The sequence below is a fragment of the Pelophylax lessonae genome (genome assembly GCF_965119305.1).
Source record: "Pelophylax lessonae genome assembly, chromosome: 12".
NCBI classification, from domain to species: Eukaryota; Metazoa; Chordata; class Amphibia; order Anura; family Ranidae; genus Pelophylax; species Pelophylax lessonae.
In genome coordinates this window covers 198,686,286-198,758,374 of record NC_138779.1, presented here as the reverse complement: position 1 = coordinate 198,758,374, position 72,089 = coordinate 198,686,286, and the positions used below count along the sequence as shown (strand labels likewise).

General features: G+C 42.2%; 2 protein-coding genes across 2 annotated transcripts in view; both read left to right on the top strand.

Moving 5' to 3' along the window:
• Positions 1-3,975, top strand: part of LOC309567662 (uncharacterized protein) — a gene marked incomplete at both ends in the record, with an annotated part of 28,536 nt that extends 24,561 nt beyond the window's left edge. Inside the window, 2 exons of the mRNA XM_082273085.1 lie at positions 970-1,110; positions 3,320-3,975. Coding sequence (XP_082129211.1) covers positions 970-1,110; positions 3,320-3,975 — 797 coding nt within the window. The remainder of the gene's footprint in view (positions 1-969; positions 1,111-3,319) is intronic.
• A 31,385-nt stretch (positions 3,976-35,360) lies between these two features.
• Positions 35,361-49,609, top strand: LOC309568085 (phospholipase A2 inhibitor and Ly6/PLAUR domain-containing protein-like). Its single transcript, XM_082273660.1, has 5 exons — positions 35,361-35,607; positions 38,986-39,102; positions 44,972-45,121; positions 47,265-47,408; positions 49,049-49,609. The coding sequence occupies exons 1-5, from the start codon at positions 35,556-35,558 to the stop codon at positions 49,246-49,248; spliced, it is 663 nt and encodes a 220-aa protein (XP_082129786.1). The 5' UTR covers positions 35,361-35,555; the 3' UTR covers positions 49,249-49,609.
• The last annotated feature ends 22,480 nt before the right edge of the window (positions 49,610-72,089 follow it).

Sequence of the window (72,089 nt, the reverse complement as noted above, 5' to 3'; positions counted from 1 at the left end):
TACACAGGAATGGCTGGTTATATTACTTAGCATAACTTCCTTTGCTTTGGTAGCTCCTATCACTAGCCTCCGCAGTGTGAAAGCTCCTTATCTATGCACTACATATCTACATCCAGCTGCTTAGTGTACCAACACACATAGGCAACACAGAAAGGTTGGAAATGAGGCGGGCATAAGATTTACTTATTCCTTGCCCACCGGTTTTAAAATTGAGAAACTCGTGAGTCATTCATGGTGCCCAATAGCAAGGAGTGCATCATGTAGTCCCACTGGTGACCATGGAGGAGGATCGAGGGTGGACTGGAAGTTTGTGGAAGCACGAAGAAAGCTGCTGAAAGAGCAGCTAGAGGTCTAAACCCAACAATTAAAGCGGTAAAAAAAATAACAAAAAATATGATATTGTAGTCTACTCATTCTGATATGTGGTGGCTGCATTGTTTTATCTTTTAGGCTCTTTTCCTCCACTTTCCCCTGATGGTCTGGCCAGTAAGTCTGTTTTTTTTTTTTTTCAACTTCATTTAACAGACTAAGCTATCCAGAAAAAAAGGCAGTTAGTGGGTTGAGACAAACCATTTAACACTGACAGGGGTGCTTACAATGGTCTTTTATTTAGGTATATACCAAAAGTTAAAGAAGAGTGCTGTAATGACCTATAAAAGTGTTAGCTGGTGTTCAGCTTTAATTTGCTGGTTAAGTCCATCTAAATTTGCTAACACATCTAATAGTACCAGCTCTCCGTGTCTCCCCGCTGGCAGAACACAAAAGGCAGTTTTGTTTTGTTTTAACTGTGGTGAAAGGAAATAAAATAGTCATCTATGGGCTGCTTAAGGCAGCCATCGCATGTAATGATTGGTAGGATGAAATATATTACATTTTTGTTTTTGGGTTTATTACTTCTTTATTTATACTCTACAGTGATCTGTCTCTTTATCTTTATTTAATCTGTTTCTTTTATTTGTATCATTTTAGTGCCAGTTAGTACACTACTAAATGGACTGGAGTGTCCTTCATGCTTCCAATTGTCATCTGCAACTTGTGTGCCTAACAGTAAAATGGCATGCACAGGGGAGGAGACCCAATGTACCACATACTCAATGACTTCAGATACAGGTAATTCTACATTTTTTTAGTAGTAGTAATGGGAAAATCTGATTGGGTTCAATTTGAGGACTCATTCAGTGAGCGCGAACCTCACTGAAGTTAATGGGAGGCGAATGTTGAGAATTATTTCTCTCTATTTTCAAAGCTAAGAGGCAAGGGATTGTATAACAAAGTGTATTGGAAGCCGGGTACTGCCAGGGTAGACAAGTACTATGAAAAACAAAAAAATAAAAAAACATAAATTGCAGTGAAGCAGATATTTTAATAATGCTTACATTGGGGGGGGGGGCAGAGGGGCATCTAGGATATACAACAGCAAGAGTGGAATTTACTTAAGAAACAAAAAGATTTGCTGCTAATGGCATTTCTTTGACAACATGGGGACCCCCAAAATTAAACAAAGGAAGGGTTTAGGAAGATGCAAAAAAAATACTGTTCTTCAAGGAGCAGCTCTTTTAATAAGGAAATACAAGCACCTTGTAGGTACCTGTGTTAGGTTTTAAATCAATTCTGGTAGAGAAGCCTTGACATAAATTTCAGATCTTGAGGAGCTCCAGCTAAAATTAAATAATTGGGGTGAGAGGGAAAGAATGTCGCTTTCAATGATGGTCAGTGCGAAAAAAGTCCCCCTTACAGTGGTGATCAGAATGCCACTCCAGTCAGCTAAAAAGATGACTGGTGTCATGCTGCTGGCTCTGCCAAGTTTCCTTGGATCTGGAATTATGGAAACACCATCAGGAGGTCAATCAGACCCCCTAGCATCCTCTGGAGGAACCCTTCTTTAGAATGGCTGCCGTAGAGCCTCTTGGATCCGAAGTTCATTCAATAAATAGGGCCTCTACAGGTGCCCCAAGGTTAAGCCCCACCAGCTGGAGCCAAGCCCAGCCAAGCCCAGCCCTTCAACTGTCTGATGCCAAAGTCTTTATTTCACTAAATTCCTAGTTAATAGCTACATCAATAGGTTTTGGTCTACTTAAAATGTATGAGCTGCCCAAACATTTTTCTTTTTACTATTGGACAGTAGGGAAGGGTTAAAAAGCCCTATCATGTTCATTTTGGCTGTATGTATGCCACTGGGGAGATTCTCATCCACTTCCGATTCTGGGGACACAACAGTAAATGAGACAGAAGCTCCCTAATAAAATGTAGGGAATTCTCATTTAAGACAGTTGTCACCAGAACATTTTCCCAATTGACTGGTCTACCCTGAATTAGTAACATTTTTATCTAATTTTCTGCCTCGGTTACAATGGGTCTCCAGGAAGGATAAAGACCCCTTGCCAACCGCCCACAGTATATATATACTGTATGTCATTACTTTAACATTAAATACCATTGTTATGGCAGCTAGCTATCATTTAGATATCTCCACTGAAAGCCCAGGACGTCATATGATGTCCAGCAGTAGGAAAAATAAACACTACTTATAGCGGAACTTTACCTATAACATTTTAATAAAATAAAAAGGATCTTTAGCAAGGAACATACATTCCACATTAATATTTATGCTACCAAAACTAGTGTGTTGTAAATGTTCTTGTTTCTTCTAATTTGAGGCAGCAATTTTGTAGAAGCCCAGAGCCCCCGAACAGCAGTAAATCATAAAGCGGAAGTAAACCCATTGATTTAACAGTTTCAAAAAACAGTTACATTCTTGATTGTCAAACCATCAAATGGCTGGCATCATGATCACATATTTAGCATCATGGCAGTTGCAGATCAAACAGAAACAGCTCCCTTGGCTGTAAAGAATAGGAGGGTTTAATTCTGCTTTAAGGCTGCCAGCAGATCGGCCTCTACAAACTCTGCAGTGCCTAAAAATGCCTAAAAGAGCAACTGAGCATGTGCAGAGCAGGGTGAGACCATGCATTACTAGATCTTAAACAATATAGACCAGGGGTCTTCAAACTATGGCCCTCCAGTTGTTCAGGAACTACAATTCCCATCATGCCTAGTCATGTCTGTAATGTCAGAGTTTTACAATGCCTCATGGGACGGGTGGTTCCGCAACAGCTGGAGGGCCATAGTTTGAGGATCCCTGGTATAGACACTTATTTTTAATGTTTTACATCACTATACCTGCAAAAGGGGCCAGCCTGAAATGAAATGATCTAGCAGGATTTAATTTTCTGACTAAAGTTCTACTTTACTGTAAAAAAAAAAAAAAAAAAGTTTGCTTGAAAAGATTACTTTGCTAATTTTGTGTTCCTTTCTGCAGTGCCTTCAAAAGCCTTCCTGGCCATGGCAGGATGTTCCACGCAAAACCTTTGCGCAAACTACAATGGGACCACACCGACCAGCTCTCTGGGGGCGATCAGGATAAATATCACATGTGACAAAGCCACTGTCAGTCCTACCACCACTACCACCACCACTATTAAAACTTCCATACATACTAGCAGTCCAGTGAAAAACAGCACCCCGTATGTGACAAAGGAAACAGAAACCACTAAGTCCTCACCAGAAACCACTAAGTCCTCACCAGAAACCAGCACTAGCCAAAGGGAAACTACTAAGTCCTCACCAGAAACCAGCATTAGCCATAGGGAAACTACTAAGTCACTGACAAGTAGCCCTCATGAGACAAGTCAACATTCCAGTACTGAGTCACCCAATAACAGTACAGCAGTTGACAGAAACACGACTGATGAATCCAATAGTCATTTCACCACAGACATTGCCAATCCAACGCCAAATAATTCCAATTCCACCCATTATACGACCCGTATTACTTTCACGCCCACTGCCATTCATGCAACCACTCGCGAAACAGCTGCTACCACAAAATGTGTTTGTAATGGATGCCCAACTCATCACTCTGTATTTTCTCTCAGCTTAGTTGTCATTGTGACCCTGATAAAACTAATCAATTAAAAAGTGTACATTTTTTTTCCCTGGCACTTTAAAAATCTATAAACCAAAATAATAAATGCAATCAGCGCTTCCGCCAACTCAGTGTTCACTATGCCAAATTACGTCACAATATACAAAATAACTCCAGTGCTAATAAAAAATAATGTCCTCAAAAATGATTTCAGTTACCGCTGAATGTTACTTAGGCTTCATGTACACGGGACATTTGAAAACCTCTCCTGAACGCTAAAACTTGACTGCTAGTAACCAACGGTTAAAAAAAGCGTCCGTTGTGCCGGGTCTACATGGTGCGTTTATGTTTAGAATCGTTTTTACATTGTAAAATGGTCAGAAATGTATCCCCCATCAAAAACACCTATAAACGAAATGCTTAAAAACGCAAGTTTTCACGCTGTTACAAGAATTTGGCATTTCAAATGCCAAAAAACGTCCGTCTGAACGCATTTTTTTTCTTTAAAATAAATGACACTAAACTCAATGACTTTAAACGTCTATACACATCTCAGTTTACATGGACAGATTAGATAACATAGAGGAGAGTTCATTGGCTGCTGAAAAAAACGCCCAACTGCTCCTAAACGTCCGTTTATCAGCAGCAGTGTACAAGAGGACTTAGTGATTTCACTCCAACATAAACCATATATACAACTTATAATAAAGTGCACCGCTAAGAATTAGTAAACTATGTTCATATAATCCCATTAGCCACTGTGTTACACACACATCCAAAAGTCTTTCTGTAAACGTAATCCACCATAGTGCTCCATTCCTCTTTATCAATAAAAAGTGATAAACCACCACCAGATGAAAAAAACCTGCTCACCTCACTGCTGCTAATCAGAAGCCTTTACTTACAACTCCCACTGATCCTCAGGAATAGACTTCTTCCTTCCCTTCTGGGAGAGAGCAATCCTTTCTTACTGAATTTCTCTTATAGGAGCCACAAGAAATAGAAACACAACTGCACAGTGCTCCCTGTGTCAAACATATTTTAAAAGCCCCTTATTTAAAAACACTTACAAGAAATATAGTAAAAAAATCACTACTTCTCTAATCCGTCAGCTAGCTCACCCCCTCCGGTCTGCTTGCGGTGGCTGCCTGACATCAAAAGGCTGGGTCCTCCTCCTAAAAGCATGTTGTCCTGTGATTGGGCTTCTCCAGTAGGGCCCTATTAGACCCTTCAATTACAACTCACACTGATCCTCTGGAATAGGCTTCTTCCTTCCCTTCTGGGAGAGAGCAATCCTTTCTTACTGAATTTCTCTTATAGGAACCACAAGAAATAGAAACACAACTGTGCTCCCTGTGTCAAACATTTATTAAAAGCCCCTTTTTAAAAACACTTACAAGAAATATGAGACAGAATCACTTCTACACAAATCTGTCAGCTAGCTCACCCCTCCGCTCTGCTCGTGGTGGCTATGGCTACATGATGCCATGATGCCAAAGAGTTGGGCTCCTCCTCCTAAACGCCCTGTGATTGGGCTTCTTCAGTAGGGCCCTACTAGACCCTTTATTTGCAACTCCCACCAATTTCCTGGAATATACTTGTTCCTTCCCTTCTGGGATAGAGAAATACTTTCTTACTGAATTTCTTCCATACGAATCACATGAAATATAACCGCAACTGCATAGTGCTCTCCGTATCAAACATTTATTAAAAGCCCCTTTATTTAAAAATACTTACAAGAAATATAGTACAAAATCACTTCTACACAAATCTGTCAGTTAGCTCACCCCTCCGCTCTGCTCGCGGTGGCTACGTGATGTCAAAGGGCTGGGCTCCTCCTCCTAAAAGCGTGTCGCCCTGTAATTGGGCTTCTTCAGTAGGGCCCTAGTAGACCCTTTTTTTACAACTCCCACCAATTCCCTGGAATAGACTCCTTCCTTCCCTTCTGGGATAGAGAAATACTTTCTTACTGAATTTCTTCCATACGAATCACATGAAATAGAACCGCAACTGCATAGTGCTCTCCGTATCAAAGATTTATTAAAAGCCCCTTTTTAAAAACACTTACAAGAAATATGAGACAAAATCACTTCTACACAAGTCTGTCAGCTAGCTCACCCCTCTGCTCTGCTTGCGGTGGCTGCGTGATGCCAAAGGGTTGGGCTCCTCCTCCTAAAAACGTGTCGCCCTGTGATTGGGCTACTTCAGTAGGGCCCTACTAGACCCTTTATTTACAACTCCCACCAATTCCCTTGAATAGATTCCTTCCTTCCCTTCTGGGATAGAGAAATACTTTCTTACTGAATTTCTTCCATACGAACCACATGAAATAGAAACGCAACTGCATAGTGCTCTGCTCGTAGTGGCTGTGTGATGTCAAAGGGCTGGGCTCCTCCTCCTAAAAGTGTGTCGCCTTGTAATTGGGCTTCTTCCATACGAACCACATGAGATAGAACCGCAACTGCATAGTGCTCTCCGTAGCAAACATTTATTAAAAGCACCTTTATTTAAGAACACTTACAAGAAAAAAAGTAAAAATCACTTCTACACAAATCTGTCAGCTAGCTCACCCCCCTGCTCTGCTCGCGGTGGCTGTGTGATGTCAAAGGGCTGGGCTCCTCCTGCTGAATGCGTGTTGCCCTGTGATTGGGCTTCTTTAGTAGGGTCTAGGGCTGAGCTAGGTGAGAAGGTGAGCTAGCTGACGGATTTGTGTATAACTGATTTTGTACTATATATCTTGTAAATGTTTTTAAATAAGGGTCTTTTAATAAATGTTTGCAATGGAGAGCACTATGCAGTTGCATTTCTATTTCATGCTGTTCGTATGAGAGAAATTCGGTAAGAAATGATTGCTCTATCCCAGAAGGGAAGGAAGGAGTCTATTCCAGGGGATTGGCAGGAGTTGTAATTAAAGGGCTTCTGATTAACAGCAGTGAGGTGAGCAGGTTTTATACCCAGTGGTGGTTTATCACGCTTATTGATAAAGAAGATTGGAGCACTATGGTGGATTACGTTCACAGAAAGACTTTTGGATGTGTGTGTAACACAGTGGCTTTATGGACTATATTAACATAATTTACTAATTATTAGCACTGCACTTAATGAGTTATACTTCAAAAAATGTAACTTTCAAAAAAAGCTTGATAACTTTGATGAGTTTAAATATAATGTCATTTTTAACAAGAGTTTGCGGCTGTTCATACTAACAGTATACATTTTTTATATCAAAGAATTAATGCACTCAAGGCTGGATGAAGGGGTGGGTAGGAGGGAAACGGCCATGGATACAGAACTGTCAGAGGCAAGGGGGAGCACCACACATCCAGCCATGATCCCCTGACCTCATACACACTCTAGATCAGTGGCTGGAAACCAGTGGGACGCAGCTTCATGCCTGTTCCACATTCCAGCATGTCCACTTTCTGCCCCAGTTACCTACACCTGACACGAAAAACACACCATTCATGCGCAACCATCTTGCAGCAAAGCAAGATATGGGCCACACAAGCACAGTACACACTCCATGCCAACCATAGTCAGCTGGAGCAACGGAACAGAGACTAGGCACAGGGTGGTACACTCATTCTACTTCATACATTGACATCTGTTAAGGGGGCGCATCGCATCCTCACCCTGGGCACTGGACACACCCATCCCAAATGTAAAAATTACACTAGTCCACCCTTGCTAGTGCCCTATCTTTATTCTATCTTTAACTAGCCTAGAACCCCCTCCTGCTGTCATTTCTGCCTAGCAGCTGGTACTAATATGCATTTGTCCTTTGAGGGCTGCTTCATAGTAGAATGCGGGTGTTCAAAGGCGTACCTTTTTGGGCGTTTCCACCCATTCATTTCAGTGGGCTTCCAAATGCATAGGAGCGAGCAAAAAGTTGTGCAGGCACTACTTTTACAAGTCACCCTTACCAAACCACATAGTACTGCACTACATTTGCTAGATGCGCTTGGGAGGTCGTTAAGAATTTATTGCACCGGCGCACGTCTAGCAAGGGCAGTGTGTTCCTTTGCAGTGCGGGAAAGCACTTTCTAGCGTGAATGGGCCCTAAGATATTTTCATTCTCATAATTTATTATTATACTTTTAATTAAAAGTAACAAAAAAGCAGTGAACAAAAAAGAAGCCATAACTAACTAAAAGATAAAATCCACATTGTGATTGGCCAAATGTTGCTATCATATATTTTTTTTTAACAATTTTATACTAATGCCTTGTGTTTCTCTTATGTTTCTCACATAATTATTATGCTTATATTTATTTTAAAATTTCTATGATATTTGAAAAAAGGATCTTCTATTATTCTAGAATCTTCTATTTTAGTTAAATAAACGACAAAAAAGGGGGAAGGGATAACCCCCAGAAGTGATAGGACTTTTAAGGCATACACTAGTTAATTTCATAAAGAAATGTACAATCCATACTGTAGATGAGTGAGCACAACAGTGCCATAAGAACCCATGAGTGGTCGGACATGTAGCAGGGTCTGTGTCTGAAGCAGTGGCGGCGTACATACAGGGTGCAGGGGTGCGGCCCCCCCTAAACCATGCAATGTGTGGCAATTTTGGCTCTGAGGAAGAGGGTCCTCCCTCAAAACGCGTAAGCCACACCAGGTTTTGTGGATGCCATCACGCTATCCAGCAGTAGAGAAGTGTTTTGGAAGCGAGCAGTTCCCATTTCCTACATGCTTGTACACATCCTATGTTTGTGAGTATATTGTATGCTACCCTTCTTTGACTTTAATAAACATTTTAGTGGTAAGCACAAGGTCGGTGCGCCCTTCTCTTGTCGTTTTCCCCTAATCCATGCGCCTGGCCCCTAATCTACATGCAGGGCGCCAGACACATGGATTCCAATGGGTCTTTTTTATTTTTTTTAGAAGAACATGATTAGAGCCGGAGGCTTCAAAAAGGGTGGGCTTGGGGCTCAGAGCACTGCGCCCAAAACCCATCCAGTTGTGTGACATTAGCAAATTAATATTCGCTAATGTCTCCCTGTTTCTCCTTAATGGCCAATCAGAAAGCGGGTCCTGAGTCCCAATTGGCCGGGAGTCCTAAGACCCGATTGGCCGCGAGTCCTAACTCCTGATTGGCCGGGAGGAGAATCGACTGCAAGGACTCCGAAGGAGAGGCAGGGGTGAAGACGCCACCTGCATGGGGTAAGTGCAGGGGCTGGTGGGGGGCCTGACAGGCGATCGATCAAGTGATGGGGGGGTTATGTTGTTGGCTGGCTGGCTGGGGGGGCTAAGGGCTACCCCCCCAAGTAAATTAGGCACCAGCCGCCACTGGCCTGAAGACCATGGTTCTTCTGGCTCAGGAGCATGTTGCTCAGCACTGTTGTGCTCACTCATCTATGTGATGATTTTTATGTATTGAAAATGTTTTTATCGTAATAAATTTTGTATGTATTTACACAATTAAGGACTTCTATCACTTCTGGGGGGTTATCCATTTCCCCCTTTTTTTGTCACATATATATATATATATATATATATATATATATATATATATATTGGATGTGGCCCCACTATATCTAGGATCATGTCTCAATTTTTGCATACATATTTTAGTTAAATGTCTAAAATCCAGCACCTTAGTGTATAATGCCATCATGCATACAGGTTTACATAAAATTGTTTCTTTTCTGATGTATATTTTGTAGAATGTTAATAAAAAAAAAAAAAAAACTAATATAGAGGTGTGGGCCTTTGGGACTTTGTGTACTGATCAACCTGAAGAAATGCAGGGAGCGGACTATATCAATAAAAAGTATACACTATTTTTTCTAGTTTGCATAGGTGCTGTTGACTCAGATTATTTGATTGTTTTTTAAAACCAACACAAGTCTTTTAAGATAATATAAAATACAATTTTTCTAATATAAAGAACATGCATTTTCAGATTTGACATTTCTTTTTTTTTTTTTGAGATTTTTATTTGATTTTTAATTATACACTGAAAGTGAAATTATAGGCTAAAAAAGAAATATGATGCAGTCTGTCACTAGCATTTTAACAATTATTTTGGTTTCTTGAGCCCCCCATAATAAAAGTTGTATTACCTGTTGATCCTGCCATTGATTGAGTGAATGGGCTGGTTGAAAGACCAGCCACCGATAGTTCGCACAACAATGTGGCCGCCATGCTGCTCTTGGGAAATACGCAATTAATGAGGGCCAGAAACTGGTAGGGTCAACAGGTGTTTTTTTTTTTTTTAATATTTAAGCTCACCAGCTCAAAAGAAAATTTCTGACTACATTTACAAGGCAAAAACATTAATGATACAACTTTAGAATTTGAGCTTATATACATTTTAAGGCAGGTTTGAAACTGCTAATAAAACAGAATAAAATCAGCGCAATTAAATATTCAAAAACACAAATAAACTCCTAATAGCTGCATGCATTCAGTGCTTTCACCTAGTACAAATGGACCAAAAAACGTAAATAATGCTGCGCCAAAATGTGAAATAGGGGAAACCGTGACCAATGTTGCCAAATATAATAAATATAGGTATATGTGACTAAATTAATAAAAAAAAAAAAAAATCAGAAAATTCATCATATATAAATCACTTGAATAAATGTCAAAAATAAGAATCATATAAAATTCAAATAATAATTACAATAACAGTGTCCTCTTTCAAGTGCAAAAAAAAATCAAAAATAAATAATAAATAATTATAGGGTTAAATAAATAGTGAATCAGAAAGTCCCAAATCCATAATCCTTCTGTGCCATGCTCAAATGATATTAAAGTGCTGGTGCTTTACTCCACACTTCACGTGCTCTGTGCAAAGGTGCTCACTAGCAGCTCCCTTCATAACCTGTCTATGTGCGGTTTACCCATGATTCTTATTTATGCAATTTATTCACGTGATTTCTATATGATGAATTTTCAGATTTGTTATTAATTTATTCACATATACCCATATTTATTAGGATTTGAAACTGCACCTAGAGCATGCAGAGAATTTTATGCAATTATTTTTTAAAAATACAACTTTCACCCATATTTTTTTTTGTATGATGTATTTTCAAAAAATGTAAGCCTTTAGTTTCCAGTAAGGATAAGTACAATGATATCAACAAAATTGTTTTGCTGCCAAACTACCAATTTCAGCATGAGCAAAATTTCGGTGAAGCAGAAAGTTTTACTCATTGAGTTGCTTAAGAAAATTTTCTTGAAAATAAAAGTCTACTCCTTATGATTTATTTGGACAGTATTTTTTTTGTATTTGGGGAAGTTTTTTTTTATTATTGTTTCTTTCTTTTTTTTTCTGTGTATTTGATCCTTACATGTGTGCTATTGCTTACTTTTTTATTTTAGGGCAGTTTAAAGGACCTTCCATACACCTTAGAAACTATTTAAAGGCCATTCCACCCTTATAAAAACACAAAGACCACCTTAAAGTGTATCTAAAGCCAAAACTATGTCGTTAGCTTTTTTTTTTTTTATAGGGTAGAGTAATGTAGGCTTAAAATCTCCATCAGATTTCTTTTTTGACCATCTGTGTACTATTAGCAAGATTTTCAATCCCTCACAACTCTATCCTGAAAAACAGGGGTTTTAATTACACAATATTTTTCCCTTTTCCATCGGCTCCAATGCATTTACCAAAATGGAGAAATTTTGCTAAAATATTCTACTTTTCGAACAATATTTTGGGGAAATTTAAACTCTGTGGCACTGTATATTATTGATCGACTGATATTGTTTTTTTAACGCCGATACCCATATTTTGGTCATCGGATATCGGTATCGGTCGATATTGGGCGATATTTTCGGACATTAAATTTTTTTTTTTTTTTTTTAATGTCTACAGGTACTGTGGTGGAGGAATCTGGGGGTCTAAAAGACCCCAAACCCCTCCTCTGCACTTAAAAGCATTCAAAATGCCAAGTTTGGCTGTTTTGAATGCTGTACGTTTGTTGAATTCGGCCCCGCCAGTACCCGGAAGTGATGTCATCATGACATCACTTCCTGGTACTTGGTGCCGCCGAATTAAAAAAATTGAGACCTGATCAGAGCCGAATGCGGTGTCTTCTCTTCGGCGGCCCTGCAGGTCTCCCGGTCGGACAGGAGCCGCGGAAGGCGGCGGGAAGGGGGTCGGGACGTGCCCTCCTGCTCCTTGGAATGACAGCCGAGCGGCTTCTCAGCCGCATCGGTTGTCATTACAAGACAGCCGACCGTCGGCTATGGACGCCGGTACCGGGGTGATGTCTCCAGCTGCAGGCATCACTACGGTACAACACGTTCCCGAAATATCGGTAATATCGGTAAATCCAAAGGCTGATTCCGATATATCGGGGAAAGTGCACATTGGCCACCGATATATCGGCATTGCCGATAATGCGTCGATCACTACTGTATTTGCTAGGCTTCTAAACTCATCTTTTAAATTGAGAGAGCTGCGTTAAATGTTTCTCTGAAAATAAGCCCTACCCCGAAAATAAGACCTAGCATGATTTTCAGGGATGGCTACAATATATTTATTAATTTATTTTAGGCTTAAAATCACTTTAAGATCGTCATTGTTCATACCGTAAATAAGACATCCCCTGAAAATAAGCCCTAGTGTGTTTTTTGTAGCCAAACTTAATATAAGACCCGTCTTATTTTCGGGGAAACACGGTATAGGATTGGTTACTGAATTGCTTCTTTTTTCTTTTTCTCCCATTTTCCTTTGTTTTTTTTTTGTGTGTGTGCGAGTGATTTTAGGGGGGTTTCCGATTCGGAAAGGTATTAGGGATAATAGAAGTTATAAGCTGATAACTAAAGGTGTGCAGCAAAATTATCTGTTAGCAAAACAATGGTTTATAAGATGTGAAAGTTGTATTTTAACTTGTAGCTTGTGAGAGACTGTAAAAAAAGTTCTCTCTTTTCAGATTAAAATGTATTATAAATTTAAAAAAAAAAAAGTATAATATATAAAAGAAAAAAAAAAGTTTAGAGATTACAATTTTTAAATTTCAGAAGAATTCTATTATTTTATTTACATACTATATGTAGTATAGCATTCAATCTCTGGTAAAAGTCTACCACCTGCTTACTGGATACCACTGACAATTTTATAAAAATATTTCTGAAGCATGATAAAAAGTACCTTGGTGCTATTTACATTTTTATTTACCAAAGTTTACACATTTTAAAGTATTTTTCATTATTTTGATTTTTACAGAAAAAGAAAAACAGTCGTTGAAGACTTTGGGGGAAGATAATAAAGATCTTTTCAAATATTTTTTTTCTTTTAAATCAGTATATCTCTCCTTGGGAAAAATGTACTCTTTTATTTCTCTAATATTATAAGCATAGTCTTTTTGGTGGTTGTTTTTAAAGTTTTTTTATTTTCTTTTTTTTTTTAGAACCTTTTTTGACTTTCTTATATCAAATTGATTTTCTGCCAATGTATTTTCAAAAAAAAAAAAATCAACTGAAATGAATTTATGCATTATGCTATTCTTTCATGGTGGTGTCTCTCTTGTCCAGAGATTCAGCAAATCTTTATTATTTTTTCCTCGCAGATACAAAATGTAATGTCATTATCAAGGTTAACTTTAGAGGTTCTATAAAATGACTACAATGAGATATAGAAGGACCATTCCACTGATAGCCAAAGGCTTATATAAAATTAGGAGTGACAGACTAAACTAAAATGACTCAGTATTTTAGAATATTATCCAAAGTGACACCAAACTCTGCCAGAGAACATTCCAAGAAGACAAGTTGAGCTACTGATGGTTACCAACAATTAGGGCAATTGTTCTAAAGTCAGGGGGTCCACCTAGTTAGCCGTACTATGAGTTTTGTGGAATCCACAAATATCACTAGAAAGGTAGTTCCTTAAACACTATATATAGCCATTGGATAGTAAAAAAAACCTCTGTTAACCACTTCCACCCTGTTCATCATACATTTACTGCCGCTTACAGGCAAAGCGACGTAGCCCTACTTCGCTCGCCCACGAGCCTGTAGGGGGCAAGCGCGCGCCACCGGCGGCGCGCTCCCGCCCCCACTATATATATATATATATATATATAGTATCTCACAAAAGTGAGTTCACCTCTCACATTTTTGTAAATATGTTATTATATCTTTTCATGTGACAACACTGAAGAAATGACACTTTGCTACAATGTAAAGTAGTGAGTGTACAGCTTGTATAACAGTGTAAATTGGCTGTCCCATCAAAATAACTCAACACACAGCCATTAACGTCTAAACCGCTGGCGACAAAAGTGAGTACACCCCTAAGCGAAAATGTCCAAATTGGGCCTAAAGAAATCCCAAAAAACATTTCCACTGCATTTGTGAAGAAGGCTTCAGGGCGCCCAAGAAATTCCAGCAAGCGCCAGGACCGTCTCCTACAGTTGATTCAACTGTGGGATCGGGGAACCACCGATGCAGAGCTTGCTCAGGAATGGTAGAAGGCAGTTGTAAAGGGCATCTGCACGCACAGTGAGAAGAAGACTTTTGGAGGATGGCCTGGTGTCATAAAAGACCAGCAAATAAGCCACTTCTCTATAGGAAAAACATCAGGGACAGACTGATATTCTGCAAAAAGTACAGGGATTGAACTGCTGAGCACTGGGGTAAAGTTTTCTCTGATGAATCCCCTTTCCAATTGTTTGGGTCATCCAAAGGTGACAGCTACCATCAGTCTTGTGTCATGCCAACAGTAAAGCATCCTGAGACCATTCATGTGTGGGGTTGCTTCTCAGCCAAGGGAGTGGGCTGAGACACACAGCCATGAATAAAGAATGGTACAAAAACTTCCTCCAAGAGCAACTTCTCCCAACCATCCAAGAACAGTTTGGTGAGGAACAATGCCTTTTCCAGCATGATGGAGCTCCTTGCCATAAGGCAAAAGTAATAACTAAATGGCTTGGGGAACAAAACATCAATATTTTGGGCCCATTGCCAGGAAACTCTCCAGACCTTAATCCATTGAGATTTTGTGGTCAATCCTCAAGAGGCAGGTAAACAAAAAAAGCCCCACAAATTCTGAGAAACTCCAAGCATTGATTATGCAAGAATGGGCGGCCATCAGTCAGGATGTGGCCCAGAAGTTGATTGACGTCACGCCAGGGAGAATTGCAGAGGTCCTAAAAAAGAAGGGTCAATACTGCAAACATTGACTCTTTGCATAAACTCTATGTAATTGTCAATAAAAGCCTTTGACACTTCTGAAATGCTTGTAATTATACTTCAATATACCATAGTAACATCTGACAAAAAGATCTAAAAACAATGAAGCAGCAGACTTTGTGAAAATTAATATTTGTCATTCTCAAACACTTTGACCATGGCTGTATATACTGTATATATATATATATATATATATATATATATATATATATATATTTATATTTATATTTATAAAATCAAGGGATGCAGAGTCCAAATATAATACGTGCCCTTTTTACTTTTATATATAAGTGCAAATATTACTAATATCACATTAAAGCAATACAGCAACTGGCTTTGAGCTATTGCTCTTTTTCAAGATCTTTTTTGAATCCATCGTTGTTATTCTATCTTGTTGTGGTATATTATCATTTTTAAATGAAAGATGAAAGAACGCACCTAACAGAAAAAAAAACCTGCTTATCTACTTCTCCCCATTGCACTACAACATTTTTATGGATCACATTATATTTCTGCCTTAACCTTTACACAGAAAAACATCTCATACTGACAAATCAAATCACAACTTAGCCTAAATCATAATTCTTATGGAAGACAGAAGATTTTAGAAACATAGATTATGTTTTTATTTATCATTATTTAGCCCTATAGAAACATGGTCTAGGTTACATAAAGTAAATGTAAAACACAAAAAATAAAATAACTATATATATATATATATATATACTGCAGCCCTCAAAATTTCCACTCGCCTGCTCATATTTGGCGAGTGGAAATAAGCTGAGGGCGAGTGTTTCCGGCTCCGCTTGGGTGGGGGACAAGTCTACTTTGCTTCGGGAGGGAGACAGGATGGCTCAGTTCGGGAAGGGGGCGTTTCCGCTCATCTCAGATGGGGAGGCAGGGTGGCCGGCTCAGCTCAGACAGAGGGTGGGTCCGCTCGGCTCAGACGGGGAGGTGGGATCCGCTCAACACAACTTGTACGTAGCGCACCTCTCAACCCTGCACCCGGTACATAGCGCATATTTACCTAACAAGGCAGTAATGATGTGTACAGTGCCTATAGTTGCCAATCATATTTTATCCTTATTTTTTTTTATCACAGTCAGATCAATGAAATATGCTTTATGTTAATATTGCTAAAGTTGTTGTTGTATATATTTATTTTTCTAACTTAATTCTTCAAAGAACATTTAACATTCATTTCATGAGATAATCTACAAGGGCGTGCTTAGGGGCAGAATTAGGGCCAGGGCAGGGTTTGGGTGGGGCAACTGGTGACGAGTAACTCTTAAGGCTGGGCTAGTAGCTCAGGATTTGAAATTTTGAGCCCTGTATACTGTATATATATATATATATATATATATATATATATATATATATATATATATATATATATATATACAGACTACTACACTGCTCAAAATAATTAAAGGAAAACTTTTCCAAGTCAATTAAACTCATAGGATTTTGATCTGGTCAGTTAAGTAGCAGAGGGGGTTGTTAATCAGTTTCAGCTGCTTTGGTGGTAATGAATTTAACAACAGGTAGATGGGCAACAATGAGACAACCTCTAAAACAGGAATGGTTTTACAGGTGGAGGCCACTGACATTTTTTTTTCCGTACTCATCTTTTCTGACTGTTTTTCACCAGTTTTGGCTAGGGTCGTCAGTGTCAGTACTGGTAGCATGAGACAATACCTGGACCCTATAGAGGTTGTACAGGCAGTCCAACCCCTCCAAGATGGCACATCAATACGTGCCATTGCCATTGGAGGAACAGGATGAGCACTGCCAGAGCCCTGCAAAATTACCTCCAGCAGCCACTGGTGTGAATGTCTCTAACCAAACAATTAGAAACAGACTTCATGAGGGTGGCCTGAGGGCCCGACGTCCTCTTGTGGGCCCTGTACTCACTCCTCCAGGATGACCTCCAGCAGGCCACTGGTGTGAATGTCTCTGACCAAACAATCAGAAACAGACTTCATGAGGGTGGCATGAGGGCCAGACTTCCTCTAGTGGGCCTTGTACTCACTCCTCCAGGATGGCACATCAATACGTGTCATTGCCAGAAGGTTGGCCGTCTCAGCACAGTCTCAAGAGCATGGAGGAGATTCCAGGAGACAGTCAGTTACTTTAGGATAGCTGGACAGGGCTGTAGAAGGTATTTAACCCATCAGCAGGACCGGTATCTGTTCCTTTTGTGCAAGGAGGAACGGGATCAGCACTGCCAGAGCCCTACAAAATGACCTCCAGCAGCCACTGGTGTGAATGTCTCTAACCAAACAATCAGAAACAGATTTCATGAGGGTGGCCTGAGGACATCCTCTTGTGGGCACTGTACTCACTCGTCCAGGATGACCTCCGGCAGGCCACTGGTGTGAATGCCTCCGACCAAACAATCAGAAACAGACTTCATGAGGGTGGCATGAGGGCCCGACTTCCTCTAGTGGGCCCTGTTCTCACTCCTCCAGGATGGCACATCAATACGTGTCATTGCCAGAAGGTTGGCCGTCTCAGCACAGTCTCAAAAGCATGGAGGAGATTCCAGGAGACAGTCAGTTACTTTAGGATAGCTGGACAGGACTGTAGAAGGTATTTAACCCATCAGCAGGACCGGTATCTGTTCCTTTAGTGCAGGGAGGAACAGGATGAGCGCTGCCAGAGCCCTACAAAATGACCTCCAGCAGGACACTGGTGTGAATGTCTCTGACCAAACAATCAGAAACAGACTTCATGAGGGTGACCTGAGGGCCCGACATCCTCTAGTGGGCCCTGTGCTCACTGCCCGGCACTGTGGAGCTTGATTGGCATATGCCATTGAACACCAGAGTTGTCAGGTCCGCCACTGGTGCCCTGTGCTTTTCACAGATGAGAGCAGGTTCACCCTGAGCACATGCGACAGACGTGAAAGGGTCTGGAGAAGCCGTGGAGAACGTTATGCTGTATGTAACATTATTCAGCATGACTGGTTTGGAGGTGGGTCAGTGATGGTCTGGGGAGGCATATCCATGGAGGGACACACAGACATCTACAGGCAAGACAATGGCACCCTGACTGCTGTTAGCTATTGGGATGAAATCCTTGAACCCATTGTCAGATTCTATGCTGGTGCAGTGTGCCCCCAGTTCTTCCTGGTGCACGACAATGCCCGGCCTCATGTGGCAAGGGTATGCCCTGGTCCAGATCTGGGAGGAAATACCCCAGTGCACCATCAGTCATCTCATTAGGAGCATGTCCTGACATTGTCAGGCATGCATACAAGCACGTGGGGGGCCATACAAACTACTGAGTACCATTTTGAGTTGCTGTAATGAAATTTCAACAAAATGAACTAGTCTGCTGCATCATTTTTCACTTTGATTTTCGGGATGTCTTTGAATTCAGCCCTCTGTAGGGTGATAATTTTCATTTCTATCAAATGATGTGCCATCCTTTCCTTCCTAACATATTACCCAGTCCAAATCAGTATAGATATCCAGCATGAGATTTTTCCCCATTGAGATCTGATGTGTTTATACAAATATATTGTATATTTTAAGAACAGCTTTGCAAATTTATGGTCGCAGTCCTAATGAAACCAATCAGGCTTCAAAGAAAAAGAAATGTAAACAATTAGAGCCCATTTATACATGCATGGACAGTAAAGAGACCAGTTATCCCATGGGCATAGTTCACACCAGTGGCAGCCCGTCCATTAGGGGTACTGCCCCCTAATCCATGCGCCCGGCCTCTAATCTACATGCAGAGCGCCGGACGCATGGATTCCAATGGGATTTTTTTTTAATGAGCACATGATTAGAGCCGGAGGCTCTAATTGGCTCCACAAAGGGTGGGCTTAGGGCACAGAGCACTGTGTGTGACATTAGCAAATTAATATTCGCTAATGTCTTCCTGTTTCCTCTCACGGCCAATCAGGAAGCGGGTCCTGAGTCCCGATTGGCTGGGAGTCCGAAAACCTGATTGGCCGCGAGTCCTAACTCCTGATTGGCCAGGAGGAGAAGTGACCGCTGAAACTCGGGACGAGACGCAGGTGGAAAAGCCGCCACCTGCATGGGGTAAGTGCAGGGGCTGGCACGGGCGATCGATTGAGCAATGGGGGGGGGGGGGGTTAGGTGGTTGGCTGGCTGTCCCCCCAAGAAAATTAAGCACCAGCCTCCACTGGTTCACACCATTACAAAGCAGTACAGTGCAGTGTAAGAAAAAGGTAAGGCAGGTTGCATTTTCCTGCACCCCAAATGCGCAGAAACTCACGCAAACGCATGTAAATGCACAAAAAAAAAAACACCACAACACAGTGCAGTGCTCATAAAGGCCGAAACAAGAAAGAGGACAGAAGTGACCTTAAAGGAAATGCAAGCATAGGAAAAGTGCAGCGCAAAAGCATGCAAATGTATGTAAAAAAAATGCATGTCAACGCGCATGCAAAAACACATAGCAAACATGCGTTTTCTAATGTAAGTGGGCCCTTATTGTGAAGGAATAAGACATGTCTTATTACTGCGGAGGGATTAGTAGATTATATTTCTTTAGGACAGATAGACTTTACTATACATGTTACATTATAACAATTTTCTAGAATGAAGTCAATGTTCTACAATGCCACCATCTAGTGTTAAAATATGGTACTGCTCAAGCCACCAACACCATGACATAATGTATGAGACATACGACATAACATGAGACGTAATATCTACTTTCTGGGATTCTGAAGATGATTCTAGTCCAGGAAAGATTCCTAAAGCAAACCTTTTCTGAGAGAAACACAGAAAGTTCAATAAAGGATTTCTTAGCAATTGAAACCTTTAAAGCAGTATTAAACCCAAAAGCAAACATTTATTACATTGCAGCTTACCAGTTCTTAGCTGTGATGGCTGCATTTTTTTTTTTTTTTTTTGTAGGCTTTCTCTCTATTTTCACCCGGTGATCCGGCCAGTAAGTCTGTTGTTTTTGCAAAAGCACAAGCTCTTCTGCAGATGTGTTGCGGGGATGAGACAAACCATTTAACACTGACGGGGTTGTTACAATGATCTGGTTTTATTTATGTAAAATGTAAAAGAAAAAAAAATTGTTCCCGTAACTGCTTAAAAAGTGTTAGCTGGGGTTTGGATTAAATTTTTTAGGTTATCTAAATCTGCAAGTACACAAGTACATCTAACACTCCCCCCAGACTGACAATGCTGTTGTCTGCTGTGCCCCCTGTGCTCCTTCATCCAGAGTAGGGGCACTCTCGTACAGGAGGTGTGTTATTGACCAGATCACTGGGTGAAAACAGAGGAAAAAAATGTTAAAAAAAAACAAATACAGCCACCACACCTAAACTGCAATATGTTACACATTTTTGGTTTTGGGTTTATTACTGCTTTATGTTTCTCCCAGAGTTTACTTTAACTACAATTATAATAGCGAATACCTTGATCATGATTGGATCTCTTAAATCTCAACAGTAGCAGTTCCATCTAAGCATATGGAGAGCCGCTCAAAGCCATGGACTCTGCTCCCATGATCCACAGGATTAAAAGGGGTTCAGGCACACCAATGTGCTTCATCCAGAGCAGTGTGTGCAAATAATGAAAGAAGGCGCCGCTCTCCTGACCAGCCAGCGTGACACACCAATCAGGAATGGCTTCAGCCTACATGTCTCTGCCAAGAAACCACGCCCACTGATGTGTTTCGCACTGCCCACCGGGGCTTAGTTATAGGATCCACAGAAGCATTTATTAACCATTATAGCTTTTACATCTGTACAATCCCTCCCCCCCCCCCCATGGACCAGAGTATTTTTTTAACTTCTGCTATTGGCTCATTTATTCTTTAAAAAGGTTATACATTTTATATATATATATATATATTTGATAAAAAGTAGTTATTTTATTTTAAACAGTGTTAAAAAATCTGTTACAGAGTACATATATATATATATATATATATATATATACTAGGGATCAACCGATTATCGGCAACACCAATATATCGGGGGCCGATATGCCCTTTCCCTGATATATATCAGAATTGGCCCCTGAGGTTACCGATATTGCCGATATTTCGGGAAAGTGCAGTACCGGAGTGATGCCTGCAGCTAGAGGCATCACCCCGGTACCGGCGTCCATAGCCGACAGTCGCCTGTCTTGTAAAGACAACCAATGTGGCTGAGAAGTCGCTCGGCTGTCATTCCAAGGAGCGGGAGGGAGACCCGGGCAACCTACCTGCACGCCCTCCGAAGACCCGATCAAAGCTGCATTCGACTCTGATTGGGTTTCCATGTAAAAACCCAGAAGTGATGTCATGACATCACTTCCGGGTACTCGGCGCCAGACTCAAAAAAATGAAAGCATTCAAAACAGCCAAACTTGACATTTTGAATGCTTTAAAGTGCAAAGGATGGTTTGGGGCCCCCAGATCCCTCCACAAGAGTACCTGTAAAAAAAAAAAAAACATTTTTAAATGTCCGAAAATGTCGGCCAATATCGGCCGATACCGAAATGCAATGACCAAAATATCGGTATTGGCAATAAAAAAACAATATTGGTCGATCACTAATATATACACATTTGAAAATACAGTAATAGAAAGAACAAGCAGTGGTGTATTTAGGTTTTGTGCTGCCCTAGGCCTGACTAAACTTGTGCACCCCTAATTTAAATATGACCCACCCCTTCCTGTAAAGGCCACACCCCTTCCTGTTTATGACCCGCCCTGTCAACTATAAACCACAGATCACAGCCACATTTTATCAGTGCCCATCAGTGTAGCCTCATCAGTTCCCATAAGTTCAATCTCATCAGTGCCCATCAGTGCAGCCTTATCAGTGCCGCCGTATTACTGCCCATTAGTGCAGCCTCATTACTGCCCATCAGCGCAGCCTCATCAGTGCAGCATATCAGTGTGGCCTCATCAGTGGCCATCAGTACAGTCCCATCAGTGACCACCATTCCAGCCTATCAGGACTCACTATTGCAGCCTATCAGTGCATCATATCAGTGCAGCCCCATCAGTGCAGCTCATCAGTGACCATCAGCGCAGTCTCATCAGTGGCCATCATTGCAGCCTCATCAGTGGCCATCAGTGCAGCCTATTAGTTCCCATCAGTGCAACATATCAGTGCCCATCAGGGCAGCATATCAATGCAGCCCCATCAGTGAAGATTATCAGTGCCGCCTTGTGCCCATCAGTGCAGCATATCAGTTCTGCCTTATTAGTGCAGCCTCATTAGTGCCCATCAGTGCAGTTTATCAGTACCCACCATTGCCGCCTCATAAGTGGCCATCAGAGCAGCATATTGGTGCCCACCAGTGCAGCATATCAGTGCCCATCAGTGCTGCCTTATCAGTGCAGTCCCTTCAGTGCAGCTTATCAGTGCCACCTCATCAGTGGCCATCAGTGCCCATTAGTACAGCCTTATGTCACTGGATTAGTAAGATTACTCCTTTCTTTTAATATGTTTGGACTTGGTGTTTGCTGCTACTGATTGTAATTTTAGGATTATTTGACTTATTTGTATAACGAGTAGGAAGTCCAGAGTCATTATACAAATAAGTCAAATAATCAGTTGTAGCAAACACAAGTCCAAATATCTTATAAGATTGGAGTAATATTACTAACCCAGTGACATATTGCGATAGGACATATGAAGTAAGCAGGTCCAAAATATTATTGCAATCATATACAATAAAAAGTCCTAATTGTATATGATGCAATTCAATCTGCTCGCTCAAGGACAAGGATGTTTAAAGAAATAAATTTATATTATTGACATGATGCCTGCCATACCTGGGGGTGGAGCATTAGGCTGCAGTGCCACACTTATTAGCATTGGCAACCGTCGGGCCAGTTATATAAGGTGTTGTCGGTGGTCTGCGGTCTGTCTGAATATCCTCACTGGCCAGTATTATCATACCAGCATGTAGCAGTGTGACCGCTTTATGGGGGTGCCAGACTGATTTGCCTCCGGCCCAACTCACCCCATAAGACTGGCACTATTCTAAAAGTGTAGCGCAAGCTGCTGGGGACCCTTTTCGTGCGGGACCCGAGAGGAGGCTTTTTTTTTTTTTAGCTTTTTTGCTGCCCCCCTGCAAAGTGCCGCCCTAGGCCTGGACCTTGTTGACCTAGGCCAAGATACAGCACTGAGAACAAGTATAAATCTTGACCGTGCGTTTGTTATGTTGTTGGTGATCCTGGGTGTACTGAATTTCTTAAGCATGTTTTACCAAAAATGGTTTCTTCAGGAATTATTATTATTATTAACCACTTTAGCTCCGGAAGGTCCCCCCCCCTTAATGACCAGGGCATCTTTTTGTGATTTGGCACTGCGTTACTGTAACGAAAAATTGCACAATCGTGTGACGCTGTACCCAAATACAATTGATATTCTTTTTTTTACCCACAAATAGAGCTTTCTTATGGTGGTATTTGATCACCTCTGCGGTTTTTAGATTTTGCGCTATAAACAAAAAAAGAGCGACAATTCTGAAAAAAAAAACACAATATTTTTTACTTTCTGCTATAAAACATTCCCCCGGGGCTTTTTTTCAGCTGGAACTTGGTGGAACCACCTTTGGCTCAGGCCCTCTGCTCCCTGCTCACCACTATCACTCATAAACACAGAGGTCTTGCTTCCTGTGTTTTCCAAGTGCAGTATGAGGACAAAGGAGATGCCGGTGCCTGGGGTGCAGTGCGAATGTTGACACACCCACTGGATGATCTCCCTGCAAGTGAGCCACCTACAGTGTGAGGGGAGGTACTAGAGAAGAAGAGGGGTAAAAGTGAGATGTGGATGGGGGATGCAGAACTAAGCAGTTGTGGAAGAAGGCTGAACTCTGTACTCTGCGTGTAATGCACACCCTTGAACTCTGTACGCAGCACACCCTTGAACTCTGTACGCGGCACACCCCTGAACTCTGCACTGTATATGTAGCACACCCCTGAACTCTGCACTCTGTGTGTAACCCCACTGAACTCTGTACATAATGCAATCCTAGTATTTGATGCCCCTTTAAGACCCTCCCACTGTTAGTGAAATTTTGACCAGTTTTGGGAGGGGGTTTTGGGGGGGTTGTGGTTAAGTTCCTGCACCTTTTTTCTGATAAAAAAAAGCCCTGCATTCCCCTAATAAAAAAATTTAACAAATCTATTTTTTTTTCTCAGTTTTGGCCAATTTGTATTCTGCTACATATTTTTGATTAAAAAAAAAAAATCCCAAAAGCGTATTTTAATTGGTTTGCAAAAAATTTATAGCGTTTACAACTATGGGATAGATTTTTGGACTTTTTTATTATTTTTTTTGTTTTAATTAGTAATGGCGGCGATCTGCGATTTTTAGCGGGACTGCGACATTGCAGCGGACAGATTGGTCCCCTAACTGGCATTTTTGACACTTTTTGGGGACCAGGGACATTTATACAGTAATCAGTGCTAAATAATATGCACTGTACTGTATAAATGACACTGGCAGGGAAGGGGTTAACACTGGGGGTGATCAAAGGGTTAAATGTATGCCTATTTGTGCTTACTGACTGGGTGGGGGAAGGGTTCTGTGACAGGCACCGAGAGATCGGGGTTTCAGCTTAGCTAAAACTCATGATCTCTCTCTCTCTGCCTGTGTGACAGACAACAAAGCAGGCGGGTCTTCTGTCAGTTTCTGTGAAGATTGCGAGAGGCCGCCAGTGATTGCCGCCGCTCCTTCCAAGGTCTGGCTGTGGCAGAAGCGGTGCAGCCATTTTACGGGACATCAGGGCGGCCCAGGGGGCAATTGCCCCCCTGCCTCCTTGCCCAGTCCTTCCCTGCTGAGAATCAAACAGGGGGGTGTTCGGCCCAGCCCTATTTGCCACATTGATTATACATCTGTCACATTCACTGGGCATGTGCATTCATTGATACTTCTAAAGTATTTTGGGACTACTTTTGATTTTAGTTTAATTTATCATTATATTTTTTATTATTAATTTAACTTTTTTTTTTTTTGGTTTGCGCTGCACTTATTGTTTTGTGTATTTACTGTATAGGTATTGTGAAAAATTGCCTACAGTGTTCAGCTTGCATCCTTATTGTATTTGTTTTAGTTGCACTGATTGGTTCTCTATAATCATTTGTATACAGGCCCTTATTACTTAGAATCCTATAAATAGAAGTGACACATCAAGCGTATTTGACTCTGGAGGCACAGGTTTGTTATGACTATTGGTGTATTAGAACTTGGATATAACCCATGCTGAGGTCACACAGAGATAACTGCAGTGACTACGCACAGTCTACACACCCTCAGGTGCAGCTCGTATGACGAATCTCGGTGTTCCTTGAGTGTATGGAATGTAATACAGGCCATCCCAGCCCAGGAAGGTGTGTCAAGACAAAGGTTCCCATAATAAACCAAATCACACTCACAGCTACAATTTGCTGCCAATGCTTTCCAATGAAACTTCTGTTCGGTTCCAAAAATACTTTAACCCCTTTACCCCCCCCCCCCCCAGGTCAAATCTGACATTTCTCTCATACATGTAAAAGTCAGCATTGTTTTTGCTGGAAAATTACTTAGAACTCCGAAACATTCTATACACTACATTGTCAAAAGTATTGGGACGCCTGCCTTTACACGCAGATGAATTTTATTGGCATCCCAGTCTTAGTCTGTAGGGTTCAATATTGAGTTGGCCCACCCTTTGCAGCTAAAACAGCTTCAACTTTTCTGGGAAGGCTGTCCACAAGGTTTAGGAGTGTGTCTATGGGAATGTTTGACCATTCTTCCAGAAGCGCATTTGTGGGGTCAGACAATGATGTTGACGAGAAAACCTGGCTCACAGTCTGCGCTCAAATTCATCCTAAAGGTGTTCTATCAGGTTGAGGTCAGGATGCTCTAATTCATCCCAGGTGTTCCGTCAGGTTGAAGTCAGGACAGTCAAGTTCCTCCACCCCAAACTCGCTCATCTATGTCTTTATGAGCCTTGCTTTGTGCGCTGGTCCAAAACATTTGGTGGAGGGGGGATTATGGTGTGGGGTTGTTTTTCAGGGGTTGGGCTTGGCCTCTTAGTTCCAGTGAAGGGAACTCTTAAGGCATCAGCATACCAAGACATTTTGGACAAGTTAATGCTCCCAATTTTGTGGGAACAGTTTGAGGATAGCTCCTTCCTGTTCCAACATGACTGCGCATTTGTTGATGCTGTTAGAGCTGCAAAATGTTGGCCAACTCAATATTGAACCCTACAGACTAAGACTGGGATGCCAATAAAGTTCATGTCCGTGTAAAAGCAGGTGTGCCAATACTTTTGACAATATAGTGTATTCTTTATATAAAACACACACAGTGCAGCGCTAAAAAAAAGGGGGCCTTCATTTTGCTACAGACAAAAAAACATTCATATAGATCTCAACAAAGCACCAAGTACACAGATAAACACATGATGTGACAGTATAAGATATGGTGTAGCATACAACAGTGTGAGCAGGATTTATATTCTACTCCTAGTGATATATTACTTTAATTTATAAACCTAGCAGCTATGGATGCCATTTTATTTTTAAAAAATCGGCAGCTGAATATTGAGAATATATTCACGGATGGTCCTAGCGACGAGCCATCCCATGATACAAATACGAATCTCACCATGTTGGGGAATCTGCTAGAAAAACAGGTCCACACCTGGTGGGACATCTGTACCTTTGAACATTATTCGAAGGAACGCATCATAATGAGGAGTTTGAGATGGGATGTTACCCCTCAGGATGCCTTGGATGATGAGGCATCCACCTCAGAATGGTATGATTTCTTCATTGGTGTTGGCTTAAAACTCCAACAGCTAGTACTTATAAGAAAAAAACGTAAAATGGAGATCTTGGAGAAAAAGATTTCTGATCTCAAATCGCTTTTAGACTCAGAGAAAGATACAGCAGCGGTTTTGAAATTTAACACAGATATAAAGAAAAAATTGGAGAAAACAGACAAGGAGACACATAAAAAGAAATTAAAAAAGTTCCGTAGAGACTTAGCGGATTTTAAGAATAATCAGATTTTTGCTTGGCAATGTCCCAATAATCAGACCATTGAAAATGTAAGTAGTGTCCAATATGCATTGCCTCATCCCACCTCTCAAGGTGGATGAGGGAAGCCTACAAGCAAATCAGCTACTAAACAAGCCACATTGGGACCTAAACAACCACCTAAGATTCCCCAATCTAACAATAATGGCAATTATACTCAATGGCAACAGGTTGCTTACAACAATTCCAAGAAAAATAAGGGTGAGCCTAATACCCCATATAGAGGACAGAGACCAAATACACCAAGACCTCTTCCACTCTATAATAGGTATGAACACCTAGAGGAATATGAGGATCCCTCTACCCCCTTATCACCACCGCGCCCTTTTTTATGGAGAGGAGGCAGGGGCAGGGGAGGGAGAAGGGGGGGGAGGCCATGGAGAGGCAGACCCTCAAGAAGGAACAATCCCCAGGGGGATTACGTAAACAACCAATTCCCAAAAACTGGTCCACAGCAACATCAACCTTCCAGAGCGGAGCCCGTACAAGGGGCTGCCGAGCTGGAAGAAAATATCAAAAAAAGAAGGAGAACAGTGGACTAACTGGAATCTATAACTTAGCGAATGTATCATTGTCCCAAAAAGAGGTTAACATTTTGAATGCTGGTTTGAAATGTGCAAAACACAGACCTCTAAATAAGTTTGATGTATACGTAGACATACATAGATACATACGCAAGCTAAACTTGAAAAGACACTTCCTTAATCCGAATAGGGTCTCAAAGAGACAACCAATACCAGAATCTGCACAAACTATAGGTGTAGACAGCGGTTTGAAGAACAATTCTTTGTTCAATCCCCCCCAACCCTCCAACCAATATGTTGAGGTTTTTAAAAATCTGGTTTTAAAAGACGTGGGGAATTTGGAACCAAAAAAATCAGTCAACCCCCGCCACATACAAGAGGGTTTGGAAGCCCTGGAAAGAAGGAAGGAGGTCATTATAAGACCGGCCGATAAAGGGGGTGGAGTAGTTATATTGGACAAATCCTTTTATTTGGAGCAACTAAACACTATGTTGTCAGATACTGAAACTTATATGGTATTAGGAGGGGATCCTACAGCTGCATACCGTAGGGAATTGAGTGATCTCATCACACACGGTTACTATGAGAGAATCCTGACAAAAAAAGAACAAAGGTAGCTCAAGCCCATTTATAACCGTATCCCTACGATATACACGCTACCGAAAATTCACAAAGATCTCCATAACCCTCCGGCCAGGCCCATAGTGAACGGAATTAATTCCGTGACTTCACGTTTGGGCGAGTATTTAGATCACTTTCTGCAGAGCAGTGTGATCAGCTTAAGATCTTACCTTAGAGATACTAAGGATTTTCTTAACTCCCTCAAAAATATTCAGATATCAGATGTAAAAGAGACTTATCTGGTAACGGCTGACGTATCCTCTCTATATACCGTAATACAGCATGAGGATGCGTTACTATCCTTAAATTGGGCCTTTAGCAGAAGATCTGACCTCCCTGACCCCGAGAAGAGGTTTTTGAGGCAGGCCTTGGAATTTTGCTTATCTCGGAACTATTTTTGGTTCAACGGCATTTACTACAGCCAGAAACGAGGCGTAGCTATGGGCGCTAAATTCGCCCCCAGCCTTGCCAACCTCTTCATGGGGGAATGGGAGGATAAATCGATCTTCACCAAGCAGAGGGATGAACTGAAAATGTATAAAAGATACATAGATGACCTTTTCTTTTTGTGGGAAGGGTCTGAGACCTCTTTAGCGGATTTTGCCAAGTCCTTAAATCGCAATAACAACAATATCAGATTGGATTTCAATTGGAGCAGGCAGTCTGTACATTACTTGGATGTAGAAATTATGTTGAGGGAAGGACGTTTAGAGACGAAAGTTTACTTTAAGCCCACTGATAGAAATGGCTATCTACCTGTCCAGAGCGGTCACCATCATCAGTGGCTGAGTAACATCCCCAAAGGCCAATTTCTCAGGGTCAGGAGAAATTGTACCACTGATTTGGACTTTCAGTCACAGGCTTTGACCATTAAACAACGGTTTGTGGAGAAGGGATATGATGGTGGTCGTTTGGACAGGGACATAGCAGACGTGGCCAAACATACTCAGATAGATTGCTTGAGTGAACAAATCCGTACCTTAGATACCAAGCATGAATGGAGCTTCCTCACACAATACAATTCCCAACACAAAGAAGTAGAAGGCATCATTAAAAGACATTGGGCAATCCTCTGTCACGATAAAATTTTTGGCAAATCATTACCTGCCACTCCTTCATTAATTTACAGGAAGGCACCCACCTTTGGGGATAGGATAGTAAAGAAAGTATTGGACCCGCCAGTCAAACCCAAAATGTTCTGGGATAACAGAACGGGCTTTTTTGCATGTCGTAGATGCAAGACCTGCAAACAAGTATGTAATCATTATAAAGGAATGACTTCCTTTCGATCTTCTGCAAATGGACAAGTTTTCCAGATCACAGACCTCATCACGTGTAACTCCACACACGTGGTGTATGGTCTGGAATGTCCCTGTGAGTTATTGTACATCGGACGTACCAAAAGAACCCTGGCTATACGTATCTCTGAACATATAGCTAATATTCGAAAGGGTTTTAAAGACCATAATTTGTCGTTACATTTCAAATTATATCACAATCAGGATCCTTCATCCTTGAAATTTTGGGGAATAGAAAAGGTGGACCCTGCTTGGAGGGGTTCAAACAGGGTCAGAGAGATCTCGAAACGAGAAACCCAGTGGATTTTTCTTACAAATTCTTTGCATCCTGGGGGACTTAACATAGATCTAGATATTAATTGTTTTATTAGCAACTATTAGTTTCCCTAATCAATTAATATCCTAACCCTTCGTCTGTAGGGTATATTGCCCTTACTGTGGTGGTCTTTTTGAGTGGTCCTTTTATAATCTGTAAATTTTAATTTCATTTTAATGGGATTTTATTGTATTTACATTTTTTGTAAACATATATAAATATTGGTGTTCTCCTTGTTCATGATGCACATTGAGTGAATTTTAACGTAATTTTTAGGAAAAAATTTTTATGGAATTTTTTAAGAATTTTGTGTGCACTTTTTTCATATGCCCCTTTTTCAGCACAGCTGGAGTGGCACTCTTTTAAGAGATTTTTAAGAGAGTTTTTATTTAATATTTATAGTGACATTGCCGTTTTGGTTTGACACTATACCCATATTTATGTATCTATTTATGAATGAAGTTCTGTGTATATTTACATTTATATCGTTGTGCTTGTTTGCTCTATATTTAATTATGTATGGTGACAGAAAGCAAGGCAAATCAAATTAGCCATTGTAATGGGGAAAATACAAATGATGATCCAATGATCCGAAGGTTCTGTGACCCATTTGCGCTGGTCATTTGGTCAGTATAGGGTTAATAGACCGGGAAAGGATGTCCTCTCTTATTCCCCAGATAAGAATTGCAATAGGCTCTTTATCGGTTCCGGGTGGAGGTGGCACGCACATTAGTTCCGGAGTCTCTTTAATTCCTAATGAATGGAGCCTTGGACCCGCCCCCACCACGGACGATAAATGGGAGTGAGTACGCCGCATGCTCACGCCCTCAGTTGAAGTCCGTGATGACGAAACGCGTTAGCACGCGGTCACCTTGGTTACCGACACACGTCAGACGCCACACCCAGAAGTCATCCGCCTATGGTACCCGGCGGTCGGCAGTAACGAACGGTGTGTTCCGATCGACAGTGCGGTAACAACATACGATTTACAACGTTTGTTTTTATTTTGAGCATGTGAATGTAATCCCTAAGGGATGAGTGTTATGCTTTTATCTTTTCAATAAATGAAAACGGGGTTACGCTATGTGCCTGTGATATTCATTTTACATGTACGTCTTGGTGAGTGGTTAAGCAGTCTGGGTTCCTTTTGGAGACGATACCATATTGACTCTGGTGTTTGAGGATCTTGCAGAGATTACTACAGGCCTATATCTGTGCCATTGTCGGTAAGCGCATTTCCATCTGGGCGTGCACTGTGGTGAGGTGGAGGTTTTGTATCCTGCTGCCTGCATGCGGTTGTGCTGCACTTCAAACAGACTTTTATTTGGACTGTTTTTCCACTTTTGAAATACACAGTGGTTCACTTACTAATGATTGCATGTGCTATTACTGTCGGTGTATGTAGATTATGCACCCTTAGCGCCGCTAGTGGACTCATGAGGAGTTTTCTTTCATATTTTAAACTTTAAAAGAGTGCACCTGTTTTGTATGTCTTGTTTATTATATAGTGGCAGCTCATAATTTTAGAGTACAGGTTGATGTACCTAGTATTTTACAAATACGTTTTGGAAGCGCTGGGTGAGCAGGATTTATATTCTACTCCTAGTGATATAATACAACAGTGCCTATTGAGAATTAATAACAAACTAAATGATTGCGTTGATCTCAATCTCTTCATTCAATCCATTGGGAGTAAGAGAATTGAGAGTGTAAATCCAAAATGTCACCCTCTCGCACAAATGTTTAAGACGTTCGGCAAGAAGGAGACTACCGGATATAGATTAGATCACCCAAACTTTGAATCGGAGTTCCGGCCTCAAATACCTTTTTTAACTAAAAATACCCCTATAATACTAATCCATCGCCCGTTACAGAACTGCTTTTCTCATACTTACAAGGTGTACAGTACAGGATTTTAGTCAAAATCTTACTTTTAAAAATGCTGTCTTGGCCATCTTGGATGTGGGCATCTGAAGCTGCAGTGTAATCTGCTGTGTCCTTCTTCCTGATTCCAGGGAGTGTTCTGAGAGTTCTTCCTGATTCCAGCCTCCTGGGAGTGATGACAAACAGCTCCCAGGATGCAATGCAAAGGCGGAAGTGATGTTGGTGGCCGTGGCCACAGAGGGGGGAGAAGGAGGAAGCACAATCAAAAATGCCCTGAAAATAAGGTAAGGGGCCCTCCAGGAATCACTAAAGTTGCCGGAATTCCACTTTAAAGCCAGCAGACTGTTCATTGTGTGTGGTGGCAAAATGCCTGGGAATACTATGTTTTGTGGCACCCTTTTCCACATATCTTCTGTGCTCCCCGAAAGGGACACATAGCATTCTGATAGTCTGGCCTACAAAGAGAGGACTGCAAGGACAGGTAATGCCATAAACGACATATTGCGTGGAGCAGTTTTCGAATGTGCGGATATGGTAAACCTTACATATAGTTACATAGTTACATAGTAGGTGAGGTTGAATAAAGACAATAGTCCATCCAGTTCAACCTGTGTAGGTGTGTGTGGCCGTAATCATCTCACATACCCCTGAATGTTCTGATCCTTGAGATGTACGTCTAAGAGTCTTTTGAAAGCCACCATACTTTCCGCAGAAACCACCTCTTGTGGTAGAGAATTCCACAATCTTGTAGCCCTAACAGTAAAGAACCCCCCACGTTGCCTGAGGTTAAAACGCTTCTCCTCTAATCGCATTGTATGCCCTCGAGTCCTCATGCAACCCCTTCGACTGAATAGCTGTTTTTCTATGCCAAAATCACCATTGAGATATTTATAAATTGCTATCATGTCCCCTCTCAGGCGTCTCTTCTCCAGGGAGAATAAATCAAGCGATTGCAGACGCTCTTCATAATTAAGGTCCTCCAATCCCCTAATTAGTTTAGTCGCCCTTCTCTGGACTCTCTCCAGCTCCAACACATCCCTCCTGAGGACTGGCGACCAGAACTGGACAGAATACTCCAGATGTGGTCGGACCAGAGTTTTATAAAGTGTAAGGATTATAGTCTTATCTTACCATTGGCTGTAAACGTTTTTTTATCCATGGGTAACAAATTCACGTCAAGCATGTTTTTTTTTCTTACATCGATACATGCCTGTTAGCTGACAGAACATTCTCAAGGTTCTCACCGGGGGTGCACGAGATTGGGAGATTTTACTGGGTCCTCTTTTGTTTTTAATACTGGTGGCTTTCCCGTATGAGTACTGTTTGGGCGGTCCACAATAGAATTCTTAAGACGTGGATCTTGTTTGAGTATGGTCCAATGTTTAGAAAAAACTCTTTTCATTTTTTGAAATTGGGTGTGATATTGAGTAACAAATCTACACCTTGACTGAGTCGCGTTGGATTTATCTCTGTCTCTATGTGAGGCTGGGTTAAGATAGAGGGAATATGCATCTTCCGCTAACTCAGCTGGGTAACCCTTATCCACAAACTTCCTTTTTAGCACCAAGCTTTGCTCAACATAGTCCTCATCCCTAGTGCAATTGTGTTTGCAGTCTGCAGAATTGGCTTTTAGGGATGTTACATACCCAGCAGGGATGATGGTAATTAGAGAAGTGCAAGTAGGCGTTACTAGCTGTGGGTTTAAAATAATTTTTGGCAGTGATGGCATTATCAAGATGACTTAGTTCTAAATCCAAGAATGCCAAAGTATTGGGATCGCACACATAGGTGAAGGATAGGCCAAAGGTATTATTGTTGCAGTGAGCAGTTCTGGTGACCACCCTAATTTGGGATTTTCTCTCACTGTCATTGATAATGGTCACCAGGACAAATAGAGAAGATGAATATATACAGTGCATCGCGAAAGTATTCGGCCCCCTTGAACTTTTCGACCTTTTGCTACATTTCAGGTTTTAAACATAAAGATATAAAACTGTAATTTTTTTTGAAGAATCAACAACAAGTGGGACACAATCATGAAATGGAACGAAATTTATTGGATATTTTAAACTTTTTTAACAAATAAAAAACTGAAAAATTGGGTGTGCAAAATTATTCAGCCCCTTCCAGTGCAGCAAACTCTCTCCAGAAGTTCAGTGAGGATCTCTGAATGATCCAATGTTGACCTAAATGACTAATGATGATAAATAGAATCCACCTGTGTGTAATCAAGTCTCCGTAGAAATGCACCTGCACTGTGATAGTCTCAGAGGTCCGTTTAAAGCACAGAGAGCATCATGAAGAACAAGGAACACACCAGGCAGGTCTGAGATACTGTTGTGGGGAAGTTTAATGCCAGATTCGGATACAAAAAGATTTCCCAAGCTTTAAACATCCCAAGGAGCACTGTGCAAGCGATAATATTGAAATGGAAGGAGTATCAGACCACTGCAAATCTACGAAGACCTGGCCGTCCCTCTAAACTTTCAGCTCATACAAGGAGAAGACTGATCAGAGATGCAGCCAAGAGGCCCATGATCACTCTGGATGAACTGCAGAGATCTACAGCTGAGGTGGGAGACTCTGTCCATAGGACAACAATCAGTCGTATACTGCACAAATCTGGCCTTTATGGAAGAGTGGCAAGAAGAAAGCCATTTCTTAAAGATATCCATAAAAAGTGTTGTTTAAAGTTTGCCACAAGCCACCTGGGAGACACACCAAACATGTGGAAGAAGGTGCTCTGGTCAGATGAAACCAAAATCGAACTTTTTGGCAACAATGCAAAACGTTATGTTTGGCGTAAAAGCAACACAGCTCATCACCCTGAACACACCATCCCCATTGTCAAACATGGTGGTGGCAGCATCATGGTTTGGGCCTGCTTTTCTTCAGCAGGGACAGGGAAGATGGTTAAAATTGATGGGAAGATGGATGGAGCCAAATACAGGACCATTCTGGAAGTAATCCTGATGGAGTCTGCAAAAGACCTGAGACTAGGACGGAGATTTGTCTTCCAACAAGACAATGATCCAAAACATAAAGCAAAATCTACAATGGAATGGTTCACAAATAAACATATCCAGGTGTTAGAAAGGCCAAGTCAAAGTCCAGACCTGAATCCAATCGAGAATCTGTGGAAAGAACTGAAAACTGCTGTTCACAAACGCTCTCCATCCAACCTCACTGAGCTCGAGCTGTTTTGCAAGGAGGAATGGGCAAAGATTCCAGTCTCTCGATGTGCAAAACCGATAGAGACATACCCCAAGCGACTTACAGCTGTAATCGCAGCAAAAGGTGGCGCTACAAAGTATTAACTTAAGGGGGCTAAATAATTTTGCACGCCCAATTTTTCAGTTTTTTATTTGTTAAAAAAGTTTGAAATATCCAATAAATTTCGTTCCACTTCATGATTGTGTCCCACTTGTTGATTCTTCAAAAAAAATTACAGTTTTATATCTTTCTGTTTGAAGCCTGAAATGTGGCAAAAGGTCGAAAGGTTCAAGGGGGCCGAATACTTTTGCAATGCACTGTAGGAGTGTCTAAATTCTGGCACTTAAGCTGTTAAACTCCTCTAACCAGCTCTACGTCCTACTCACTGATATGGAATGTGACAGACAGTAACAGTTCATCTCTCTACACACCTTAAAATTCTGCTTTCTCTGCATTTACATCATGGTTACACACTCACCACACTCAATAGTGCAGATCCACACCTCCAGGCTGTTCATAAAACAACTCATCTACAGTACACTGAACTCACTGTCCTCCACACAGCAGCCTGCTGCCAGTCAGGAGTCAGGATGAAACTCATTTTGGGTGTATTTATAGGGATCTCCATTTTTCTGAGTACAGGTGAGTGTTTTAATACAACTAAATGTTCATTTCTTTATTATTTCTTTTTTGGATAGACTAATGAAAGGTCAGAGTTCTTAGAACAAGTTTTCAGTTCTTAGATCTGAGCTTTTCCCCCTTGTAGTTGTCAACTGGTGTAGCAGCAGGAAGTTTATGTTGACTGCAATGGATGGCACCATACAAAACCAGATTAGAGAGATAGAGAGTCACCAGAGAGAAGAGAGATAGAGAGTCACCAGAGAGAAGGGAGATAGAGAGTCACCAGAGAGAGAGATAAAGTAACCAAATCACTGGAGTATTGGTCTTCTGTCTCAAGTCTTGAGTTCTGTCTGTGCCCTCACTGCAGATGTTTACCCTCATGTAGTGTCCAACAATGGGTGTGAGATGGAAAAGGGTGAGCTATCTCCTCAAAAGGGTCATAGCATTTAGGACCCTAGAGAGATATTAGGCTTTCTCCATCCAAAAGAAAAATTATGGCTTTGAATTGCTTTTTCATTATTTTAACTTTGTGATTTTATTTGAAGTTACTGTTTTGATGGATGGTTGATTGCTTAGATGGATGGTTGGTTAGTTGGTTGGATGGTTGGTTGGATGGTTGGATAGATGGAAGAATGGTTGGTGGGTTGGTTGGTTGGTTAGATAGATAGAAGGATGGTTGGTTGCGTGGATGGAAGGCTGGTTGGTTACTTATTTTGTTGGTGCCAGTTGTTGTTTGATTTGCTTTGTTTGCTCTTGCTTGGGGACTAGTTGTTATTGGTTGATTGGTGTTTTGTTGGTTGCTGTTTGGTTATTGGATGTCTGGTTGTTGTTATTTTATTAATTGACCATATATTAAAATTTAATTTAGTCCCTCCTCTTCTGATTTTCTGTAAATTAAGAAATTAATCAAGGGGGAGCTTCTGCTTTCACTATCTGTAGATCTTGGAGCTGATCAGCAGAGATTAGAGTGATTAAACCCTCACGTGGCCTGTAACCAAGACTGTATGGACCACAATGACACCAGTGAGCCAGTATCAAAAGCAGCACTAAGCCTCAAAATGTACATGTTGCAATAACAGCCACAGGCAATCTTTAGTCCCTCGAGTCATGCAAAATAATTGTTTGTTTGATTTGGGTCTGATTCCCCTTCATATATTACGATTATGTAAAATTAGATCTCAACAGGGTGGAGTAAAGTTGACCATACACTAGAAGAATTATTTTTGAACATTTTCCTTTTCAGAACATTTAGTCAATATTCTAATGGTTGCTGGCATCAAATCCACAATCATTTCTTACCCTAGCACAGGGCTCGACAAACTCCGGACGCCAGGCCACATTGGTGACTACAATTAGCGACCTGGCGCCTGGGGTGCCCTGCAGGAGGTGTCCTGTCCCTTTTGTGCCCCCCACCTCCTCCCCAAGTGCATGGACTACCGCGCCGTCCGAAAATTGAGGCCCCGGCTTTTCGGCCTTCTTCTATGAGATGAGACAGGCTTCCAACGGGAAACTGGCGCCCTCTTGTGGTGGCCGGGAGTTTCACAAGCAGTCACTAATGACTGTTTCCACTGCCTGTTCTCAATGCCTGCCCATCTCCTTCCCAAGAGGAGATGAGATGGAAGTTTTTGCAGGCTTCGTCTCCCTGTCCACTTACCTTTGCTTAAAGGTAAGTGGACAGGGAGTGTGGTTATAATTATTTATTTATTTTTTAAATTATTTAAAAAATAATAATAATAATAATTTTTCTTTTTTTTTTTTTCAATTATTGAAAAAAAAAAAAAAATATATATATATATATATATTCTTATCATGTCCCTGCCGTGCCACAGCCACATAGCCGAAGGCCCCTCTCACACAGGCTGTCTGATCAGGTCCGCCTGTCAGTTTCTCAGGCAGACCTGATCAGACCCTTCAGTCTCCTCTATAGAGTAATCTGCCGCCATCTGATCCTGTCCGCCAAAAACAGACGGATGGTGGTTCTATTTTCTATCCATCCCGTGGATCGGATCAGATGGCATCGGATGGAAACAGACAGATGGTCTGTTTCCATCCGATTGCCCTAAAGAGGAGAGCAGGGTTCTAGTCGTATTTATGTGTAAATTTAGTATCATTTTTTTTTAAATAAAGCTTGGTTGTTAGTTTAAAAAAAAACTGGCTCCTAACTTTTTTAGCTGGCTCCTAGATTTCAGGCAAATTTGTCAAGCCCTGCCCTAGCAACAAAAAAATTTGAAGGAGCAGGATGGAAATTTTATGTTGAATTGCATCAGACATATTGTAATGCAAAACTAATTCTAGGCACATTTTTAATACATCTGGTATTCCATTCACGTGGAAGGTCTGGATGAAATTTTAAGACCTGTTGAACGAAATTAGTTGACTGAATGTTGAAAAGATTGAATGCCCTGAACAAATGTTCAGAACTTCGATACGAATGTTCAAACCAAATTCTCCCGTTTCAGACTTCATCCATCTATTCAACTATCTATCTATTGACCCACTTATCCATCCATCTTTCCATCCATCTTTCTATCCATCCGTTTTTCCATCCATCCATTTTTCAATAGATAGATAGTTGAATAGATGGATGAAGTCCATGGATGAAGTCCGAATTCTATTGGTATAAGACAGGTTGAGACTTCGTCCATCTATTCAACTATCTATCTATTGAAACAATTATCCATCCATCTTTCCATCCATCCATCCATTTTTCTGTCTGTCCTTCGGTCGGTCAGTCCGTCCGTCTGTCTGTCTACCTAACTATCTGTCCGTTTTTCTTTGGAACTGATGACTCACTACAGGCAATCTCTGCTTCTTGACTGTGTGATAGCTTCTCTGCTAATTCACGTATTGTGTTTGCGTAATAAAAACTTGTCAGACAGGTTTTTTTTTTTTTTTTCTTTTAACCCCCAGGGAAGCTTCTATGTGTATTGCTAATCTGTCTATCTACATTCCTTTCGCTGTGGAATCATGTGTATGCTTTTTGTACAGGCTTTTCTTTACAACAGACAGTATATACAGTGAATACATATATACATACACAGATACATTCATAAACTGACATGGGGTCTTAGGTATGAAAGTATCAGTAGTAGTGATGGCATTTCCCCCTAGCCACTGGACAGATGTAAATTAAAAAAAAAAAAAAATGGGGAATTTACTAAAACTGGAGAGTGAAAAATCTGGTGCAGCTGTGTATGGTAGCCAATCAGCTTCCATTTTTTTGGTCGAAGCTTAACTGAAAAAAGCTGAAGTTAGAAGCTGATTGGCTACCATTCACCAGATTCTGAGTGCTCCTGTTTTAATAAATCTCCCTCATTGTGTGCGTGTGTTTATTTTCCTATTATTGCTTTTTTTTTACATACTGTACATCTTTATGGTTCTTATTTTTTTCTTCTTTAGGTCAGGCACTGACATGTATACAGTGTAGCAGTTACGATAATACAAACTGCAATGGCAATGCAATAGAATGCCCCTCCTCTTCAGGTGCATGCGCCACTACACTGATCCGGAACAGAGGTAATAACCCTTTCCTATCCAGCAGCAGTTGCATACTGATCAGAATTGTACAACTGCACCCCACCTATAGGTACACAAAATTTGTGCAGGCTACATGGTTTAGGGTTACATACACATTCACACCTCTGCATTTTGGCCTTGGTGAAATGTGATGCATGGGAAACAAATCCTGCTTACTGAATCTTTTGAAGCAAGGTTCTATCAGAATTCATTTGCCACAGGGGCGAATGGTAATGCCAATAAAACACCCTTAGAACACATCTAAAATGCACCACACTGAAACTGCAGGCAGGAAAAATGCAAATGTATAGTTGCAGTAAAAAGTATTTTTGTTTGATTAAACCAGCCTTTCTTAACCTTTTTGACACAGTTACATAGATATATAGTTAGTCTAGTTGAAAAAGCCCATCTAGTTCAACCAATAAAAGTGAAAAAAAAAGTAAATAAATAAATCATACAATCCTATACACACAATCCTAAACCCACAGTTGATCCAAAGGAAGGAACCCCCCCCCCCTCCCCCAATAAAGCATGACCCAATTTGCTCCAGCATTGGAAAAAAGATTCTTCCTGATCCCCCCAGAGCAGGGGCGTAACTACAGGGGTTGCAGGGGTTGCAATCGCTACCGGGCCCCATGCTCCAGGGGGCCCGGTAGCAAACCAGTGGGTGAACTTCTAGGATCTCAAAGGTCACACTTGCGACCGGGCCCTGGCATTTCACCACTGTGGGGAGGCCCCAAGATTGCAGGAAGGGGGCCCACTGCAGAACTTGTGAAAGAATCCTGATGCGGGACCATAATAAAAGGCCATGCAATGAAATTAAAGAGCCCCAGGATTAGTGGGAAGAGCCCCGGGCTTGAAGGGAAGGGCCCCGGCCAGGGGTCTGGGGGGCCCTTCATGGTTTCTTGCATCGGGGCCCTGAAGGTTCTAGTTACGCCTCTGCCCCAGAGGCAATTGGATATTCCCTGGATCAACTTTACCTATAAATGTTAGTACATTTAGGAACTAATCCAGCCCTTTTTTAAAGCAATCTACTGAGCTGGCTAGAGCCACCTCTGGAGAGAGTCTATTCCACATTTTCACGGCTCTTACTGTGGAATAACTGACCACCAAGTTCATTATATGGACCAATCTCCTCTTTTCCAAAGAGAATTAATTCAGTTCCTCTAATCTTTCCTCATAGCTGAGCTCATCCACGCCTCTTATCAGTTTGGTTGCTCCTTTCTGCACTTTCTCCAGTTCCCTGATATCCTTTTTGAGAACTGGTGCCCAAAACTGAACTGCATATTCCAGATGAGGTCTTACTAATGATTTGCATAGGGCATATCTCTGTCTCTGGAGTCTTTACCTCTCCTAATACAAGAAAGGATTTTGCTCGCGTTGGAAACCGCAGCTTGGAATTGCATGCTATTATTAAGCTTATGATCTACCAGAACATCCAGATCCTTCTCCACCATTGACTCCCTCAGCTGTACTTCACCCATTATGTATGATGCAAAATCGTAGTGCCCAAATGCATAACTTTACATTTATTAACATGGAGGAACCCTTGAAATTACTTTCTGGCTCAATGAACCCCTGTTAATGACTATATCTAACTCAGGATACATTAGTGTGATGGTCAGTGGGAAGAATGTTCCTTACATTTATGACCATTGAGAAGAATGACCCCCTTACAGATAGCTAAAAAGATGAATGGTGTCAGTGGGAACTTATCTGAGAGGCAGAAATTGCTCATTGTTTAAGGAACTCCTAGCAATCTCTGGAGGAACCCTAGGGTACCCTGGTTGAGAAAGGCTGGACTAGACACATAAAAAATACGTTTTCCCAAAAATCGATTCTTCTGGACTGCTAAAAGTAACTAAGTAAAACATTTATACCCCTACAGGGCCTAAAATGTTGTAAGGTTCTCACGGTGAATGGTAGATCTAAGAGACTCATGGTTTGGTATGTTGATACAACACTATAGGGTCCATTTATAAAGCATAGGTGAGTTTTCTAGATACATAGGAGCTATAATAATAACATATACACACTCCAAGGCTTTGAACACTGTCATCCACCTTGTAAGGCCCATTCATAAAATGCAGGCTGCAATGGGGACCCACAAAGGTGTCTCTGCTTATTGCAGCAGAGAAAGAGCTTAGTGAATGGAGGGCAGTTGGTCATGCAACTTTGACAGCTCTTCCCCCATTTTTTTTCTTTAGGAATTCATTTATATTGCTTGCAGTCTGTTGCTGTTTTTAATATTCAAATTGCTACAATTTAAATGCTCCCCATAGTTGGCGATGAAGATACATATGTTGGAAGATATATATGCTAATATAATTATTGGGGGTCCAGGTATAAAGCAGCAATAGGTCTATGAGCCACATAACTTAGGATTTTGAAATAACTTTAAAGCAGCCTTTCAACCTTTTCAACACAGAGGAACCCTTAAAATAACTTTTTGGTCTACAACCTGTGTTACATTAGTGTGGTGGTTAGTGGGAAGAATTCTTCTTACGCTTGTGGTAATTGAAAAGAATTACCCCCTTCAGAAAGCTAAAAAGATCAATGGTGTCAGTGGAAACTTATCTGAAAGGCAGAACTTGCTCATTGCTTAAGGAACCCTTAGCAACTTCTGGAGAAACTTTATGATTCCATGGACCCTACAACTGGTGTGTTATATTAGTGTGGTGGTCAGTGGGAAGAATGCTCTTTACACTTGTGGTCATTTAAAAGGATTACTCCTTTCAGGTAGCTAAAAAGATCAATGGTGTCATTGGAAACTTATCTGAAAGGCAGAAATTGCTCATTGCTAAAGGAACCCTTAGGAACTTCTAGAGAAACTCTAGGGTTCCATGGAACCCTGGTTAAGAAGCCTTGCTTTAGAGCATGCATGTCCAACCTGCGGTCCGGGGGCCGCATGCGGCCCAGAACCGCAGGCAATGCGGCCCACTGCCCCATGACAAATTATTTTTTTTTTTGCTGGGGAGGAAGGAGGTCGAGTCGGGGGCACGGCCACAGAGGCTGCCATGGAGGGGATCATGCACTAGTTGTGGTAAATTAGTGCTGGGGGGGGGGGGGGCTTTAGCACGGGAAGGGCAATGCAGCGTTTTATTACCTTAACTATAGTATATATTTTATATGCGGCCCGAGAAAATTTCTCTACACTCAATGTGGCCCAGAGAAGCCAAAAGGTTGGACACCCATGCTTTAGAGGGTCTATTTATAAAGCATACCAGGGCTCAGACGCTAGTGAAGCCCTATTTTTACAAAAAGAAAAATCGCAATCAAACTGAAAAAAAAAAAGAACTGTAAAAAGTAATGTGACTATCCTCTCCTACAATTACAAAATTCCTTCCAATACATTATATAGAGAGACAGGGCTGCTGTTAGAAATCGCAGGGCCCCGTACAGACTACTTGGCAGGGCTCCCTCAAGAAAATATTAAAGATATATTTAGCTAAAATTACAACAAAATCACTATTATCAGACACAAATATAACATAACTCGCATAATTCCTGCTAAATCTAAAAAAATAAAACAATGATAACTAAAAATGAAGATGAGATGAGAAAAATATACAGGCTGGGCAGTTGGAGCTCAGTGATCAGAGAGACAGAGAGAGAGAAACAAAGTTACAAATAAACTCCTGAGCAGAGATAACATTAGAGCCAGTGCTGGGAGGGGGGCCCACACAAGGGAGGGGGATTAGTGAGGGACGACTGTCTCTTTCTCAACAGATAAAAGCTGATAGCAGGGAGAAGGACAGAGATCAGATTCAGGTGCTGGAGGAAGATTTCTGTATTTGTTGTCCATCACTAATCCCCCTCTCTGTGTGGGCCCCCCTGTGTTCTAGGGCCCCCTACAAGAGGGCTGGTGGTCCCCCCCTATCAGCGGCCCTGTAGAGAGAACTCAGTTGCACACCGCAGGCTTCACGTCTCCTCTTGCATTTTATGAATGGGCTGGAAAATGTAGACTGCACTGTGGTCCATAGCGAGTAGCGATATTCGTGCTTACAATAAATCTCCTTATAAAAAATTACTATATATAATTCAAATAAACAATTAATATTTTCATTTTGAATTTTAATACTGAAATTTAAAATACTAATTTTTTAATTTAAATATTTTAATATTGTATGCGTAAATTAAATGGTTCTCTCCGCAGATGTTGCCTATCACCTTGAATTCTGTTTGTCTCCTGAGGACGTGAACTTTGTTTCACAAAACACATTGAGAAAGAATATATCAGTGCCTGGTTTACAGCATATTATTATAATTATTATTATTATTATACAGGATTTATATAGCGCCAACAGTTTGTGCAGCGCTTATACTTCTGCTGCTATGATAATTACAGTATGCTATATGGCATTATACATCAATTCATATCTTTTTATTCTTGCCTAAATTTAAATTATATTCAGTTTTTTAACCACTTGCCGACCGCTTAACGAGGATATACTGCAGCAGTCTGCCGCTGCTGGGCAACGTGATGTAGACCTACATCGCTCGCCCGTGAGCCTGTAGGGGGCAAGCACGTTCCCGCCCCCGCTCATTCCCTGGGGACCTAGTGCGAGTGACCAAAGGCTCCGATGTCCGCCGGCCACTCGCGATCTTCCGCAGGAGATTGAGAAAGACACACGGCTGATGTAAACACAGCCGTCTGTCATTCTCCCTGAAGTAATGACAGAGGCTATACGATCCTGCTATGTAGGATCCTATGTCTCTGCGATTACTTCACTAGCCACGCCCCCTAACAGTTAGAATCACGCCCCTAGGGACACACTTAACCCCTTGATCACCCATAAAGTTAACCCCTTCCATGCCAGTGTCATTTTTACAGTAACAGTGCATATTTTTAGCACTGATTACTGTAGTAATGTCACTGGTACCCCCAAAAGTGTCAAAAATGTCAGTCAGGGGTCTGATTTGTCCGCCGCAATGTCGCAGTCCCGCTAAAAAAAATCGCAGATCACCGACATTACTAGTTAAAAACAATAAAAATGACATAAATCTTTCCCATAGTTTGTAAACGCAATAACTTTTGCGCAAACCAATAAAAATATGCTTATTGCGATTTTTTTTTTTTCCAAAAATATGTAGCAGAAAAAAAATTGCCCTAAAATGTTAAAACATTTTGATTTTTACATTTTTTTTTTGAGAATTTCATATAAAAAATTGTGAAAAATATTGTAATTTTTTCAAAATTGTCGCTCTTTTTTTGTTTATAGCACAAAAAATAAAAATCGCACACGTGATCAAATACCACCAAAAGAAAGCTCTGTTTATGAGAAAAAAAGTATGTCAATTTCATTTGGGTACAGCATCGCACGACCATGCAATTGTCAGTTAAAGTCACGCAGTGCCGAATCACAAAATAGGGCCTGGTCTTTGAGCAGCCAAATCCTCCGGGGCTAAAGTGGTTAATGTCCAGTATGGAATGTGAAAAATAAAGATGTACTATTTTTTTTATGCTAACTTTTAATACATTATGGTTTAAAAACTGTTCTTTTTTCTTGGCATGACTCCCATGGGCACGCGTTTTATGCAAAAAAATAAATGTTTCAGGGAATATTTTTTTGCATAAAACGCGTGCCCATGGGAGTCACGCCAAGAAAAAAAGAACAGTTTTTTAAACCATAATGTATTAAAAGTTAGTATAAAAAATTAGTACATCTTTATTTTTCACATTCCATATTGGACATTAACCACTTTAGCCCCGGAGGATTTGGCTGCTCAAAGATCAGACCCTATTTTGCGATTCGGCACTGCGTGACTTTAACTGACAATTGCACCAAAGCCACATTTTGCACCAAAGCCACATTTTTATGAATTCATATTTTCCCCTTTTTATGTATTTTTATTTCTCTTTATATAGGAGCCCGTTGGACAAGCTTTTTTCAAATCAAGTCCTGTGTACCTCTGTCAGAGTGTTATAATAACGGAAGGGTGACGGGCCTATATGAAGAAACCACATTTAATACATCATGCTGCTTCAGTAACAACTGTAATAATGATATACCGACCTGTAAGTCATGTATTTTTATTTTATGTTACTTTCTTATGTTTCAAAAATATTTAATTTAAAACTCCATTTGTGTAATAGTATGTATATTCCTAAAGGGAAAGCTTTTTTTCTTTTTTCTTTTTTTTTTTTTTTCACTTTGGGTTCAGAAAGGGATGGTTAAAACCTTTATCATGTTGAGTTTTTATTGTCAACTGGGGATACTGCCTTATACTTCCTGCCCTAATAACACCAAAAATTGGGAAAATCTCTTGAAACAATTGGGCTTCCCCTCTTAAATAGCTGTAACATGAAAATGTAGGCAGATGTAGTCTGCACTCCCCACTGTAAATGGCGCTTGAGCGAAGCGGCAATACAGAAGGGGGAAGAAACCCGAGGGGACATGGGTTCTCCTGTGACTTCCTGCAGTCAACAGGGGAACAGTTATCTAAGTGGATGCTAGTGCCCCCCTGTGATCTGTCTATTTAGGATACTGGCCCCCGGGCTTGGCAAACAAGTTAAGAGTGGTTAGTGTAGGGACAAGTTCCCCCCGTCTGTCAGGGAAAGTGCTCAGAAATAAGGAAAGGTTCTGAAAAAATAAGTACAGTGCAGGTACTGTTGCATGAATTAATTGAAGGTCATCTCAACAGATTAAAGATTTTGGAAAATGTTTTTACCTACCTTTGATCTTCAGTTACTATATGAAAAATAGGTGCAGGTACGCCCCTTCTGAGTCACCCCTTATCTCTGCCCCCTACCCACCTCCCAGTACCACCCCTTTTAGAGAATACAGAGCCAAGTATAATTTTGTGGAGCTACGTAATTTGGTATGGAATGTGTTTATGAAAGCAAGAAATGCAGTAAAAGAGATCCCCTGCAACAATAGACCCCCCCCATCAACAATAGACCCCGTCATTAAAGCGGAGTTCCGGCCTCAAAAATGACTTTGGGCCATCCGCTTGCTGAGATTCACCTAAAAAAGAAATGGATAATGACGATTCTTTTTTTCTTTACTTACCTTGTTATTGAAGAAAATATACTTACCTTTCTTCCACTTCCTCCCTCTGAGGCCGCGGCCCGCGCCGTCACTTCCTGCTTGCATTGATTCCTGGGAGCTGAACGTCATCGCTCCCAGGAGTCAATGCGCCTGCACCGGCCCCGCTCGTCAGTTCCGGTGCAGGCGCGTCATTCCCTGCTAAACAGCTTCTGGGCATGCCCAGAAGCTGTGCAGGGATGACGCGCCTGCCCCAGAAGTGACGAGCGGGGCCGGTGCAGGGCATTGTGGGACGCGCTGGCTTAAGCGGGGCCGGTGCACGGAAGAGGACGCGCTGGCTTCAGCTGCCCACACCTGAGATGGCAGCGCTGGACAAGACATTTTCAAGGTAAGTATTTCTTCTAAAAAGTAAGTGCAACCTGGGACAGTTCAGAGGCTATCCATTGTGGAATGTACTAGCCCTGACTGTCCCGAGGTATTTTTATTGAAAAATTGTTTCAGAGGCCGTAACTCCGCTTTAAACCACCCCCCTCCCCCCATTTAACAATAGGCCAACCCATCAGCAATAGATTCCTGCAACAAAATACCACCTCCCTCAGTAACAGTAGATCCACCCCTGCAACAATAGACTCCCACCAGTAACAATAGATCTCCCAGCAGTCAGCATTAATAGGCCCTCAATAAGCCAGCATCATAGACCCCTCCCTCAACAATATGTCTCCAGCAGCAATTCCCCCCCCCCCCCCCACACAGTGACAATAGATCCTCCACCAGCAACAATAGACCTTCCCCACAACAATAGACATCCCCAGCAATATTAAACCACCCCAGCACCAATAGATACCCCCCCCCCCAGCAACAATAGACTACCCCAGCAAAAATTGTTCCCCCCAAATGAAAAAAAGATTCCTAGCACCCAGCAAAAATAGACCTTCCAGTACTCCCCAACACCCCTTACCATTACATACATTCAGTGCTGGAGGTACCACCAGAACTGCGTTTCTCCACATTTTCACTGCAAAAAAAGCCCTGACTGAGACTGTACCTACTGAAATATTTCAAAATGAGAGGCTTTGGTTATGCTATAATTCGACATGATTACTTCCACTGTTGTATTAGTGATGCATTTTTTTTCAGAATTTCTTTGAAAAATATATATTTTTTTATTATCAGTGCCTAAACTAAACCTCACTTTAAATGGCCTACTTTGCCCTGCCTATGTTGCCAAAGACTTGGAACCTTGCAAATTTCCGAATGTCTCTGCGTGCACCGGAAATCAAACCCGCTGTGTTCGTTATTCATCGACTACCACACTAGGTAAGTAGTCTTTACTGATATCATAGTGCAGAGGTCTCCAAACGTTGTAAACAAAGTGCCAGTTTACTGTCCCATGGACTTTGGGGGGGGGGGGAGGGGGCAGATTGTGGCCAGTGGGAGTAGAAATTGCCCTGTGTCAGTGGGAGCGAACAGTACCCTAATGTACTTCTTTTTTGCCTGTTAAATGTACCACTTCATCACTTCAGCTTCAGAAGATTTACCCCCCCCCCTTCACCACCAGGACATTTTTTACTATGTGGCACCGCGTTACTTTAACTGACAATTGCGCAGTCATGAAACACTGTACCCAAATACACTTTTGTTCTTTTTCCCCACAAATAGAGCTTTTTTTTTTTTTTTTTTGGTGGTATTTGATCACATCTGCAGTTTTTATTTTTTGCGCTATAAACAAAAAATGACCAACAATTTTGAACAAATTGGACACTGACATGTTTGACACTTTTTTGGGGACCAGTGATACTAATACAGTGATCAGTGCTAAAAATATGCACTGTCACTGTACTAATGACACTGGCTGGGAAGGAGTTAACACCAGGGGCGTTCAAAGGGTTAAATGTGTGCCCAACCAGTGTTTTACTGTAGTGGGGAGATGCTTGTACTAGGAGAAGACATAGATCTGTGTCCCTGCTTTGAGGGGGGGGGGAGGGGGGACCTGGCAGCCCCCGTATTAAAGGGTGCTTCTAGATTCTGATAAGTCTCCTGGCCATAGACCCCCACAACCAAAAGCCAGGGTTGTGGGGAAGGGGCCCTTGTCCCCATCAACTTGGGAACAAAATGCTGTGAGGGGGCAGAGCCCCCCTGCTCTAAAGCACATCCACATTGAGGACATGTGGCCTGGTATGGTTCAGGAGAGGGGAGGGGGTGCTGGCTCATCTTTCCTGACCTGCTGGGCTGAACACATGGGTAAGGGTCTGATACAGATTTTGGGGGGACCCCGTGACATTTTTTTATAAATTTGCCTTGGGGTTTCCCTCAAAATCTATACCAGATGAGAAGGGCCTGGTAAGCTTGGGGGGGGACCCCAAGCCCTTTTTTTTTCAGATTTTCTATTTCCGGCTATTCTTTTTTTTATACTCAGCTGTCAACGGGGAATCCCAGTGACATCTGATGACTCATCGGTTGTTAAGGACACAGCGACTGTCCGCTCCTTAACAACTGTGTTGTTTACTGGTTGTTAAGGACGCAGACAGCTGCTGTTTCTTAACAACCCCTATTTATTAATTAAAAAAAAAAAAGGCTTGCTAGTAAAATACCACAAGAGTTCCTAAAATAACTCATATGGTATTTTAGTAGCATTTTTTTGTGAATGCCAAAAAGCTGTTTGAAAAATGCCGAGCGGTATTTAACCCCATTTTTTAAAGGGAAACACACCACTTTGTGAAAATGGAGCCCTGTATTTTTTGTTTTTAAGTATATCCATGCAAATTGTCTGCTATATAAACCACTATACATACTATGAACTATTATTTCTTTGATTCCTAAATGGATACATTTTAGGGGCTAATCTACATGCAGATATTCAGGAGAATAAAAAAAAAAAAACTGAATCATCGATTCTCCCAATGTAATGTTCCCTATTACCATAGCAGCTTTATTTCTATATATTTTTTTTTTTTCAGGTTCTTCAAAAAACAGTCTTTTTCTTGGTGGTTGTGCCACAGAGAGCGTATGTGTTACAGACCAGAGTTATTTATCAGCAGATGGCATCAGCTTGCAAATAAAGAGGACCTGTTACAATAGTGCCAGCAGACTTGCCTATGGCATGCCAGTCATACTCCTATTACTAAGAGCAATAATTAGTTCATGCCTCTCATCTTGATGGAGATCTTCAAGACTTTGTATGTTCCTGCCTGCTGAATTTCATTGATGAACAGTTTTTGGTTACTGAATAACTCCAATGGTTCAATGGTAGGAGATTCAATTCAGTTCAATTGATGCTTACTAATTTTGGAAATGGTAAGAGGGGACAATGTGAGACGTCTTTCCCTACTGTTTTTGTAGTAAAAAACATCACGATGAGGTGTCTGAATAAGACCTTGGAAAACCAGAGGACATGACCTGAAATTTGGACATTGAATTTATTGCAGAAAAACTCAGAAGTTTTGGAACACATGTGAAAAATATTAAAATAGTAGATGTGATGGAGTCTTGTCCAACATTTATCTACCTATTGATTTAGGAAAAAAAAGGCTTATATTTTCCCAAACTGCTCTGAACTGTGGATATATCCTCAATAACGTCATTGGGATCCAATGTTTGCAATGCCAAAGCAAAACACCAGCTATCAGAATGTTTCATCTAACACAGCCTTTCTCAACCTTTTTAATGTGGAGGACTTCTTGAAATAATTTTGCAGGCTTAGGGAACCCTTTCTAATAATGTATATATCAAAAAGTTCACTGTGCATTAATATGGCCACTTATGGCACTTTTCCACTGCAGTTACCGGCTCGGCTCTACTCGGCCCTGCTTGGCCCGGTTTGCTTTTCCACTGCTGGTACCGCATGGTACGGTGTTGGAACGGTACGGTATGGTTTGCTTTTCCACTAAAGTAGTACTAAAGTTAAGTGGGTGGGATAACAACGGGGTGGGTGGGATTCTCTGACCAATCAGTGGCTAGTAGTGACTGCATGCAAAGGATTGTGGGATATGGTACCGGGTATGGTACCTCTTAGAACCACAATCGAGTAGGTACTGTTTTTGAGAGCCGTACCGTTCGGTTCCATGCAGTGGAAAAGCGCCGCCGTACCGTACCGAACTGTTCCTACACTATACCATGCGGTACCAGCAGTGGAAAAGCACAAGAGCGAGCCGAACCGTTCGGTTCCATGCAGTGGAAAAGCACCATTAGGAGAATGGTCCTTACATTTGTAGTCATTGGAAAGATCCTGACCTTACAGCTAAAATGATCATTGTTGATACTGGTTATTCATTTGAGAGGTAGAAGTTGCTCATTGCTCAAATAACCCCTAGTCAACATCTGGAGGAACTTTAGGGTTCCACAGAACCCTGGTTGAAAAAAAGCTGATCTAATACTTGGCAATGGTGCCTATGGTCACACAGTCTACTGCAGAATGTGACTTTTCATCAACCAGCAGTTTTAGTCTGCACTTTTCTATATTCAAACCCTTGAAGGAGGGTTTAAAGGCCCCTGAAGCATGTTGGCCTTTGACTTTATGCGTTGGAAAAAACTAGAAATTAAATGTACAAATATATGATTCATTATTTTCCTTTGGCACCCCCTCTTTCATTGAGCTGACTAATATTGTCAATCATCTACACCAGTCCTTGTAGATTTTTGGGTTTTCAAAGTATTGTTCTTCACCTTTTTATAGTTTTGTTTGTTTCACCTGTGCTTTTTGTCATGCAAATCAATGTTATTTATTTTATTACTAATTTCATGTTATTAAAAAAATAAACACTTACTTTAACTTGTCTGTTCATTTATTTAAAGTATACTGTAAATTACTGATGCTGAGCTTTGTCCCAATTCACTCACATTTAATATAAAAAAAATTGCCAAACTGCCACTGGATGCATTAAAGGGTCTGATACAGATTTGGGGGGGACCCCATGACATTTTTTTTTTAAATTTGCCTTGGGGTTTCCCTCAAAATCCATACCAGATGAGAAGGGCCTGGTAAGCATGGGGGGGACCCCAAGCCATTTTTTTTTTGGATGCATTAAAGAATATTTTACCCCAAGATTTCATATTCCTGATATGCGTCTGTTGTACCATAGTTTCATAGTTACATAGTTAGTTAGGTTGAAAAAAGACACAAGTCCATCTGGTTCAACCAACAAAAAAAAAAAAAAAACAGTATTGAAAAACCCAACCATACAATCCCATATACACAATCCTATACCCACAGTTGATCCAGAGGAAGGCAAAAAACCCCAGCAAAGCATGATCCAATTTGCTACAGCAGGGGAAAAAAATTCCTTCCTGATCCCCCGAGAGGCAATCGGATATTCCCTGGATCAACTTTACCTATAAATTTTAGTACCCATTTATATTATGTACACCCAGGAAAGAATCCAGACCTTTTTTAAAGCAATCTAGTGAGCTGGCCAGAAGCACCTCTGGAGGGAGTCTATTCCACATTTCCACAGCTCTTACGGCGAAGAAACCTTTCCGTATTTGGAAAAGAAATCTGTTTTCCTCTAGGTGTAAAGAGTGCCCCCTTGTCCTCTGTGTTGACCTTAAAATGAATAACTCAACACCAAGTTCACTATATGGACCCCTTATGTATTTATACATGGTGATCATATTCCCCTCCTAATCTCCTCTTCTCAAGAGAGAATAAATTCAGTTCATCTAATCTTTTCTCATAGCTGAGCTCCTCCATGCCTCTTATCAGTTTGGTTGCCCTTCTCTGCACTTTCTCCAGTCCCCCGATATCTTTTTTAAGAACTGGTGCCCAAAACTGAACTGCACACTTCAGATGAGGTCTTACTAATGATTTGTACAGGGGCAACATTTTATCTATCTCTCTGGAGTCCATGCCTCTGTTAATACAAGAAAGGACTTTGCTTGCTTTGGAAACCTCAGCTTGGCATTGCATGCTATTATTAAGCTTATGATCTACAAGAACACCCAGATCCTTCTCCATGTACCATGTACTGTACTTGTGTTAAAAGTATCCTGTTCTGTTTGTATGTATTGCTTTGTTTGAATTTCCTGGTGTTCCTGTCAGTCCCTCTGCTTTTCTATTTTACACTGACTACACTATGCATGCATGAGAGCACATCCATCTCAGTGTGGTCAGTAATCTGGCTGTGCTGGGAGAACAGCCTGCCTGTCCTCCAATTGTCAGACTTGTGTTGACACCCTCCCCCCCCCCCCCTGCACTGCCATTTACTGAAAAAATCAGTGTACTGCTGCTTCTCTACCCCTAGCTCTATAAGCCCTTAATGCAACCGAGAACAAAGATGTGATCACTAAAAAAAAAAAAAAAAAAAAGGAGTTTAAAACGTTTTTGGAATGTTTTTGTCTATCTATCTATCTATCTATCTATCTATCTATCTATCTATCTATCTATCTATCTATCTATCTATCTATCTATCTATCTATCTATCTATCTATCTATCTATCTATCTATCTATCTATCTATCTATCTATCTATCTATCTATCTATCTATCTATCTATCTATTTATTATATTATATTATATTATATTATATTATATCTGTTCTATATATCATATGTCTTTCATTTCTGTTTTAAACTGAATAGATTATTTTACAAGGTATTTGTTCACATATAATTTATTTGGAGATCCCAACATATGAAATCATACAGACTGTAGGGCATTTTGGAGGCCACTTGTCAAACTCAGTATGTAGCATTAAAATTAAATGCAAAGCATCAAGGCTGTGGTAATGTGTACCCATCCAAGCAGTACCCATGTCCCCTTGAAGATGGGTGGTCAAGAGGCAGTAAAAAGGTTGATCAACTGCCTGTTTTGTTCGTTCATGTGAAAACAGCCTTACTGTAATGCCAGACCCAAATATAGAACATACTTACCTTTACTTTGTTCTTCTGGGTATGGGGGAACATGTGACTCTCTCTATTTCACACCAATTAACAGTACTGGTATTGCCCACTCAAGCAGCCAATGCTGCTACATGGGACTGGTAGAGAGCCCTGCATGGGTGGTTCAAGGCCCACTGTACCCTCCACTAACATTTTCATCAGACCTGATTGCGGCAGATCACTATTATGATCATTATGGGCCATCCATTGCACTAGTCTGCATTTATTTTTTTACTACTTCAATAAAGATCTTGGGAATGTTTTATGTTCGTGCTTTCCAGTTTTTTTTTTTTTAAGTTGACCCAGTGTAGGATATAATTTTATATGTTAAGTGCATGCATAAAAGGTAAAAGGCTAGTGTAACACTTCCAGGTATTTGAAAAAAGAAGAGGAATGCTTAATTGGAAAACCAAACAGTCATACCACAAAATAGTTGGACTTTCAAAGGCACATAGGAGAATGAATTGATATGACTCAAGATATCTAAAAAATATATAGATTTTATTACATGAAAAAATTTGTTATAATAGTGACGGGGAAAACAACCCTCACTGAAAAAATCATACAACAAAAGGAAAATAACTAAAAACAAGATCACATACAATATTCCATCATATTATGTTCATTAGAACAACATATTTTACATGTGTGGTAATACTTGACTGTTATAGGTATATTGCTTGATTAACAGGTCTACACGTTTCGCGATGTGCTTCCTCAGGATCAGTTAAAATCAAAACAATTCTTTGAAAATAAAGAGAAACATCAATTAACAACTGATATAATATTTATCTACCAAACATATGTCAGTTGTTAATTGAAGTTTCTCTTTATTTCAAAGAATTGTTTTCATTTAAAGGGGTCCTGAGGAAGCACATCGCGAAACGCGTAGACCTGTTAATCAAGCAATATACCTATAACAGTCAAGTATTACCACACATGTAAAATCATTTGTTCTAACCATTTCCTAGGTTCTCCAAATCTCCAACAGAGTCTAGTTATAATACTCATTCTGCCAAGGAGGGCATAGTTGACAATTTCCAATGGCTCTAGGTACTGAAAAGAACTAACAAAGGTTTTTTTTTTTTTTGGCTAATTAAATGGGTCCAGGGAATATAGACAATAATGCAATCTTTGACAATTGTGGAATTTTTGGTGTCCATAATCAAACAGAATAAATCAAACAATTTCCCCCAAAATACATTAATTGGTGGGAAATTTCACCATATATGAGTTATGGTGCCTTTTGAGTTGGGACATCACCAGCAGGTATTTGAATCCCTTTTCCTGTACTCTAGTAGCTACTCATAATTTGCGTTTTAACTTTTTTTATTTAGTTTAGAAAAACATAGCAATACAAAACAATCAAAAACACAGGTAGTATTCCTAAAATAAGCACAAGAAAAAAAAACTTTACAAAATCCCAAGGGATTCCATGTACCCCACCATATGCATATGTAGAACCAACCCCGAAGGTTCTGTACTTTGCCTCTCAACCCTAAGAACAGTCCCAGCCCCTCTGGCACACCTACAGTAAATGTATTCACGGTAATAAAGATACAAACTCTTGTGAAACAGAAAGTTTGTTTACTGGGAGACTTTCCACAATCAAAAATCAATGAAAGGGTAACCCAGTAGTAAGGGATAGCATACTCAGATTAATAACAGTATAAATCAGGACCACATGCAGATTTCAAATAATACAGTTAAACCAAGTTAAATGGCTCTAATGTTACCTATGCGCTCAGGCGGAACAGGACTGGCTTGATGATGGCCAGTCTGTCTTCCTAAAATCCTGAGATCACAGTCCCAGGTGTTGAACACTTTATGCAACAAGCAATAATCTGAATTATCGATTTTAGGTTTGACGTTAGAGTTCCTCTTTAGTGAGTGTAACTGTAAATCACTAAATCACTGCTAACTGAAGAAGAAACCTGAAGGTCCTCACAATGGAGATATCCAGTATCTTCAGCTAGCCTGGCGTTGGGGCTCTTGGCAGCAGGGCTTTTTTTTCAGCTGGAACTTGGTGGAACTCAGTTCCACCACCTCTGGCTCAGGCCCTCGTCTCCCTGCTCACCACTATCACTTGTAAACACAGACATCCGGCTTCTGTATTTACCAGTGACAGCTTGTCTCCCAGTGACTCCCACTGGGTGCAGAATGGGGACAACGGAGAAGCAGGTGCCCAGGGTGCATTTCGGATGTCAACAGCCCCACTGGATAATATCCCTGCAAATGAGAGAAGAAGAGCCACCTACAAATTGTGGGGAGGTACTAGAACCGGATGGGTGCTTTAGCTTATTACAGCAACAAAAGTAGGACATGTGAAAGATGGTGGAGCTTTTGGGGGGGGGGGCATTGCATGCAGAGGTTAGAGCTGTTTGTAGCACATCCCCGAAATCTGCACTCAGCACACCCCCAAACTCTGCACATAGCACACCCCCAAACTCTGCACATAACGCACTCCTGGTATTTAATGCCCCTTTTTAATATCCTCCCATTGTTAGTGAAATTGGAACACACTCACTATTTGGTGTGGTTTGGAGGGTGTGGATGGGGGAGGGGGGAGAGGCGGAATTTTGGGGGTCGGGGTTGAGTTCTTGTACCTATTTTCTGAGAAAAAAAAGCCCTGCTTGGCAGGATGAGCAAAGTGTCATTAAAGGTTCCCCTGGCAGACAAAGGTGAGGTGCGGTATTCTGGCAGTATGCTGGCAAGCAAGGCGGGTTCTATGACCACTTATTTTACCTCTCGCGGGGGTCACGGGTAACAGAGCGACCCCCGCTACACATATAACTACCAGCTTACATTACATAGAAAGAAAAAGAGTTATAAGACAAATCCTATTATTTAAAACATGGATTCCTTTTCTGGTCTTCCTCCCGACTATGGTCTGGAGTCACAAAAGAAGAAAAAAGGGGCGCACCGACCTAGTGCAAGCCAAGGAACCGCACTGTATTGGATGGTATGCAGTGTGCCGCATGAGGCTGCTGTGTCTAGGCTGACGCATCAGCAGCAACTCTTTTTGGCTCTGAGGAAGGGGGTTCGCCCCTGAAACACGTCAGCCTAGACACAGCAGCCTCATGCGGCACACTGCATACCATCCAATACAGTGCGGTTCCTTGGCTACCTTGGAGACTTTATGTGTATTATGTTGATGTGTGTCCATACACACCTGCTTTGTGAGTATAATGTATGCTTTTTAACATTTTTAATACATTTTTAGTGGTAATGCACTAGGTAGGTGCGCCCCTTTTTTCTTCTTTTGTTGTTCCATAGTTGTTTTCGGATACCCTTGATCCTGAAGGGGCAGCAAGACCGCAAGCTTTGTCCACCCAACCTCTCCATCTAGCTAGACCTCCACTCCAAAAAAAAAGCCCCGAAAGGAAAAACTCCATAGCAAAACTTACCAAAAACAAAATAAAATGTGCAAAGGATTTATTTCATTTAAGAGGGAAGTACCACGGGGAGGCCCTATGTGAACACTTCCCATTCCGTGATACTGATAATTTGTCATTATGAAATAATTTTCCCATTCGTAAGGGTAAATAATAGTTTGGAGTTTGCTTTCCTAGACATGTACTGGGAAGACTAGGGTGAACCAGAAATATAGGAACTGAGTACATCTGATTAACCACTTGCCGACCGGTCATGTTGACTGTACTGCGGCAAAGTGGCTCATTCCCATCCAGCGACGTAGGTCTGGACTCCTCCCCTTGTGGACGGCGCGCACGCACCGCCGGAGGCTCGCTCCCGCTGTATTCGGTCACAGCGGGAGTCGGGCCAGGGGAGGAGCGGCGGTGATCACCACCGCTCTTCCCCGATCGTCGGGGAATCGAGTCTGGAGATCCACCCGCTTGTGTAAACAGAGCGGGCGGGTCTCCTAAGTGACAGGCAGGGTCAGATTGCAGGGTTCAGCATAGCTGAACATGCGATCTGTCCCTGTGTCACTCAGTCCCCTCCCCCCACACACGTCAGTAAGCACCAGGCATACATTAACCCCTCCCTCTCCAATAAAATTAACCCCTTTCCTGCCAGTGTCATTTTTACAGTAACAGTGCATATGTATAGCACTGATTACTGTAGTAATGTCACTGGTACCCCCAAAAGTGTAAAAAATGTCAGTCAAGGGTCCTATCTGTCCGCCGCAATGTCGCAGTCCCACAAAAAAAATCGCAGATCGCCGCCATTACGCGTTTAAAAAAAAAACCACCAAAAATGACAGAAATCTTTCCCTTAGTTAGTAAACGCAATAACTTTTGCGCAAACCAATCAAAATATGCTTTTTTTTACCAAACATAGGTAGCAGAAAATAAATTGGCCAAAAATTTAAAAAAAATTTTGATTTTTACATTTTTTGGGGGAATTTCATATAAAAAATGTGAAAAATATTGTTATTTTTTCAAAATTTACGCTCTTTTTTTGTTTATAGCGCAAAAAAGTAAAAATCGCTTAGGTGATCAAATACCACCAAAAGAAAGCTCTGTTTGTGGGAAAAAAAGAACGTAAATTTCGTTTGGGTACGGCGTCGCACGACCGCGCAATTGTCAGTTAAATTCGCACAGTGCCGAATTGCAAAAAGTGGCCTGGACGTAAGACAGCAAAATCCTCCGGTGGTAAAGTGGTTAAATGCCATTTTGACATTTCAATAAAGTTGGAAAAAAGAAAAAACATAAGAAAAAAAGGGAAACTGAACTCTTTTTTTATTAGCATGTGGCTAGTGTGAACATAGCCTGAAACTTCCAGGCCCACTTTTGGTAGGTGTACTAAAGGGTGTTTTTTTTTAACTAGACAGGAGTTCTCCCATAGCTGTGATTGTTTTCCTTCTCTAGAGAAGAATTTCTCTCCTCCGATCCTCGGGGACTGGCAGCAGATGTCAAAGAACACACCTTTTGCACAAAGGACGGTGACACGTTCAGCCAGTATGAAGAACCCAGTCATTACAGCCTGCGTGTTCTCTACAGCTCTGGTGATAGGTAAGTGAAGACGACCCTATCGGGCTTACTCAAGCATTGCAGATACCAAAATCCAGTAATCCTACTCAAGCAGTCAACTGCTTAGGGCAGTCAGAGCAATAGTAGATTACTGTGACCGGTCGATTTGGGTGACTGTACTTTACTGATCATTCTGGCTTGTTGTGTAAAGGTTCTAATATTTTATATATTGCAGTTAATAGCATCAATGTGGTGTACATAGAGAGGTCAGATTTAATCTTCCTTTGCATAACCATCAATAGGTTTCATTAACCACTTCAGCCTCGGAAGGTTTACCCCAGCCATGACCAGGCCATTTTTCGCGATATGGCACTGCGTTACTTTAACCACTTAAGGTATACGTCGGTCCCGCGCCTGCAGCTAGGGGGCGTGAGCGCACCGCCGGCGGTGCGCTCCCGCCCCCACTCGGCAGCGGGTACAGTGTGATTATTACAGTAGCAGTGCATATTTTTAGCACTGATTACTGCAGTAATGTCACTCGTCCCCCCAAAAATGTCAAAAATGTCATTTAGGGGTCCGATCTGTGTGCCGCAATGTCGCAGTCCTGCTAAAAATCGCAGAATGCCGCCATTACTAGTAAAAAAATTAAAAAAAATAAAAGTGACATAAATCTTTTCCCGTAGTTAGTAAACGCAATAACTTTTGCGCAAAACAATCAAAATACACTTATTGCAATGTTCTTTTTACCAAAAATATGTAGCAGAAAACAAATTGGCCTAAAATGTCAAAATGTAAAATTTTTACATTTTTTTTATTGGGAATGTTATTTAGCAGAAAGTGAAAAATATTGGGTTTTTTTTTTCAGAATTGTCGCTCTTTTTTTGTTTATAGCGCAAAAAATAAAAATCGCAGAGGTGATCAAATACCACCAAAAGAAAGTTCTATTTGTGGGGGAAAAAAGAACATCAATTTTATTTGGGTACAGCGTCACACGACCGCGCAATTGTCCATTAAAGTAACGCAGTGCCGAATCACAAAAAATGGCCTGGTTATTAAGGGGGCAAATCCTCCCGGTCCAGAAGTGGTTAACTAACAATTGCGTGATCATGCGGCACTGTACCCAAATAATCGATGTCCTATCCAAACCTATCCAAAAATAAAAAATGGAAAAAAATCTAATTTCTTTTCCAATTTAGGCCAATATGTATTTTGCTACATATTTTTGGTAAAGAATAAATCCCAATAAGCGTATATTCATTGGTTTGCACAAAAGTTACAGCCTCCACAAACTATGGGATAGTTTTATGTAGTTTTTATTTTTTATTTTTTTACTAGTAATGGCGGCAATCAGCGACTTATAGCGGGACTGCAACATTGCGGCGGACAAATCGGACACTTTTTGAGGGTCAGTGACACTAATATAGTGAATCACAGTACTAATGACACTGGCAGGGAAGGGGTTAACATCAAGGGTGATCAAAGGGTTAAATATGTGCCTAGGGAGTTCTTAATAACTGTGTGGGGTGCTTGCACTATAGGAAGGCAGAGATCCGCATTCCTTTGCAGGAACAAAGGTTAACAACCTTCCCTTCGCACAGAACAGTGATCTGCCTTGTTTACATAGAAGGCCTGCAGGGAAAAGGACGAGGGGCTGTAAATGATGTAGGTCGCTGCGGCGAACTTACTTGGAAGTGGGTGTGGGTACCTGATTTTGACAGGTATCCGCTCCCCCCCAAAAGGTGCCAAATGGGGCACTGGAGGGGAGGATCAGATAACTGTCAAAAACAGGTACCCGCACCCACTTCCATCGCGGGCTCCTTGGACAGGTAAGGGTCCTTATATTAAAAATCAGCAGCTACAGTAATTGTAGCTGCTGACTTTTAATTTTTTTTTAATACACGGTGGAATTCCACTTTAATTTTGGGTTAACAGTGAATGGTGCCGAATTTTAAGAATTTGCCTTCAGACACTATCTAGATCAAAAGAGACGGGAGGTATAAATTTACCAAATTTGCTGCCTTATTACTATGCCACGCATTTTGTAAGGGTTATTGATTGGAATTGCCACTTTAAATGTAAAGATTGGGTGAACATGGAAAATTAGCAAATTACATTTCCACTTAGATTTCTACCATGGATCCCATATAAATCGTATCCGACTAATGTTAGAACACACCCAACCATTGGACCCACTTTAGCGATATTCCATAAGGTGGCTAAGTATTATAATTTGGCCTCCCTTCCAGGCCCGTTAACTCCATTGGAATATAAGATGGAGTGGGCAGAAAATAAGAAGGTGGCTGTGCCCAGTGGTGGAGAACCGACAATGCCCTTGACGGTATATCATTGCATGGAGGCAGGAAGACTTAGGCCATACACCCAGCTGCGATCCGAGGTATTTGGTAGCCAGTTTACATATTGGCAATATCTTCGACTGCATAGTTATGTTGGCAGCTCAACTAATCGGTCAAATTTTTTCGAGACAACTGACACAATTCGAGACTATACGTTTTAAGGGAAACCCGGTAGAGAAATCAACATCTAAATTGTATGGTTGGATACAAATGCATGGCTTGGAGCTAGGTTCTAAATATAGGGAGGAGTGGGGATCAGCGTTACAAACAACATTTACTGACACCCAGTGGTCTACCGCTTGTACTATGGCGCACCAATGCTGGATCAGCTCTAATATCCAGGAGACGGCATACAAAATTTTGACTATTTGGTATTATACGCCCGTTAAGTTACATGCGTGGTTTCCAGGAATATCAGATGTCTGTTGGAGATGCGGTGAGGATAGGGGTACGATGGTACACATATGGTGGAGCTGTGTCAATATACAAAAATTTTGGAAAGAATTGTTGAGTCAGATCCAACTTATCACTAACACCACATTGATTTTGCCCCTGAATGCTGTCTTCTGAATATAACGAACTGGTCAACGAGCGAGTATAAGAAGTCGTTGGTGAGGCACTTACTGAATGCCGCCAAATCTATTATTCCTAAACTAGACATTAAGCCCGTTAAATTAACGGGCGCTAGAACATTATGTATGGGGGAGGGAGGGGATTGTAGTGTGGGGGGAAGGGAGTGGATTGTAGTGTATGGGGGGGAGGGAGGGGATTGTAGTGTATAGGGGGGGTGAGGTGATTGTAGTGTATGGGGCAGGGAGGGGATTGTAGTGTATGGGGGAGGGAGGGGATTGTAGTGTGGGGGGGAGGGAGTGGATTGTAGTGTATGGGGGGGAGGGAGGGGATTGTAGTGTATGGGGGGGGGGATTGTAGTGTATGGGGGAGGGAGGGGATTGTAGTGTATGGGGGAGGGAGGGGATTGTAGTGTATGGAGGGGAGGGGATTGTAGTGTATGGGGGGGATTGAATGATAAATGTCGGGTTGGAGACTGGTGTGGGGAGATGTGAGGACGGGAAATCAGAGCGGAGGGGGGAGGGGAGCTCCTCACACACACAGAACAGTGGATCATCCAATAGGAAAAGACCCCCAAATCCAGCACCACCTCCCCTCCCCCACCCTGGCTGAGGGTCTAACCCCCCCTCCCCCTCACACAGAGGGGCGGCCTGGGACTAACAATGGGGAAGTTGGTGATCCGGCACCGACTTACGGTAAGAGAGGAGTTTCCAGGGTTCAGTCACCTCAGAGCCGGGGAGAGCCCCAATCACCGTCCATGGCGGAACAACGCTCCCAGCATTCCCCGACCCCGGGCCAATGATGTGCCTGTGATCGGGGGGGGACTGGGAAGCAGGGGCGGTTGTAGCGCGGGCTGTGATAGGTAGACGGGTTTGGTTGCACGGTGAGCCGTGAGATGGGTGAGCTGGGAGAGGGAGGTGATTATGTTGTTTAATAGGCTGCGATAGAGGTGGGCGGGGACAAAGAAGGTGATTGGGCTGCACAATAGTCTGGGATGAGGGTGGGCGGAAAGTTTGGTTTTACACTACAGCACGCTGTAATTCTACACCGGCCGCCCGAAGTCTCTCTGCGTCCCAACGGCTGTCCTGGGGCACATGCACAGTAGCGCATTTCCACGGACACAGGGAAAGCGGACGCAGAGACACATGGCTTTTATTAATATAGATATTGGAGGTCGACTAGAACACCTACGTTGGGGGAATGGGTGGGACCTGTGAATTCAATTCATGATCTAGAAGAATTAGCTGCGGTAGCTAGTGAGAATATTGGAGGATTTAAAAAGCTATGGGAACATTTTAGGTCTTTGGATATATACAGGGCTTTTTTTCAGCGGGAACGCGGAGGAACGCAGTTGCCGCACCTCTAGTACTGTATGTAATGACACTGGGTGCTGGGGTGTGCTGGAGGAGCTATCGATGCTCACTGCTGGGGGATCTATTGTTGCTGGAGGGGATTTTTTTTGCATGTTGATCTATTTTTGGGACATCTGTTTTTTCTGTTTGCTGGGGGGGGGGGGGGTGCTTATGTTGCTGGGGGGTCAATTGTTGCTTGTCTTTTGCTATTGAGGGAGGGTTCTATTGATGCTTGCTACTGGGAGATCTGTTGCATGGTGCTCAAGGTCTATTGCTGGGCTGGGGTGGTATTTTTTGTAGGGGTCCATTGTTGCTGAGGGACATCTATTGTTGCTGGGGGGGGGGTCTATTCTTGCCATACAAATTACTTAGCACCATGAAATGGTACTTGGCTCTGTATTCTCTAAAAGGGGCGGTACTGAGAGGTGCGTGGGGAGTGGAATCAAGAAACAGTGCTTGGAGGTGGGTAGGGGGCAGAGACAATAATTGACTCAGAAATGGGTAGTTCCGGCACCTATTCTCTGAGAAAAAAAGCCCTGGATATATATAAGAGCTTACAGGATGGGGGAGCAGAATTGGCTTTGTAGGGGGGGGGGGAGTTGTTTTTTTTCTATTTTTTATATGATTTAGAATTATTATGTGAAATTGTTGGAGTATTGTGAGTTTCTTTTCTTTTTTTGTATTGACTAATAATAAATAAACTTCAAATGTAAAAAAAAATTGGATCACTGTAGATATAGGTTTTTTATACCTGCCACACTCACAGAGGTATACTATCAATATACATTGATCACGCAACCACAAAATAGGTGTCACATATCATTTTCACATTAATGTTGCACATCTAAAATAACTGCAGCAAATACAAGCAGAGACATGTCTGTGAATATAAGAGTTTTACAATGCCTCCTGGGATGTGTAGTTCTGAAACAGCTGGAGGCAGGGGCGTAACTACAGGGCTTGCAGGGGTTGCAATTGCAACCCGGGCCGCATGCTCCAGGGGGCCTGTGATGTGTCACAATAGGGAACCAGGAAGGGGTCAGTAAATATATAATTTACCAGCTCCTTCCTTTTCTGAATGGACAGAGTCATAGTCAGTGACCTTGTAAAAAAATAAAATAAAATGATAAAAAATAATACAAATAAAATACCAAAAAATAAAAACAACTGACACCAGTGGGTGAACATCCAGGATCACCAAGGTCACACTTGCAACGGGGCCCTGGCATTCCACCACTGTGGGGAGGCCCCAAGATGGCAGGAAGGGAGCCCACTGCAGAACTTGTGAAAGGGCCCCACAACGAGAGTAAAGGGCCCCAGGATCAGTGGGAAGAGCCCCAGGCTTAAAGGGATGGGCCCCGGCTAGGGGTCCAGTGGGGCCTTCATGGGTTTTTGCACCGGGGCCCTGAAGGTTCTAGTTACGCCTCTGGCTGGAGGGCCGTATTTTGAGTATCCCTGATCCAGGGCATGATACGTATACAGCGTATGTAGGAGCCTAGGAGTGGCGGGGTGGAAATTTTTTTGGTGGCTCTTCACCTATTTCTTCACCCCCAATCAATCCTCCCCAACCCCCCCATCATAAACACCCTACCCCCCACCAGGGCAGCCATCAGAAATTGTGGGGCCCCTTACACTGCTTTAGGCCTGGGCCCCTCCGGGCCTGATCACCAACATTTTGCGGGGCCCGCCCACTGGCCATCTGGCCATCCCTTCGAGTCCTTCATGCACCCACTGATATTTTGACACTCTTACAACAAGGAGACATCCGAATCCAGCAAAGAGACGGCCTCATATTGAGCAAAGAGACATCCTAATCCAACAAAATGAAAGCCTCATATATTCAGCAAAGACACATCCCCAACCAGTAAAGAGACAGCCCCATACTGTATATTCAGCAAAGAGATATCCCAATCCAGCAAAGAGACAGCCTCATTTTCATCAAAGAGACAGCGCAATCCAGCAAAGAAACATCCCTTCAGCTGAATCGGCTTCCTCTGGAGCCATCCTGCTTTAGCAATTGCTAGATACTACAGCAGCAACAACTCTGTCTCATTGGTTGGGGCCTGGGCGGCTGGGCCCCTCAGAACGCCCGGGCCCCCTACATGTGTATGGGCTGTCCCCCCCTGATGGCTGCCCTGCCCCCCACCCTGATCACATGCTCAGATACCCCCCCACTCTAATCACACCCCCCAGATACCCCCCACTCTGATCACACACCTCCAGATACCCCCCCAATGTGATCACACACCTCCAGATAACCCCCCACTCTGATCACACACCTCCAGATACACCCCCTTCCCACTCTGATCACACACCTCTAGGTACCCCTCCCAGTGTGATCACACACCTCCAGATACCCCACCTCCCCCCACATTCTGATCACACACCTCCAGATACACCCCCCCCCCCCCCCACTCTGATCACACACCTCCAAATACACCCCCTCCACTCTGATCATACACCTCCAGATACACCCCCCCCACTCTGATCACACACCTCCCAGATACCCCTCCATCCTGATCACACACCTCCCAGATACCCTCCCCCACTCTGATCATACTCCTACTCTGGTCACACACCCCAGATACTCTTCCATCCTGATCACACACACCTCCAGATACCCCCACTCTGATCACACCCTCAGATACCCCACCACCCTGATCACATGCCCAGATACCCCCACTCTGGTCACACACCCCCAGATACCCCTCCATCCTGATCACACACCTCCAGATACCCCCACTCTGATCACATGCCTAGATACCCTCCCCCACTCTGATCACACCCCCCAGATACCCCACCACCCTGATCACATGCCCAGATACCCCCACTCCGATCACAAACCCCCAGATACCCCTCCATCCTGATCACACACCTCCTGATACCCCCACCCTGATCACATGCCCAGATACCCTGACTCTGATCACACACCCCCAGATACCCCTCCATCCTGATCACACACCTCCAGATACCCCCACTCTGATTACATGCCCAGATACCCTCCCCCACTTTGATCACACCCCCCAGATACCCCTCCATCCTGATCACACACTTCCAGATACCTCCCCACCCTGATCAGATGCCCAGATACCCCCTACTCTGAAAACACCCTTCATATACCTGCCCCCACTCTGATCACATCCCCCAAATACCCCCCACTCTAATCACACACCTCCAGATACCCCCCTACTCTGGAAACACCTCATTTACCTGCCCCCACTCTGATCACACCCCCAAATACCCCCAACTCTGATCACACCCCCCCAGATACACCCCCTACTCTGAAAACACCTCATATACACGCCCCCACTCTGATCACACCCCCTTAAATACCCCACACTCTGATCACACATTACAGTCTTTCTTTACATTACAGTATCTTCGCTGTCTGGGGACAATTACTTTTGTCAGGCTCCAGAGAGGGGACACAGCAGGGGACAGCTTCAGACATCAGGCTCACTACAGGCTCCTGGGTAGGAGCCGAGTGCAGAGGGGTGGAGCCTTGTGTATAGTGCTGTATGTCTCCTCCTGTGTAACTTGGTGTTAGGCTCCAGAGAGGGGACATGACAGGGGACATGACGGGGGACAGCTCAAGACACCAGACACACTATGGCAGTGATAGCGAACCTTGGCACCGCAGATGTGTTGGAACTACATTTCCCATGATGCTCATGCACTCTGCTGTGTAGCTGAGCATAATGGGAAATGTAGTTCCAAAACATCTTGGGTGCCAAGGTTCGCCATCACTACCCTATGGGCTCGTGGGGGAGGGGAGGAGCTGAGTGAAGAGGGGTGGAGCCCAGTCCATAGTGCTGCATGTGGCCCTTCTGATTGGCCCTCCGCTGTGGCCAATGGAGAGGGAATAGGAGTGGGCAGAAAGCTGGTGTGAGCCGCTCTCTCTTCTCCCGCGCTACTAACAGGAGAAAGGGGGGGGGCGAGCGAGGGAAAAACTCTGACAGCCCACATCTCCCCTCTCCCCTGTGTCACAGCGCCATTGCCTGAGATCTCTGGTAGATCCAGCAAGGGAAAAGAGCCCGCCTTGCTGTCACTGCTTCAATTACGTGTGTGTGTGTGGGGGGGGTGGGGGGGTGGGGGCCGACACAATGCCCCTGAGTGATGTGCACTCTAGGCAGGTGCCTACCTTGCCTATAGGTAGCGCCCTGTGTCCCAGGTAATGTCAACATGTGACGCTGAGCCTCGGTGATTGAAAGAACTGAAATCCAATGAATAAAAAGGGACAGGCCTTGAACAATTGGGCTGGGGAGCAAAGTGCTAGATAACCTCCCTGGCGGTATCCCCGAGCGTGACTCGGGGTGGATTTTTTAGGCTAGGATCGGTATCCCCGAGTCACGCTCGGGGTGGATGTGCAGAGCGCGCAGCGCTGTCTCTTACCTTCTCCTGGCCATCCAGCGATGGTCTCCCATTGCTGTGATCGCCAGCCGAGATCCCCGCCGCTCGTCCGTCGGTGTGATGACTTCCTAGTTCCGTTCCCTGCAGCAGCAATGCTGCATGGGAGCGGAACTGGGAGGGAAATTCAAACGTTGCACAAAACACAAACACATAACATTTATATTATATATATATATATATATATATATATATATATATATATATATATATATGCACACACACACATCTATATATATATATAATATATAACGCATGAATTATAATCTAATCAATATAATTTTATTATATATATTATATATTATATAATAAAATTATATTATTGATTAGATTATAATTCATGCGTTTGTGTTTCAAATTTATCACATCTGGGATGTCTACTAGAGTCTTGTTTTGGTCAGGTTTAAGTCAGTAATTACTAAGAATTGTAGGCCTATAATACATAACGCCAAATTTTTCATGAAAAAAATTGTACTGCTTTCGGTACATAATTCCTGACATAATCATACCGCCAGGGAGGATAACATTGGTTGTCCTACAGACAGGAAATGATTTATAGTTTGCACTTCTCTATTCTATGCTGTACAGATCTGCAATATATGTTTACATCAAAAATTCTTACTTACTCTGTTTTTTCAGCACATTCACTGCAGTGTAAATTCTCTTTCAATTCGATCCCGGGAAAAAAAGGTATGGGGGAAACTATAACAAGCTGCACATCCAGCCAAGATGTCTGCATAATGATCTTCTACAACATCGACAAAAGAAGTACGTATCACTCCTCTTCCTAGTAATGTTACATGAAACCTCTCCACAGAACTTGGTGACTAAATTGATTTCACCATAAAATGTACATTTTCCATTTCTGACATATCATTTTAATCTAATCTTTAGTTTCTAATTTCATCACACTTTCTGCTTTAGATGAAATTTTGTTTGGGAAAAATATATCACATACGCTATATTGTCAAAAGTATTGGGACGCCTGCCTTTACACGCACATGAACTTTAATGGCATCCCAGTCTAAAGCCTCGTACACACGATAAGAGATTCGGAAGGGAAAATTCGTCCGACGACCGATCTGCCGATTTTCGGATTGTTAGTATGGTGCTTTCGACAACCGACTCTGACTTTTCGGCTGACAAAATCCTGATGTGCAGGCTATAAAATTTTTGTTGTCCGTAATACAACGTCCGATTTTCGTCTCATTAGTACAGATTTCGACGGAAAAAAATCTTAAGAGCAAGACTAGGCATGCTCAGAGACGAAAGAACACATACAAAGCAATCCAACACATGACATCACTTTTGAAGTAGAATTCTGTCAAACGGGAAAATTGGTATGAAAAAAACCTCTTCACTTTCCACATCAGACTAGCATGCCACAAAAAACGGACGACCGGTTGGCAGAAATTCGTAGCGTGTGTGGGGCTTTAGTCCCTAGGGTTCAATATTGAGTTGGCCAACCCTTTGCAGCTATAACAGCTTCAACTCTTCTGGGAAGGCTGTACACAAGGTTTAGGAGTGTGTCTATGGGAATGTTTCACCATTCTTCCAGAAATGCATTTGTGAGGTCAGTAACTGATTTTGCCGAAAAGGCCTGGCTCGCCAAAGGTGTTCTGTCTGGTTGTGGTCAGGACTCTGTGCAGGCCAGTCAAGTTCCTCCACCGCAATCTCACTCATCCATGTCTTTATGGACCTTGCTTTGTGCACTGGTGTGCAGTCATGTTGGAACAGGAAGGGGCCATCCCCAAACTGTTCCCACAAAGTTGTGAGCATGAAATGGTGACGCCTTCAGAGTCCCCCTTCACTGGAACTAAGGGGCCAAGCCCAACCCCTTAAAAAAAACCCCACACCATAATACCCCTTCCACCAAATTATTTGGACCAGTGCAAAAAGCAATTTTTATAAAGACACGGGTGAGCGAGTTTGGGGTGGAGGAACTTGACTAGCCTGCACAGAGTCCTGACCTCAACCTGATATATCCAACATCAGTGCCTGACCCCACAAATGCGTTTCTGGAAGAATGGTCAAACATTCCCATAGTCACACTCCCTAACCTTGTGGACAGCCTTCCCAGAAGAGTTGAAGCTGTTATAGCTGCAAAGGTTGGGCTAACTCATTTCCATTAAAGTTCATGTGCCTGTAAGGGCAGACACCTCAATACTTTTAGTAAATAAAAATAAGCTGCGCTAGTGAGAGCTGATGGGTATGTGCAATACACCAATCACATTAAAAATAGAATGAATATGAAAATTCACCCAAAAATAATAATAATGAATGAGCATCAAATGCCAGGTGGGCAACAAAAATGATGAATAAGTGTATATCTAGTATCCACTAAATCACAAACAGTGATAGGTAGATGAATGCATAAAATAATAAAACATTAGATGTCCAATGAAAAGCAAATAAATGCAATGATTGTGACCGTAGATCAACAACCACATAAATAATAAATCAAACAAAATAATCCATAATAAAGCTTGCAGAGTCCCAAAAAATAGATTCCAGAATCAAGGTGATGAGTGAAGTGAATGGAAATGATCCTGTAATGCTAATCACAACGGTGCTCCCACACAAGTGACATGCATGTCTCCTTACCAGATTCTGGTATAAATGAGCCTCTAAGTAATGGTTCCTCACAGCGCCACTCTGAAGAGATCCCAACTCCAGCAAACCCCCAGGTTACGGCCAAAAGTGGATAGTAGTGCCGGTAATGTCCACAAGATGGAGCTCAGTACACCATAAAAAAGAAGTGGACTAGATAGTGTGATACCGTACAGCATTTATTAAATTAAATATAAAATATCACTCACATGATAAAGGTAAAAACTTGCATGTTCAAGAAGCCGGCCGGCTCTTGTGTAGCCCATCCTCAGGGCAGCGCAAGTGACGTCAGCACGCCGTACCCTACTAGCTCGTCTGCAAAGACTTCTAACTTCTAATTCCTCCCCATTAAAAGTCTTTGCAGACGAGCGCGTAGGGTACGGCGTGCTGACGTCACTGCGCTGCCCTGATGCCATTGAAGAGGAGTGGACCAACATTTCACAAGCTACAATCAACAGCCTGATCAACTCTATGCAAAGGAGATGTGTTGCACTGCGTGGGGCAAATGGTGGTCACACCAGATACTGACTGTTTTTCAGACCCCCCCCCCCCCCAAAACAGTAAAACTGCACATTTTAGAGTGGCCTTTTATTGTGATCAGCCTAAGGCACACCTGTGCAATAATCATGCTGTCTAATCAGCATCTTGATATGCCACACCTGTGAGATGGATGGATTATCTCAGCAAAGGAGAAGTGATCACTAACACAGATTTAGCCAGATTTGTGAACAATATTTGAGAGAAATAGGCCTTTTGTGTACATAGAAAAAGTCTTAGATCTTTGAGTTCCGCTCACGAAAAATGGTGGCAAAAACAAAAGTGTTGCATTTATATTTGTATTAATATTTGTTATATATATATATATATATATATATATATATATATATATATATATATATATTTATATATATATATATATATATATATATATATACTGTATATATATTGCTTGCTATTGTGTATTACTGGTATTTATCATTAAAGCATGAGTAAACCCACAGTTTAAAAAAACAGTTACATTCCTGGCATGTGCCGGAAATACTGTCACAATGGTTGTTCTCTCAACCAAACTGTCAAACCATCCAATGGCTGGAGTCCTAACTGATCACATGTGCAGCTTCATGGCAGTTGAAGATTAAACAGAGGTCAAGATGGCAGCTTCCTTGGCTGAAAATGATAGGAGGGTTTACTTCCACTTTAAAGTTTGCAGCAGAACCTTTCCAATATTACTTTATTACTTTCACTTGTAGGTCAGTTCTCCCCTCTGACTTCTTAAACAAAGGGTCACCTCACTCTCTCTCAGTTTCTGGGGGCTAGACTGTGGCCAGTATAAAAAAAAAAAATATCCAAGGTTTTGAGGTCAATGGTAGTAATAAATGTTCTTGGTAGTCTGCAGAGGTAAAAAGTGCTCCTGCGTTGATGAACTGTGGGAGTAAAAATGCTTCTGCGTTGGCGGACTGTGGGAGTGAAAATGCTCCTACCTTGACGGACTGTGGATTTCAAATTGTTGTAGCATTAGTAGTCTGTAGGAGTAAAGAATGTTCATGCATTGGTGGTCTGTTGGAGCAAAAATTCTCCTGATCAAGCACCAAACACTACAATGATAGCCATGGGGAGATTATATATTTTAGGTTACGAGATTAGCCACTCAAACGTGGTGGAAGTGGCGAGATTCTAGGTCATGAGATCAAGCATCAAACACTGTAATGGAGACCATGGTGAGATGCTTTATTTTAGGTCACAAGATCAAGTGGCAAGCATTAGAGTGGTTGTGGTACTAAGATTCTTTATTTTAGGTGTAGTACCCTCTAGTGTGTGCTAGGAGAATTAGGAATAGGTAAAAGCATATTTCTGGCCAGGAATAAACCTGAGTCTCTGGAATGGGTCAGGGATACTAGAGGCCAGGACGGAATGCCTCATCCTAGCAGCTCTCTGGTGTCTGGTATCTGGAAGATTGGAGAACCTTCTGGAATTAAAGGGCGGGGTTAGGAGGGCCTGCCTTGAATATTTATGTGCTCAGTCTCAGCCAATCCCTAGCGGTGGGCTGGCAGGGAACTGGGATACCCATTAACAGACCTGAGCCATGCCAGCAGGAGGAGTTGGGTGGAAGATGCAGAAGCACTGCCGAGGAGAGGCTGTCGGTGGCCCTTGAGGGACCCCTTACTGGGAAGGGTTTTTTCTCATGCCGGGAGCTCAGGAAAGCTGGCCTGGAAGGATCCTAACACAGGAGGCGGTGGAAAAATGCATGCAGGAGAAGCAGCAGGAAGGAGAAAGGAGAGACAGTGAGCAGATCAGCACGGTGCAGGGACAAGACAAGGGGAAAGACTGTCAGATTTTACAGTGCTTTCTTGAAGACCAGGTAGTGCCAAGTCTTCATCCAACCTTGCCCAGGGAGGTCTCCATGTGTGTGTGTGTTCCATTCAGGGCAGGACTGGGGCAGAAAGTCAGTCAGTAGGACTGGGAGAAAGATCAGCCATAGGCGGCTGGTGGCAGGTAGGCTGGCCAGCATTTCTGCAAGCAAGTGGGGCTGGGATGAGTGGCCACAGGGAAGCAGGATAGATGCAAGACAAAAAGAGAGAGAAGACCAAGCGCCAATCTAAGTGTAGCAATGCAGTTGATTTATTGGCAATTTAAAAGAGTATTACTCACAAACGTGCGTTAAAAACAGGCATCTCAGATAGTTCAGGGCATCTGGGCGCTATTCATCCAGGGTGTCATTCCGGATCCCTTTGTGGAGCTGACGCTGTGGGGGATGAGCGGCGATCTCCTGTTGTGAGGCAGGGGACGTGCAGATCCTTCGGTGGTGGTGTAGCAGCGTGGGTCCTTGGGTCGGAGGGCTATGACATCACTTCCTGGGGATGCTGGTGCGTAGAACAGGCCGTTCTACGCACCAGCATCCCCA

Bases quoted from the DNA above. Each gene is read 5' to 3' on its own strand.
- LOC309568085 (XM_082273660.1), top strand. From the start codon at position 35,556: ATGAAACTCATTTTGGGTGTATTTATAGGGATCTCCATTTTTCTGAGT. The intron at 39,103-44,971 runs GTAATAACCCTT...CTCTTTATATAG, and splicing joins TACACTGATCCGGAACAGAG to GAGCCCGTTGGACAAGCTTT. The intron at 45,122-47,264 runs GTAAGTCATGTA...TTTTATTATCAG, and splicing joins TAATAATGATATACCGACCT to TGCCTAAACTAAACCTCACT.